This window comes from Chionomys nivalis, chromosome 2 (assembly GCF_950005125.1).
Source record: "Chionomys nivalis chromosome 2, mChiNiv1.1, whole genome shotgun sequence".
Taxonomy (NCBI): Eukaryota; Metazoa; Chordata; class Mammalia; order Rodentia; family Cricetidae; genus Chionomys; species Chionomys nivalis.
In genome coordinates, this window is record NC_080087.1 from 97,971,518 (window position 1) to 98,043,606 (window position 72,089).

The following is a 72,089-nucleotide window of genomic DNA, read 5'->3' on the forward strand; positions in this document are numbered from 1 at the left end:
GAGAAAGACCCAGAAATACGATTTATATTTAAGGTACAACTTTAAACATTAAAGGACACTGCAGAAGTAGTTTCTGGTCTTTTTGCAACAGTTTTAATTTTAGGTTAATATAAGATCTAGTGTATTTTTAAATGATTTGCCTAGCAAAACAATGTCTTCAAACAACATCCTGTATAAAAGTCTAACATACCAGAACATATTAAATTAGAGAAACCTTTATCAAAGCTGGATTGCAAAACTGGAGTGATTCTCTTAATAATTGCAAATGTAATTACAATTAAATAACAATTTTTATTCAATAATTACTACAGAATGAAAATCCCAGGCTCATAATGAAATTCAAAAATTATGGGATATATATAATATATGTTATTAATGTTATATTTAATATGTTATTAATTATATATTTAACATAGAAACATAGCATTACTAAAAGAGAAGAAAAACATACCTCAATAATATAAATGCATAAAAGACACAGAATGGTAATTTATGTACATCACAAGGTAACAGAAAAAGGGATTCAGATATGATTAGGATAAAAATTCCTTTATCAGATTGAGAACAATGAGAATTTTACAAAACGTGGTGTCAATAGGAGTATTTAGGGGGAAAAGCAACAAAGAATCAAATTCTTTGTCTTGAAACAAACGGGAAGACAATATTTGAAATCTGAAGGAAATTAGTCTTTTATATAAATTATTTCTTAATATGTTCAATATTCTGATATTCATAATTTTAAAAGGCCATTAATACAAATAACATATATCATAAATTTTCATAGACTATATATAAATTTTTATTTTTCCCATTTCAGGCTTACTTGGAGAATATGTATATTAGTATGTTAAAGGAGGCCACTTGTTGGTTCCCTTATGCTCAGCCCCAAAAGAATCACACAGAAACCATGTTATTTAAATCACTGTTTGGCTCATTAGCTCTAGTTTTTTATTGGCTAACTCTTACATGTTAATTTAACGTATTTCTAGTAATCTGTGTAACACCATGTGGCTGTGACTTACTGACTAAAGTTCTGGCATATGTGTCTGGTGGGGCTACATGGCTTCTCACTAACTCCTCCTTCTATCTCCCAGCATTCAGTTTACTTTTCCCCTCCTACCTAAGTTTTGTCCTATCAACAGGCCAAGGCAGTTTCTTTATTCACCAATGATATTTACAGCATATAGAGGGGCATTCCACATCATTAGTATATTCATATTTTTAATTCAACTTAAACTTTTAAAAATACTGTGTGTTATTTTCAGTTTTTAAATTTTTATTTATTTAATTGGCATGTAGAAAACACAAATTGCTCAGGAAATCTTGACTTTTTCTACTTCCCATGTAGATCAGATCCATATATGTCTCCCTTAGTAAATTGGGAGCATGGGGACCATGAGAGATGATTGAAGGGTAAGGGAGAAGAAAGAAAGGGAGCAGAAAAAAAAAATATATAGCTCAATAGTCAATAAAAAAGACTATAAAAAGTTTACACAGAAGGGGAGAGGAAAAAGTGATGGCTCAGTGACTTGCTTTTCTGTCAGGAGGAGGGGCTTCAAATCCCAGTATCTACATCACATATACACATGCACAAATATAAATTAATGTCTTTAAAAAAAGAAAACACAAATTGTACACAAATTCTTGATAATTTTATTTATTTACATATTCTTTAGTGTTTAGATCATGTTATATTGATAAATATCCAAAGATTCATTCAAAACTTATTTTCTAGCATTTGAAATGTTCCACATACTGTTAGGTACTATGATCCCCTACTTTGTATGCGTATACCAAGAATGCTTATTCATATCATATTGTAACTTAGATTCTTTTCTTTTTATTCTTTTTTTTAATTTTTATTTTTATTCTTTTTTAATTAAAATTTCCACCTGCTCCCCGTTTCCCATTTCCCTTCCCTCCTCCCAAATATTGCCCCCTCCCTCCACTCCCCTCCCCCTATCCCCACTCTTCATCTCCTCCCCGCACACCATTCCCCCTCCCTCTCGATACTGAAGAGCAGTCCAAATTCCCTGCCCTGCGGGAAGACAAAGGTCTTCTATCTACGTCCAGGAAGGTGAGCATCTAAACAGGCTAAGCTCCCACAAAGCCAGTTCATGTATTAGGATCGAAACGTAGTGCCATTGTCCTTGGCTTCTCATCAGCCTTCATTGTATGCCATGCTCATAGAGTCCAGTTTCAACCCATGCTTATTCAGTCCCAGACCAGCTGGCCTTGGTGGGCTCCCAATAAATCAGTTCGGGTTGGCAAGAGACTTAACTCTAGAGGGGTTCGCAGGTGTCGCAGGGAGATGTCCCCAGCTGGTACCTTGGGCAACTGAGGAGAGGGAACCTGAAATGACCTATACTGATGAATATCTTACATATCACCTTAGAACCTTCATCTGGCGATGGATCGAGGTAGAGACAGAGACTCAATTTGGAGCAACGGTCTGAGCTCTTAAGGTCCAAATGAGGAGCAGAAGGAGGGAGAACATGATCAAGGAAGTCAGGACCAGGAGGGATGCACCCACCCACTGTGACAGTGTAACTTAGATTCTTGATAACACTTCTAGGATCCCACCCAACTTCTTCCTGACCTCTGAGAGCCACTATTGAACTTTGTAAGACTTCATTTTGAAGAAAACCATATGCACTCAGGTTATCTCACATCATCGGCACCTCCATTTCTGTCTACAGATAGGATGTGCTTCTTATCTCTGACATCCCATCATGCATATGGAACCTGTTTTCTTTATACCTTCATCACTTGATGAAAATCTGTGATGAATCTACTTCTTGACTGTTGTAAATATGTAATTTCATGTGTCTCGTTGATATATTACTTCATTTCCTTTGGATATATAACCACATGATTTCAGGATTATGTCATTTTGAGGATTACCCACTCAGTTTTCTCTAATCATGTTAGTAGTGTTCATGTCTCAGTAGTGTGAAGGGGCTCATATTCCTCACATTTTCACCATCGTATGTTAGACTCAGTATTATTGATAATAACTATGCTTCCTGGGCTGATATGTTATCTCATTATGTTTATTAATTTACACATTTCTTTTGATTAGCAATGAACAATTTTTTGTTTGTTTGCTTTGGTTTTTGAGACAGCATTTCTCTGTGCAGCTTTGGTGCCTGTCTTCAGAACTAGCTTTTGTAGATCAGGCTAGCCGCAAGCTCAAAGAGATTCACCTGTCTCTGCCTCCCAAGTGCTGGGAATAAAGGAGTGTTCCACCACCGCCTGCCCAATGAACAATTTTACATGTACCTGTGACCCATTTGATTTCCTTTTGAGAAGACTGTATTCAGATATACTGTCCATCTAAATTTTCATTTTCTCTTTTTACTTTTACTTTTTGTGATTGGGCTTCCTCATATGTTCTAAATCCAACTGCTTTGTGAAATGTACAGTTTCTTTTAATGTCTTTTCCCACTCTAGGAATACTTCTGCCTCCTGGATTTTATTTCCTTTACTGTAAGTCATCTTGAAATCATTATTATAACTATAGTTTTTACAATGGGATTAAAAGATAAAGGTATAAATTTTACCATTATCTTAAACATTACAATAAAATTTCCTACTTAACATACCTGCTCAAGTATAAAAATCATTTTCCTTAATTATATACATCAAAATGATGAGGTGCAAAATTATCCTTGAAGGCCTAAATTTGTAAATACATTGTTTGTGAGATTTCTTTTTTATTACAATACACATTTTTTTATTCTTGACAATTTCATACACAGCCATAATGAAAGGTGATTGTAGGTACCTTTCAGTTTTTCTCATAAACCCCAATATGTGTTCCTCAATACTTCATACATTTTTAATGGCCCTGTAAGTACAGTAAATATTGCTCTACTGACATGGATATGGAATTATTCCACAGGACCATGGAAGTGTTGGAGGAGAGAGCTGCTTGTTGGTTCCCAGCCACTTAGCCCCTAAATAATTACACAGAAACTATATTAATTAAATCACTGCTTGGCCCATTGGCTCTAGCTTATTACTGGCTAACTCTTACATATTAATTTAACCAATTTCTATTAATCTGTACATTACCATGTGACTGTGACTGTGGCTTATCAGGTAAAGTTCCCAGTGTCTGTCTCCTGTGGCTCCATGGCTTCTCTCTAACTGTGCCTTCTTTCTCCCAGCATTACATTTAGTTTTTCCCCTCCTAGTTCTGTTCTGTCCTTCCCTTAGGTTCAAAGCAGTTCTTTATTCATTAACCAATAACCAACACGTAGAAGGACTTCCTTGATAAGAGTCATCAAAATCGGAAAGATACTAACTGCTCATTGCTTTGATGTGCTTTATCTGGCTACTTGGAACATTTTGAGCCTATAATTTGTGATGTTAGAGAAGCTAAATAAGAAGGTGAACCCAAAGAAAAACATATAGTTATCCTCCTGGATATTGGAAGTAGACAAAATTGCCAGGCAAAAGTTAGGAGTATGGGGTGGGGGTGGGATGGGGGTAAGAGGATATGGGGAGAGAGAAGGGAGAAGGGGAGGATTGGGGAGAGCTTGGGGGAATGGGATGGTTGAGATGGAGGAAGGGTGGATATGGGAGCAGGGAATTAGATATCTTAATTAAGGGAGCCATTTTAGGGTTGGCAAGAGACTTGACTCTAGAGGAGTTCCCAGGTGTCCAAGGAGATGTCCCCAGCTTGTTCCTTGGGCAGCAGAGGAGAGGGTGCCTGAACTGGCCTTATCCTATAGCCACACTGATGAATATCTTGCATATGACCATAGAACCTTCATCCAGCGATGGATGGAGATAGAGAAAGAGGCCCATATTGGAACACTGGATTGAGCTACCAAGGTCCAAATAAAGAGCAAAAGGAGGGAGAACATGAGCAAAGAAGTCAGGACCGCAAAGGGTGCATCCATCAACTGAGACGGTGGGACTGATCTAATGGGAGCTCACCAAGGCCAGCTGGACTGGGACTGATGGAGCATGTGATCAAACCAGACTCTCTGAATGTGGCTGACAACGAGGGCTGACTGAGAAGCCAAGGACAGTGGGACTGAGTTTTGATTCTGCTGCATGGACTGGCTTTGTGGGAGCCTAGTCTGTTTGGATGCTCACCTTTCTAGACCTGGATGGAGTGGGGAGGACCTTGGACTTTCCACAGGGCAGGGAACACTGACTGCTCTTAGGACTGGAGAGGGAGGGAGAGGGGGAGTGGGGGTGTGGGAGAGAAATGGGAGGAGGTGAAAATTTTTAATAAATGATAATAATAATAATAATAATAATAATAAGACTAAGGCCATGTGAAGGAAGGTTGAAATTTCTTTCCTCTTGCAGCCATGGAGAAAATCTTTATTAGGAAACAGCACTATTTACACTTTGATTTTACACTTCTAACCTTCAGAGTTTTGAGAAAATAGCTTATTGTTTTTGATATTTCTAATGATGAACAAATAAAAAATAAGAAAACATAAGCATTTTGCAAAATATTATAATATTTGATTGTACAGCAATACACATTTATAAGTAAGATCTTCACTTGATATTTACATTTTCCTTTTGCTTTTGAGACTGGGTTTACCTGAGTAGCTCTGGCTGTCCAAACCTTGCTCTGTAGAACAAGCTGGGCTCCAACTCAGAGATTGGCCTGCTTCTGTCTCCCTAGTGCTGGGATTAAAGGTGTGTGCCACCACCATTTAGTGGTATCTTCAAAAATAAGCAATTAGACCAGTATACAGAAAATAATAATCTACTTATATACTCCTTTTATAATGTAAATTTAAAATAATAATATGAAGAAGTAAAATCACATAAAATGATAGGAATAAGGTATATGTACATTTATAAATTTTAAACATTATATGTGAAATGTTTGTGTATCTACTGTAAAGTAAAAGCAAAGATAAACTATCTGCACTTTGTCTCCGTATTACCTAAATTATAATAGAACATATTCCTCCTTAGAAAGTTTCTCAGAAGTGTGAAGTTAGCCAGGGGAAAGTGATGTTGTACATTCTAAAAGCCGTGACTCAAAGGAGAAAAAGAAACATTGAAAAATAAGGATAGAAAGCTTTAAAGTACTGAGAACGTTTTGTTTCCTCCTCTTCTTCCCCTCCCTCTTTCTCAATGCTCTTGTACGAAGCCTCCTTCTCTTCCTCCTCCTATTTTTCTTTTGTTCTTCCTTCCTTTTTCTTACCTTTTTTCTTTCTTTCTTTCTTTCTTTCTTTCTTTCTTTCTTTCTTTCTTTCTTTCTTTCTTTCCTTCCTTCCTTCCTTCCTTCCTTCCTTCCTTCCTTCCTTCCTTCTTCCCTCCCTCCCTCCCTTCCTTCCTTCTTTCCTTCCTCCCTCCTTCTCTCCTTCCTTTCCTTCCTTCCTATTTTTCTTTCCTTTTCTTTTTCTCCTTGTTTATTTTTTCTTCTGTTTCTTTCTCACCTCAGGTTTGATTGCTTTACTATACTTTTTGGAAGATATAATGTATGTGTAAAATTTATTTCTTGCCTTTTGTCCCCTACCAAACTCCCATTATATTTCTCCACACTTTCCTTCAAATTCACTGCCTCATATTTCATTAATTATAATTGCATGCATATAAGCACATGTAAATACATATAAATTTCAAAGTGTAATCTGTTCAGTCCATATAATAAAACTTCTTTTTTTTTTTTTTTTGGTTTTTCGAGACAGGGTTTCTCTGTGGCTTTGGAGCCTGTCCTGGAACTAGCTCTTGTAGACCAGGCTGGTCTCGAACTCACAGAGATTCACCTGTCTCAGCCTCCCGAGTGCTGGGATTAAAGGCGTGCGCCACCACCGCCCGGCCATATAATAAAACTTCTATTTATGTTTATAGTCAATGAGGTGATATGTGTCTTTGATATTGGTCCTGATGACTTTCCATCCTTGGTGGCTTTATATGATCAGGCTGATCAACTAAGCACATATGCCACCTTACTGATTAAATTCTTATGTTATTGGTTTCCTGTTCCTTGTTTGCATTTTTGTTTCCAGATTCTTGTGCTCCATAGAGTAGCTTTCAACCATTTTCAGATGATTTTTAAAAACCTTTCCATGTTTTAGTCATAATTTGTTTTCCATTAAGTCTTGCTCATAATAACATACTACACTGAGTTTATGAATTCAGCCGTGGGTTGTCTGTCATGGAAACAATCAGAAAGAATGTTGTTCTTTTCCCTTCAAAGCATCATCTACTAAAGAGAAGTTAACTCTGGTTACTAGTCCTCTCTCTCTCTCTCTCTCTCTCTCTCTCTCTCTCTCTCTCTCTCTCTCCCTTTCTCCCTCTCTCCCTCTCTCCCTCTCTCCTGTATGTGTGTGGAGGGGGTTGTTTCTAGAATGAGGAAATCCTCATTAAGCTATCCCTGTTGCTACTATGAAGTAATTCACTCTATAGACATATTTTATTCATGCTGAAAGTAATGTGGTCAAAGGAGAAGAAAAAAACAATACTCTAAAACACAGCCATAACTTAGTAAATGTAGAGATATATACCTGCCTCTAATTTCTTGTATCCAAAAATTTATGTACAACTATTTAATAAGTATTAAAGTATCGAACAATGAAAGATATAATTATTTGTTTCAACAGTATCACAAATGATTACCCTTTGATATTTAACCTTTCCCTTCACTCTTGACTCATTTTAGCAACTCTGTCCATACCAGGTCTTTGCTTTATATGATTTTTTTAAATTAGTTTATTTGTTTTTATATTCTATCTTCTCTCCTGACAGTCCAATATGCTTAGAAGATTTGTTAACTAGAAGGGAAAGTTTGAACCATAGAATAGACAAAAATAAACAGTCTTGATTATTAAGACTGTTTGCTTAGGAGTTATGGCTACAGTTTTTTTCACATTATATTTCAATAGGAGTGTAGTGACTGAATGCTGAGGAACACAGAATTTAATGCCTTTGTGATTTCTAGAAAATTTCCAATGATGTTCCTGTAAGCTAATGAGGAAGAAAATAGATTCAGACTTATAAATATTTGAAGAGATACTTCCTACTTATGTCTCAGAACACAGGATTAAGGTGATTGAATAACAATTGATAAGTCATATTTTTGAGAAAAAAGTTCAGCAGACATAATCTTAACAGAGAAAGATGTATAATGCACAATATAGTTCTCACATGCCTAAAATTAATGTTACTAAGATTCAGATTACATTTTAACTGCAAAAAAATGATATTCAGACAACTAAATCCTAGTTTTCACAAGGATAAAAAGTGTAAAAACTTCTCAAAAATTTTAACTCTGTCAATTTAGTTAAATATCATATATATTATATTTATATGTAAATATATTAATATATACATATATATAGCTGAATAAATAAATAGTTAACCAGTTCTCCTCACTGTGCAAAAGAGTTCTCATGGACCTCGAGCTGCAGTCATGCATAAAGTGGAATTGTTAATCTAGAAAAAATCATGTAATATTCTCCTACTCTCCTAAGGAAATATGTTTATATTTAAGGTAGATGTTTGTTACGCAATTTTTCCCTATGTTGTATCATTTTGAAATGAAACACACAGATATTTCAGTTGTGCAGCAAATTATAACTTGCTCTTATTTTATTAGATATACCCATGTGTATGGCCCTGGTAAGCTGAGACAGGAAGATGAAAGAGATCTTACTTTTTGTTTGTCTGATTGTTTTTCTCAACTTGACCCAAGCTAAAGTTATCTGAGTAAATGGAGCCACAATTGACAAAATACCTCCAAATTGTTCTGTGGGTATGCCTGTAGAGCGTTGTTTGTTTGTTTGTTTTTTCAATTAGTATTTGATATGGGACTGATTCAGCTATTTGTGGGAGTACCAGCATTAAACAAGAAGTTCTATGTGTATGAAGAAGCCTTGGGGAACATATCAGTAAGCAGTGTTCCTCTGTGGCTTCTACTTCAGTTCTGATTCTAGGTTCTGGCCACAAATTACTGATCTGATTTTCCTTCATCAAAGACTGTGATTAGGACATTTAAGCCAAAATAGACCTTTAACTTCCCAAGTTGCTTTTGGCCATGACAGTCATAGAAGCTTCAAAAAAGACAAAATATTTGAGTCTGGATTATGCTACAGAACAAGAAATTGTTAAAGTGTATGAAATAAAGGATAATAACTATGTATATTAATTGTGGTTTATTATATAGAACCATAAAATTAATCATTGTGAAAAAGTTGATGACCTGATAAGATACATAGTGACACACATATAATGTAGATTGAATCATAATAAACTATGAATTTAATTTATGGGCATTTCACCAATAAAAATAATGTGGAAATGAGGTAATATGATTTTCACAGTTGAATAGAAAAAGTTAGTTTTCTTTATTCTTGGGAATATGAGCACTGACCCTGAAGTTTCCCTTTGAAGCAACTCAGCTGCCTGCTCAAAAGAACATATAGGAAAGTCTTAGCACTACAAAAGGATATGCCCAGAAAATCTAAAACTACCCAAGTTACCTCCCACAACAATTTGTTAAAGGAAAGTTCCAAAGATACATAAAGTCAGAGTTGTTCTGTCACATATCACCACATTCCCAATCCACAAAATTAATTAAACCAATTGTTAGCAAATTGTGTCTGCAGTTGACATCCCTTAATTGCACTAAGAAGTGAAAGAAAAAATTACAACTATAAGGAACTTCTCACTGTACAGAAAAATGAGTCGTTATTATCTCAAAGATATTACAGGCGATCCCTCTGAATGTGGTTGAACAGTTGGAGCAGACAGAGGGGCCACTGACAGTGGCACTTGGATTTATTTCTACTGCACGTACTGGCTTTTGGGGATCCTATTCTCTTTGGATGTATAAATGCTCAACCTAGATATAGTAGGGAGGGCCTTGAAATTGTCATAGGGCAGGGTACCTTGTCCCCTCTTAGGATTGGAGGGAGAGGGTTGAGAGGGTGTGGGGAGAGAGTGGGAGGAGGGGAGGGAGTGGGAATTTGGATTGGTATTTTTGTAAAGTAATAAAATAATAAAAAAGATATTACAGAAGCAAATAAATAAAATGATTACACTCTTTCTGTATTTTTCTTATATTTTCTTTCTTCACATGCTCAGTTAATAGATCTAGGCTTCATGATAATGTCCAGGATAATTCTATAAGGAAAAGAAATTAACTTACTAATAGTAGAAATGCAGGCAAAATGATATTCAATTCAGATACTTGCAAACTATCCATCACCAGATTCAATTTATATTGTACTAGTTGGAAGCAAGGAGATACAGAAAGCCCCAGCAGAAAAGGAATTAATCTGTAAACTTAAATAAATGTGATTCTGCTTCATATTTTTCCTTAAGAGTGAGACTTGTCAGTCCACTGAGACTTTATCCTCTCTAACTTTGCTTTTAGTCCTTATACTTATTCCTTATCTCTTATAAAGTATTGTGTGAAATCTCAGAGCTATTAGGAAACAGGAGGAATTTTTATAGCAGAATTTGCTTGTAAGTATAGCTGTCAGAAGTGACAGGTAGAATTGTTCAAATATCTGAAATAAAGCTTAATAAATACCTACATGTAAAGTGCTATTTTTCTGCACTGACTAAACAAAGCACTTTCTTTTCAATTGCCAAATACATACATAAATACATTTATGTATATTATATGAAATGGAAAGTCTCATCTGTACCATGTTAGAAGTATCACCTTAATTCGGAACATCATTAATAAAATAATGGAGAGATTATTGTACCTAAGATAGACTGCAAAAGAATTTTAAGATAAGCACTATGATTTTATTGTTCCTATGAAATATATAGTGGTTGTTTTACCAATTGAACACCTGATATGTCCTTTTAATCATGTAGTATAGAATTATATTTTCAGTATACATATTTAAATTATATGCCCTCTACCTTCCTGTTTCAAAGACTCTTATTACATGAAACCTAAGCATTACTTATGCAGGTTTTTTGGAAGTAAAGGGAATTGAAAATAAAGTTTAAGAACAAAATAAGATAGAAAAACCATTAATAGGGACAGTGAATGCTTATTATCACATATGCAAACAAGGTGGTCAAAATGATGTAGAACAGCATAGAAAAAAACAAAACAGAGATCAGGTGAGAAATGGCAAAATTGCAAAACAAGTGTTAAACATGGCACCATGAAAGACAAAATAAGAGACAGGTAAAAAAGCTTCCTACTTGGCACTAGACTTCAGAACAAGCTGTGTGAGCAAGGAATACAGCTCTCAGTGTAAAAATAATATACTACAAGTGTTCAATGACACTAGACACAGAGAAAGGAGACATACTCACTGGGCTCATTGAAATAGAGCCATGGCTATCTCAGTTTAAATGATTTGTTGTAGCTGGTTTTTGCTTGTTTTTTTGTTTGGGAGGTTTTTGTTGTTGTTGTTGTTTCTGTTGGTTTAATTTTATTTATCTATTTATTTATTTTACATTATAAATGCAGTTTCCCCTTCTTTTTGTCCTTTCATTCTCTCCTCTATTCCCCTTCACCACTCACCCCTCAATCCACTCTTCCTCTATTTCTGTTCAGAAAGTGTCAGGTCTCCCATGGATAACAACAAAGCATGGCATATCAATTTGTGGTAATACTTAACACCTCCCCTTGTATTTATTCTGGTCAAGGTAATTCAGTATCAGGGTTAGAGTTCCAAGAGTTAGTCAAAACATTAGGAACAGCTCCTGCTCCCACTGCTACAAATCCCACAATTATACCAAGCTACATACACACTGTCACATATACTTAGAGAGCCTAAGTAAATGCCATACAGGCTCCAGAGTTGAAGGTTGAGACTTTGTGACCACTAATGAACGCAGGTTAGTTTTTTTCTATGTGTTTTCTTGTGATGTCCTTGATCCTTCCTCCTTCTCTTCAGCAGAAATTCAATAGTTTGGCCTAATATTTGACTGTGAGTCTCTGCATTTGTTTTCATCTGTTACTGGATTAAGACTCTAACCTGACCTGGCCATATCCTCTGACCAGGCAAGATTTCCAGTGAAAAGATTAGGACACCAACCCAACTACAAAACCTTTGGTCTACAGTCGCTCCTTCCTATGAAATGTGCTGGAGCAAGGGTAGTGCCAAGATTGTGGGAGTGGCCAAAGACCTATGCCACAGAAGTGAGCTTACCAATGTCCTTGCCTGGAGTGACAGGACCCAAAAGATAGATAGAAAGAACATGAACAAAGAAAAAAATGTCAATGTAATGATGCTTAATTTTATTCTGCTATACTTATAGAATGGAGACTACCCCAATCATGATGTATGAGCCTGTTACTTCTCTTAATATTCTTCCTTTGTCTTGTCCTGTTTTAAATAACAAGGTAGTTGTGAAGAAATTAAATAAAAATCATGAGACATTAGATAGTGAATGGATGATAAATTCAAAGTAAGTGGAGAGTTAAAACATAACATTAGGAGAAAATTTAAATAGAGGCAGCACTGTAGTCACAGCTGAATAGTTTCTCAACTTATGAGCTTATCATCACATCTCAGAGTTACTGAACTTTCAATCAAGAATAGCTGAACCAAGGGACACAATTGGCTATTGTTGCAGATTGTTAAGGTGTAATACAAGTCAACTAATTTTAAGTTTTTTAAAGCCTGTGTTGGATGGAGATTGATGTTTCTCACAAAAATTCTCTCATATTCTCACTAAAGTCCTGCTCCTTTCTAAAGAGCTAATCGCATCAGGACAACTCATTTTCATGCTGCCAAGAATGGTTTTGAAATTCTGAACAGACATAGTGAGCGAACATAACTGAAGGAGAGACTTTTAAGGTGTTACCTTATAAATGCTGAGCCTCTTTGAGTTTTGCTTAATATTTTTGTGATCATATGATGCCTGGTTGTGACAATCATGTTCTAACTGTGAAAGTAAAGATTGAGGACAAATGACAACATTCTGTCAATAAATTTTTGCCAGGAAATGATGGTACACACCTTTAATTCCAGCACTGAGGAAGCAGAGAATGGCAGATCACTGTGAGTTTAAGGCTAACCATGTCTACAGAATGAGTTCCAGGACAAGCCAGGACTGCTTCAAAGACAAACCCTGTCTTGAAAATCGAAGCAAAAGAGAACTATTTCTGACTCTTCCTCCTGTGTGCAAACCCTAACCATTTCTCCCCACAGCCAGTGCTGCTTGGATCACCACAGTCTCTTATAAGGCAAACCTCATGGTATATTTATTGCTGTTGTGGTTTTATCTAACTTGGATTCAAAAACCACTCTGAACTCAATACTCAAAGTGATTCTGTCAGCACATCAATATAGGTCATCTAATTATAGGGAATACCACAGTAGCCCCCCTTCTCACGCACCAGATGACCGTAGTTCTGCTTTTTCCTTATCTCCATTTTCACCTTCCCAGGCTCTGCCTCCATGTTCATCAGTGCTGATTCCTTCTCAGGCAGTGATTTTCATTCATGGTCTTGATATTTTGACACACAAATCTCCCACAGAAAAGATAAATTCTTCTCAGGGAAAATTCATGTTTTAAGTAACATTTCATATATTTTATTCAATTTATTTATTTAGTAATTAGTAAATTTTCCTTACAAAGTTTTTATTTAAAGTAATGCCATAAAATTAATGGCAATAATTTAATCTCATGTAAAGTAATAATTGTGTAGCCACAAATCACAACACAGTTGCATACAAAATTGATCCCAGTGTTTGAGGGTATATGTCAATCTGCACAGACTGTATTATTTCTTCCAGCATGCGTAAGTGTTCAAATGTCCAGCTTTCTGGTTGACAGAATTTTTTTATGGTTTATATAACAAGTGATTTTTCATTTTAGTCACCTAATGAATTCACTGTGTGATTGCCTTTGACAATGTTGAGGAATAAATTCCTCAATTTCCAAGAAAAATACAAGGTCAGAAAACATTTGAACAGAGTATAAATTCATTCCAATAGAAGCCAAAAAAAACACTTTATTTGCTTTGTAATTAAAGCATAAACAGTATAGTGCATTCATGTGCCAATTAGCTTTACTTAGAGGGCACACATAATTGTGCACAGAATATATTTCACAAATACTTATTTAGTTCTTACATTAAAGCATGCATCATAAATGGGTTGAGATTCATACTTCATAAAAATTTCAGTTTCTCTCAGCTATACAGTCCTTTTTACAAACAAGTGATAATTTCAATCTCTTCTAGTGTAACCTATCATTTTAAAGTTATATTTCAGAAGCTAAATTAATGTCAACAGTATTAAACTGAGAAATTTAGTAGTATTAGTTTTATTGGCTCTGTTCACTTTTGTATACCACCAAAATGAAAAGCCTCATTTCATTTTTTCATCTTTCAAGAATCTGCACCTCCAGTGGCAATTCTTAAAATTGTGAGTTTATTTTTGAAATTGAAATAAATTATTATGGGCAAACCTCTTTTATGACATTTTTTAAAATTCTCTAAAAAGAAATCCTTGCAGTTATATGTAATTATTTCACACAGAATGGATTATTGAACACCATTATCGTAAACATGAAAGATAGTATTTCAAAAAAATTGGTGGAATAGTTAGCATAATTTAATGGATTGTTTTTTATGATATTTTCCCCTTTTTGGAGACAACTACAGATTCTTTGCTTAGCTTTACCTGCCATTATTTAAATGAGAAAAGCATATAACTCTAACCACATTTAAAAGTGTATGTTTGGTAAGAACAAGCATCTAATCAATACAAGCCAACTTAGACGTGGACGTTGTTTGGCCCTTGCTCCATATTTTGAGAAACAAGCACAGACTGGGTTTAAATTGCTACCCATTTTTCAACATCTAGGAAAAAGATAAATATAGTGATACACGGTACTTGTGAAAACCTTCAGAAAGTAAAGCTTTGGCTTCGTGGAAAAATGAGAAATTTGGGAGGTTGCACTTTTCATCATCAACAAAAGCTATTTTTTGCTGACCAAAGAAGAAATGAAAAACTTTTCATTTATTTAGCTGTTCATGGAAAGGTTGTAAAGGTCCTGTCATGAAAGACAGAAAGGAAGAGCTGTTCATAGACCCTTTGAAAGAACAGACATCATAAGCACAGATTCATATGGTCCGTGGAATACTGTGGGAAGGTGAGGGGGCAAGAGCACCAGGATAGGATCCCAGAAAGAGGAGGCTCGTCTCTGAACTGTTCCATTGTTCCTGTCTGTTTTATCCTGCGATTAGGTGTGTTCCAATTTAATACATTATTGGTGAAAATCATGTTTTCTGAATAAAAACTTAAATGAGGAGAAATTGTCTTAAAATTTTGTTTTATTAAAGTGTAAACCATAGGATAGGCTTGTGAAGAAAAATGATTTCTTTTCTCAAAGAAGTTTTTCATTTTTTGCATGAAAAATGTAACTGATGACTGTAATATATATGTATAAATATATATATTAAAGGGATAGTTTTTGATTCCTAATACATATTTCAATGATATTTAAATTGGCTTAAACTTATTTATCTCTTCCAATATTTAAAATTTCTGAATTATGAAAATGTTGAACATACTTTCTAATTCCTTCCCTAACTTTGCAATCAGGCACTTAATTGGTCTTGGAGAGTGCCACAGTTTTTTATTATGCATCTCTGCATCATTAAAGGTGAAGATCTTGTTTCTTTCTGAGCCCAACTTGGCTGCTATTGATGTGCTCCTCTGCAGATCTCCCATCAGCCATCCCTTCAGCCTCATGAAAAAATAGTGATATAATGTCAGTGAAGCAAATGTCACAATTAATGCATGGTCATTGATTAAAGAGGAATCCTTCAACCTGTATGACAGTGTCACTATAAAGATTCTTATCTGAAGTTAGTTAGATATTAACAGGTAATATCTAATATTAGAAAGTCAAAGTAGCCCTTTCTGTGATGGATGAATTACACAGGTTAAATCCTTCCTAAGTGCCACATAAAGAATTTCCTTGCGTTATATCACAATATTAAAAGAAAACACTTTTTAGGCATACCTTTAGAGAAAGTTTTGTTTCTGTCACTAACACAAAAGTAAAAGCATTGTTGCAGATATTATACCAAGAAATACTACCAATAAAAGTTTCAGGAGAAAAAAAAAGGCAGAATAAAATAGGGAGTGCCACAGAAGATGGGGAATGGGAAAAAGTTGGACCCTGAACAGAAGAACGGTAGACAAAGGGAAGAAGATGTCTGGAAAATGAAGAAATGTTTGTTCAGGGTAATCAAAGTGACTCCCTGAGCAATAAGATCAATGATATGTCTCTCAAGATTGAGAATAGGTTCCTAATGCTGAAATCATAGCACACTAAGTACACAGGACTCAGATGATCCAAGCTTGATCTAACCCTAAATCTGACTTCCTGCAGTATAGTTCCTCTTATTTCAAAAGTATTATACTAGTGGACAGAGAGGACAGCAATTAAATAGTCCTCCCAAGAGTAACCCTTATGAAAATTGTATGTACAGGACAAAATATGTACAAAAGTGTGCTAAGCGGCAGCAGATGTCAATGACTACATCTTTACAATTAAACTTAAAGTCACTAAGCAGGAGGAAAATCAAGCCAAGTTCTGGAAACCCACACAGCTCCCCAGTGCTAGAGATCATGAACACTGGAAAAGAATCTCCTAGCACCACTTTTCTGAACCAGCATAATCCATTGCAGCATTCTAAGTGTCATCCGTATACCAACAGGAAGGTATATCAACCACTTTTCACCAAAGAAACCTCTCTTTACAGCAACTGGAAGCCATCACAGAGAACCACAACTGAACACAATGAAGAGATTAACAGATTCTAACCCCAACAGATTCATCTATATAACAGCTACTGCATCTATAACTCGGGAGACATGAGGGGCTAAGTAGGAAAAAAGGTTAAGAGTCAGAGTACCAAAAATATCTGCTGTAAAATGATGCCTCCTAGAAATTATTAATGAACAAGATGAATAACAGCAGTATCAATGGATATATTAATGGGAAGGGGAAATTTTCATGGGTCTAACTGAAAGATAAAGAATCCCATCTAGGATTGATACTTAATCCTGATGAATTGTTCCTGTGAGGTAGTGTGCCTGTTCTAAAGGGAGCTCACAAAATCCAGCTGGACCCGGACTGAACGAGCATGTGATCAAACCAGACTCTCTGATTGTGGCTGACAATGGGAGCTGACTGAGAAGCCATTGGTAAAGGCACTGGGACTTGTTTTTAAGGCATGTTCTGGCTTTTTGGGACCCTCGTCTATTTGGATGCACAGCTTCCTAGGTCTGGATGTAGGCCGGAGGGCCTTGGACTTCCTACAGAGCAAGGTTCCCTGCCCTCTCTCAAGCAGGGAGGGGGAGAGAGGAGGGTGAATGGAGGAGCCAGAGGGGATTAGGAGGAGGGGAGGAAGTGTAAATTTTTGAATGGAAAAAATAAAAAAAAAAGAGAGAGAAAAAATCACATCTAACTAATGACTACTGGGAGAAGGAGAATCAGCTTCCCCCAGGAATGAGTTCGCTTATTGATTATCCAGTGCAGAGATAATCAACTCCGGAACTATATATGAACAAACAACAAAAAGGGACTCAAAAAATTGAAGCACGCACGCACACACACACACACACACACACATTATATAAGTGTGTATGTGTGTCTTGTGTAACAATAGTCAAAGAAAAAGTGGCAACCATCTTGAGAATGGAGGAACATGGGAAGGGTTCAAGGAAAGGTACCCAGGAAGGAATGCAGAAAGGAAAGGAAGTGGGAGGGAAGGATGTAACTATATTTTAATTAAAAGCATATTTATTGCTTGAATGATATAAGGTAATGTAGTTTTGTGTATATAATCTGAATATTTTCCTGTATAGCATCCAGAGAATTAAAAATTCTATATGGAATTGTGTTTAGGGAGACTATAGATAAGGTAATAATACTACTAAGCCACATATATAAAATTGAAAAACAGTAATAGTAAGGTTAAAATAAATATATAAACTAGTACTTAAAAAAACAATTGTTTACTAAAATTTCATCTTTCACATTAATATTTCTCCACCATAGAGGTAATATTCCTTAATGCATATTATTTTTTACAATTGTCAGTCTAGGTTGCTTGAGTCCCTATTCTTCAAGAGTGTTTTACTGATTTGGTATTTGAACACTGATACTTGCTAGTAGACATAAGCCATAATTTGTAAACTGAAATATCTTCTGTGATTTTTGTCCTATAATTAATATTTTATATTAAGTTAAACTACTGTCATCATTTTGTATGATTATTTTCTACTAAAATTTTTGGAGAAGAAATAGGCTATTCATAAATTTTATTGTTTTATTATACTAAATAGTTTCTCTTTAGGGGAAAGGTGAAAAGTGAAAATGAGTATTTGTTTTAATTACAAACTCATCAAAAGTAGAATATAGTATTTACATGATTGAAAATAATATTATTGATTTTAATGTGATAAGGCACAAGAAAGAGGTATTACAATGCAAAATTTACAGGACTCTCCCCACACACACATACACTCACTCACAGACATACAGAGACATACACACACACAATTTCCCACATCCATATACTCAAATTAATTTACTATGATTTTCATTTCTAGTTAGAGCCTTTGTCCCAAGGGCTTGTTAATCTTGTATCCCATTCCTGCCCTGTTACAATTTGAAGATTGTCACACGAAGGATAAATTTCATGCCATTTTCTGTTCTCATTACAATCTTCAGATTGTTATGAGAATGGATTAATTTTGTTCAATTTTCTGCCCTCGTTACAGACTGTTATGAGAATGGATTAATTTTATGACATTTTCTTCTTTCATTATAATCTTTGTTATGGGAATGAGAATATATAACGAGAGTGAGAGTATATCAAGCAATAAGAGGTCTGTGTGAGCTCATGACAAAGATTGTAACGAGAGGAAACTGCACCCAATCCATTCTTGTGACAATTTTAAGATTGCCAAGCGAACCCAGAGTGACACTGCATTTATCCACTCTGAAGACAAAGATTGTTGAGAAAATGGGAAAGAGCAAAATTAATCAGTTCTCCTGACAATCTTGAGATTGTACTTAAGCTGGCGGTACTTTTTCAGTGATACAGTACTTACACAAAAACATGTTCACTGCAATTAAATGATACCAAAAAAAAAACTTCCATATTTTTTCTTTCTTTAGCTGTCTCTTTTTATTCTTTGTTAGAGTTGATTTATGGTATGGACTATATTCTGTAAACACTATTACATTAAATAGGAATTAATGTTCCCTTCAATGTCAAATACATACGAAGGAACACAGACACACACATTAACACCCAGAATAAAATAAAGTTAGGGTAAATATTTAATAGTCATTAGTAGTCACTTCAAATCATTTGTGAAAAGGAATTATTATATTATTCAATATATTATTACCAAATATTTTATTCTCTTTCAATACAACTTTCTTAAAGTTGAAGGCGATATATTTAGCAGTGTCTAAATAATACCCTCATTCTCGCTTCATAAAGATCAATATACTCATTTGAATGAATGTACATTAATTTCTATTTATTCTATTAAGTAGACCCCAGTTAAGCAGATATTTTATTAATTTTAAGATGTATTTGTAATGTAACCCCACTGATAATATTTATACATTTGAAAAAATGCTGAATTTTTTATTTTTTTGTACATCCAAAACTTCATTTATGTTTCTGGCTATCTACTTACCTACCTGTCTATCTAACATCTATGAATCAGAGAGATCTTACACTCACACCATATTTTAAGACATATTTTATGCAAATTAGAGGTTAACTGCTGCTTTTCCATTATTTATTGTCTTCTATGAGTCATTCACCCACAAAAAGCAGTTCTCAAGTGTTATTTTATTTAATTATAGGCAGACAACAGTTCTTTGGACAAAGATTGGTTATAATTCCCATTTGTAACTGTAAGAATTGAGAATTAAAATTATATATCAGTCCACAGCCAAAAAATGAAGATAGAGCCAACTGTTGAAGTTACACCAGTGTACACAAGGACAGAAAACATCCTACATACATGTTGCTGTGCCTTCTAAAGCCCATGTTTTTGTGCAATTAATTTGCACCAATAAAAATGAAAATAATTGGCTAATCAGTATATAAATAAAGAAGGAAAATGAACATTATTTTTAAAAAATTTTGTTTATATTAGTATATATATGACATAGGATTTTTTAATATGGATAAATATTATTGCATAATTATATCTGTTTCTTTAACTTATGCATTACATTCATATGTATCATTTGATGTTCAATAAGAGATTTAGGGTGTACACTCCCAGCAATTTTCATGTATATAAAACACCAGCACAAACCGTGTTACTAAGCTGTACATCAGATCTTTGAAATTTATGCATGCATTTTCTAATGCTGACGTCATCTCACCATTTGCATTTACTTCTAGGCGGTGGAAACCATCCAGGTTAACCTTTCATTCTGTTAGTTTATTTTAGGATTCACAGAGAAGTAAAACTATGCAATATTTGCCTGCTCCTTCCTTGTTTCACTTAAATGTATATCCTCTGGTTCACTAAGAGTGTTACATATTAACACGTTTGTTTTAATTAAGACTGAGTGGATACAAGACTATATATTGGTATATTTGGGGTTTTCTTTAGGTCTGCCTCCTCTATCAATTTATCGACCAATGAAAACATTCATAATTTAATAATTTGGTTATTGCCTTTAATGCTGAAAAATTGAAATACAAATATTCCTTAATATTAAATATTACTATATATTTACTATTAAAAATTACTAAATAATTATTAATTGCTACTATGCCATACATCAGATCTTTGACAGCAATCTTGAAATCGGCTTGAAAAATTCACACATTCTCTAATGCTATGACTTCATCTCACCATTTGTGTTTTAGTTCTAGGCCCTGGAAACCGTCCGCATTAATCTTTCATTCCTTTAGTTTATTTTAGGATTCACAAAGAGGTAAAACCACGCAATATTTGTCTGTGATTTCTTCGTGTGTGTGTGTGTGTGTGTGTGTGTGTGTGTGTGTGTGATTTCCTTAGGACACATACACAGAGATGGAAATCTGGCTCATATGTTGATGTCATTTATATCTGCCATATCAAATACTGTTCTAATCAATGTCTATAGTGATATACATTTCCAACAGCTGTATATTAAGATTCTGTTTCCTCCATATTCTCAATTACACTTATCATTTTGTTAAATAATCATAACAGAATTACAGATATATCATCATGGTTTTGATTTTCACTTCCATGATAACTAATAGCGTTGAAAGTTATTTTTATTTCCCTTGATCATTTGTTAAGAAATGATCATAGTCAAGAAATGACTATTGAAGTGCCTTGTTCAATTTTTAATCAATTGATTTATCCTCTTACTTCAATGACTTTCTACTCCGTACAATATCAGAATGGTTTTTATCACAAACATTGTGTGTAAAACCATAATGATGTGAAATGGATGAAATAAACATTATATTGCTAATGAAGCATTATATTTAACTGGTTGACATCCTTCTGAAAAGCAAGAGAAAAAATTAGTGGAGTACCACAAAAACTTAAAGATAGAAAATGTTCTCAATATTTGTATTTGATAAGGATTAATATCAAAACTATGTAAACATTATATGCTATAGCAAGAATTTAAAAACTATAACAATTTAAATTTTTGTTTCCAAAATATTCTTAAACATATAGAAGCAAATAGTATATTGACAATAATTTATCACCTAAAAATTTTTGAAACATTTTTTTAGCTTTTCAAGAAAGAGTATTTTTTCATATTTAAGATTATTCAATAGAATGCATTTATTTCATCATATGTGATTTGATTCCATAGTTTTCTTTGCATGACTTTTAGATATTATCCACTAATTAAGTTTCATCATATCATCAGATTTTACTAATATCTATACGACAGACCAGATGTGTTGGAATCTAAATATCTTGAACTATATTGAACATTATAGTTGGAATCACTTAACTTTATCTTCAAATGTACACAATAATTATCAAATAAACAGACTGAGAAGGTGGGAGTTCTTAGAAAATGAATTTTCTAGTGACCTGGGATAGCAAAGATTTGTCTTTTAACTTTTAGCTTTTTAATGATTTCTCAAGGGAATGTATGCATGGGACACTTGGTTGATTACATAATTTATTTTATGTCATATCACCAAGTCTTAGGATCTTGTTTTCCTGATAATTCTCTCTCTCTCTCTCTCTCTCTCTCTCTCTCTCTCTCTCTCTCTCTCTCACTCTCTCTCTCTCTCACTCTCTATTTTTCCTTTCTCTGAGTTCTCTGAAACCTTGCAAAAATTAAAATGAGAAGTGAAAAATAAAACAGGCTCTAGAATTGTTATGGGAGTTTCTATCCTGTCTAACTTGAGACCTTTTAGCACTATTAATGCTATTCCTTTGTTTGTGGGAATCAATAGATTCGACTGAATTGCTTAATATTTGACTTGGAATTCTATGAACTACCAATAATATTAATATTCACACAAAATTCATTCTAAAATCTGTGTTATATATTAACAACAGCTACAACAAGTATGCCTACATGCCCTGGGGAAAAAAATCTAAAACTTTCTCTTTCCTCATGCTTGATGGACTTAAGATGAATAGATCTGTTATGAGGTCAGAATGGGAAGAAAAACATCAAAATGACCTCTGGGAAATAAAGGTTATTTGACATCCTTCGGATTATCAGCTGAGAGCATTGGCTACATATCAGAGTAAAGACCTGACAGGCAGGGGAAGACTTCATTTTCCAACAAGTTACATATCAAGGCAGAAGTTCAGCTCCTACCTTCCCTCCATGAGAGCCATTCATCGAAATCAGTGGCCATGATCGATGCTGCATTTTCAAAATCTAAACAAACATCAGTGTCTCCAGTCCAGTCACATCTTCTACAGATGCTTCTTCCCAGTGGAATTTAATTGCAGTGACATTAGGCTCCAGACAGCAGACACTTCTCAAGGCTACTCATTTGCGGCAGGGACAAAAATCAACGTGATAGTGTCAAAACTGTTAGACACAAAGAACCTGTTAAAGATCCAAGTGAGTAATTTTCCTCCTACTGATGCAGCAGTAAAATTTAATGGTCCCGCTATAACTAGACTAAAATGTCCTTTATTTGATAGCCATGAAAAGAATAAAATGTTTTTAACTGTTAAAATCCCAGACATATTTTTTTGTTATGCTTTGAAATGCCCTCTGACATAAAATGCTATAGCTCCCTTTTGATATGTCTTTGTCATCATTTTATAGAAAGGGCTGGAAACCAAAAGGTTATCTTTGTGTCAAAGTCTTTTTGAATTTATAACCAAACTTGCCACAGTATAATATTATGGTTTACTAACCATATCAAAGAATCAAAATAAATTCTTCTGTTAAAAACATGAAAAATAGCAGTGTTCATTTTTAGTAGTTATTCTATACTTCTAAAACACATGCTGCTCCCTTTTAAATCCATCTCAAAGACTCTTCTCCCAGGCGTATCATTTCCTTTGGAATCACATAAGCTGAAGGGTGGTTGTCCCTTGCCTTGCTGATATCACAGAAAAACAAAATAAAGAGAAAGAAAAGGAAAAACAGGGGGAAACTAATGAGAATTTAATGGTAAGAGCAAAGTAAGTTTTGGAACTTTGAAATAACAAAATGAAAAATACATGATAAAATATAATGTGGTTTAGCCTCATGAGGTTGAGAGTAATTTTATGGGTTCTCAGTCAGCTTGAAAGTATATTTCTTGGTTCCATTTAAAGAACTATAGAGTACTTGGTTGGTCTAAAAATTGGATATGGTATATTTCATATTGGAAAAAATCATCCAACATATTTTTATACAATATTATAAAATAAATGGCAACTTCTAACTTCTGTGAACTACTATTTAATAAGATTCATATAATAAATGAATGTGATACTATATTTAAGTTATAAAATAAGATAATGATTATATGAGGGGTATAACTATATAGTCAGGTACTCCTGTCATATAATTAAAAACTAGCTATGTGTATCTGCTCATTTGACATCTTTGAAAAGTTTAAAATTAATTCTAATTGCTGTCTTATTGATGAATAAATTCTTATAATTTTAAAAGAATTCCTAATCTAATAGATAAGGGTCAAAAACTGTGAGGCTCAGAATATTTATGGAGATTATAAATTTAATATTCCAATATTCTTTTCTTTTTTTTTTTTTTTTTTTGGTTTTTCGAGACAGGGTTTCTCTGTGGTTTTGGAGCCTGTCCTGGAACTAGCTCTTGTAGACCAGGCTGGTCTCAAACTCACAGAAATCCGCCTGCCTCTGCCTCCCAAGTGCTGGGATTAAAGGCGTGCGCCACCACCGCCCGGCTCCAATATTCTTTTCATCTTACACAATATTTAATAATTTTGTAAGTATTGCTGATATCCCATGTTTCATTTTTCTACTATATCTCTGCATAAAAAATATCATACATGTTTTATGATTAAGAGAAAAGGACTAGTTATCTTTCAAGGTACTCTAAGTGTAGCACTCCTGTCTCTTTTCTAACACTATTTAGTATCTTTGGGGAAAGGGGAAGAGCTAAAATTTCCAAAACAGTGTTCCATAGAATTTTCTGTAGAAGCACTGCTCCTGAAACTTAGCTGAGGCTCGTGACTAAGAGCATCTCTTTCTTTTTTTCTTTTCTTTTTTTTTTTAAAGCCATAGCTCAATTGAAAAATCCAAATAGAGTACCAAACTGCAACACAAGCCCACTGACTCCACGACTTCTTGCTTCCCAAGTCCTGCAGAGCTGCCAACCATGGCCAGGAGCCATCATATTGGTCTGCTATGTAGACAAGTGTGTCCTACCCTGGGGTAGGTAGGGGTTGCATTGGGTCCTGATGTCACTGGGTATTAAATTGAACCAGGCAGCAGAGTATCAAGAAACATCCAGCATGAAGGGAGGGTGAAACACTGCTACCCCTATTCTATCCCAAGCTTCAACTTAGGGTATTGGTACTTCCTGGGAGCTGTTCTGAGTTCTTGTATGTTTGCTTTTGTCACACACATCCACAGGAAGGCCCCATAGCATGGTCTAATGGTGATGTCTCCAGCTTGCTCATGTACTACAGCCTCTTACTTCAACTTGTGCTGAAGATAAACCATTTAGTGGCCTTCTTTTGCCATCCCTGCGGATCTGCCTCTTGTGGAGATCTCACATGTCAGTGTCTTGAAATATTCTGGAAGATCGGCATAGTCATTTCCATAGGAGATGACTTTAATCCCCTTGTCCAGCACGTTTTCTCGAAGCTTCTTGAACTCATCTACATCTCCTTTCCAAACCAACATGAAATGTTCTAGGTCAGACTTATGCTTGACGGTCTCTAGGAACAGGGTCTGGAAAGTGGTGTCGTCCACCGTCCAGCCACGACCCAAGAAAAGAAATAACTTGTTTTCATAGACTTTCTGAATCTCTCTCATAACTTCATTGTTCCTGAGCACGTTCTGACATCCATCTGGGTGGCGAACAATGCCACTAGGATTGGTATAAACCCCATGGATGTGTAACACACTTAGCTTCCGCTTCTCCTGAGCCCACTACAGAACATTTTTCTCATCAGTAAGGTCAAGGGATTCAAGCTGTTTTCCACAGTCAGCTGCACAGAACTCTAGGAGATTATCAAAATTTGTAGTTAATACTAGGGCCCCATTTTCCATCAGCTGGAGAACAGACTGAAGGAGCTGTTTTCCCGAATCTTCCATCTTTGACTCCAGGCCATCAAATATTTCATATAAACAGTCTTTGAAAAATGTGGACCGAATATTACTGGTACTGGGTGGGGAGAGTTTCTGAAGGTCATGGGCAACATGGAAGAGGTTCTTGTCTTCATGGAGACACTTTAGAAACTTTTTGCTTTCCTCGTCTTCCAGAAGAACAAAATCAATAGCAGCATTCAGCAAGGCCTGGATTAACCCCTTCCAGGATTTCAGGGCTGGGACCCGTGGTGCAACTGCAGCGCTAATGCCTGTGCCAATCACCAGCACGAGTTCTCGAGGTTTCTTGGTTTTCATGCTTGGAAGCAGCTTCCTGAGCTTTTTGGTGGGAGATTCGCCATCACTGAAGAATCCAAAAGTCTTGTCTATATCAGAGGCCTTGGCTCCTTGTAGAAGCCATCCAGTTTCGCGTCTACTCCAAATGCCACCGCTCCATCTGCAGCTACCGGCCATCAAAGCCGCCACTAAGAGCATTTCTTAGTGCACATATATGTCTGATAACGTCTAATCGTCCTTGTCCTGACAGCCAGAGAGTGAGATCTAACAATAATATTCTAAGCAGTGTAGGCAAAAATGAATATTTTGTAACCCATCCTCAAATATTGTCAAACTTAATATTGTTTTATTCTGCTGGTCAGAAGAAAAGAAAGAGACATGGTATATAACTACCCCTCTTCAGCTAGGGTCTATATGATTTCAACAATGTAGAAGTTTTCAAGATGAGTAAATAACATTGCTAAATTAAATAAGGTTGCTGTAGTGGCGCACTATCCTCTAGGCCATCATGAAACTGGGGCAGCTCTGCTTACTCTCAGATGGCCCTCTCAAATTCTGCCTGTTTGTAAATCATGAATGTCAGGGAAGGCTCAGCAGGTGGTACAGCAAGCTCTAAGCCACATAAGAGATTGACAGTTGCTGTGTAGAGTAGACTCTTCTTTAGTGATGTAGTTAGGTGCACTACCCACATACCTATGAGTGACTGCTTCTTCCTCATTCTCTTAGCAACCCTATCCAATTCCATGATTCATCAAGCTATATCTGAATGGAATCGTTTGTCTGTTGTTTATCTGTCTACCTGGGGTGATATGTCTGTTCAAACATTCCAGAAGGAAAGTAAAGTCACACCGTAGTCAGTCATCCTCCATATCCTAAATCAGGGTAGTAAAGCTTTGTATGAGGACATGAAACACTATCCTGCGGTAGCTACAGCGTCTGTGTAGCTGGTCTTTTGTGAAAACACGGTTTGTTAAAAGCTTGGCATTTGGGGAAATTTTCTTTCTTCATTGCAGTTAATATTAACTGGTAAATCTAAAATCTATTTGAAATAGTTTATTGTTGCCTGTACATTTACCTTTTCAGTGCACAGGCTATATTTAGAAATATACATTATTATTAAAAAATCTAAATAGATATTAAAGATGGTAAGATAAACTATTTCACTTTATCCATATCATCCTCTCCTAAGGCTACACAGCTTAGTGTCCAAAAACACGCTTGTACAGAGTCCGTACATAGGAGAAAACTAGAGCAATATCCAATTTTGTCTGTGAAGAGACAATGCCTAGTAGAATCATGACTATCTCAATCTTCCAAAAACTAAAGGCAATTAGTGCAACTGATTATCTTGTGAAATTGTGGAGTGAGTTATATGAGAAAAGTTTCACATGCGAAGATGCAGGGATCTAATCAAATGCCATCATTTATAACTCTTAAGGATACAGGTCAACCCAAACATGTTCTATAGGGCAATGTTTCACCTTTTCAAAAGCCCCTCTCAACTATTTGATATATGTCCTTCCCCAGATATGAGAAGTTTTGGTGTATTTTGCCACAGAATTACTGTTCAAACTCCTGAAACACAGCGGTATTGGCAACTAGGCTCCTCATCTGGATTAGGAGAAACTGTTTCTGGGCACTTCTATGGGATGTTTGGCAAAATGTGTGGATTTGTGAGATCAAGAGAAGATACCCTGTCCTTGACTATTTTTGCTACAAGAAAGTGGAAAGATCGAATAAAGTATTCATATAAGAGACTAAGAGATCTTTAGAATTTCTATAAGCACTCAGTGGTTATTTATTTATTTTTTGCTGCTAAGTGAAAACTAGTAGAGATAACTAGTTCATAAAATGCAATCGAAGCAAAGCTGAAAAGAACATACAAATTTAATAAGGAAAGAGTCATTACAAAATATGAAATAAAGCTGTATTAAATGAATTTAAGGAAATGGGGTCTTTGAATTTACTGACAAATGATTCAAAATAACAAAAATATATAAATTACCCTAGATACAAAACAGTTCAGAAAGATGACCAAAATTGATTATGAAAGTATAAGAACAAACATAATATGTTCAGCTAAGAGAAAGGGATTATAATAATGAATATATGGGAATTAAGGATCTAAGGTATCAAGCTACAGGGTCTCAGAAATCTATGTGATCAACCAGAAGAAAAAAAAACTAAGCATTTAAGAATATTTATTGTCAGATGATTCTGCAAAAGAACGTAAAATAATAAGAAAGACAGAGGGAGAGAGAGAAAGAGAGAAAATCATGAAGGAAAAATCAAGCAAGCTACTTATGTGTTATTAGATACATAAGTTTCAGGCCACTGTGAGCAGCACATTTCCCCAGACAGATGGATGGTCCTAGGTCCTGTACAGATAACAAATTGAGTGAGAGTTAGTCTATGAACCAGATAGCAGCATTTCTCCATGATGTCTGCTATACTTCCTTTTCTGTGAATCAATTTCTAGGCGCAAAGTAACACTGCAAGACTGCCTTCAAATACCTGCATGAATTCCTGTGGTAACATCTCTTTATGACCTATTGTAACCTGAAAAAATGAGTGAAGCCCTCCAACATTATTTTTTTTATTACTCTGTTTGTCACAACAAAAAATGAAGACAGAATAGTGTCACTTAACAGTATCACATAAGCACTGCTGACGCTAGAGTTTTTGTTATTGTGATGAAGACCATAACAAAAAGCAACCTGAGGAGGAAAGGGTTGATTTTGTCTTATACTTTGTAGTCCATCTTCAAGAGAACTCAAGACAGAACTGAGAGACAGGAACTGGTGGCGAGGCCATGGATGAATGCCACTCCATGACTTGCTCAGCCTGCTTTATTATCGACTGAAGACCATCAGCTTCTGGACAATACTGCCCTCAGTAACCAGGGCTCTTGTACATCAATGAACAATCAAGAAAATCAGCACAGGCTTCTACACAGTTTAATCTAGTGGGCCATTTCCTCAATTGACATTTTCTTTCATAAAATGACTAATTGGTACCAAGTAGTCATAAAACTAGCCAGTACAAAAGTAGGGATCATGATGAACTATTTCAAACAATCATAATTGAAAAATATGGATAACTCATGAAAGTTGATAAATTCCTAAAGATAAATACTTTGCCAAAGAGAATAATCAAACAAAAATGCCAATAGTCCAGTAAGGAGTAAACTGATTGAATCAGTGACCAGAAGCATCTGATGAGGAAAAACTCAGGAGCAGCTGCCTTTTTGAGAAAATCTTATAAATTATATGAGGAAGGTTTAACAAGAGAGTGTAACAAGAAATTTCAAAAATTAAAAAAATAGAAAGAAGAAAATATATCAAACTTATTTCTACAATGAAAAAATTAAACCGATATGAAAATCCATTAGGAAAACTACAGAAAAGGGAAGAAGGCAAGGAGAGAGATAGACAGAGACAGAGATATAGATAGAGAATGAGTGAGAGAATCATAGAGAAAAAGATGCAGAGAAAGAGAGAACAAAAGAGATAGGAAGAAAAAATGGATAAATAAATAAAGGAAAAAAGAAACAAAAATTAAACACACTATTTCTATTAACCATACATACCAAAATACTCAAATTTAGTGTGTTGATTTCAGGATCCTACTAAGCAGATTATATAAGTATATAACTTCACCAAATAAGATTACCTTTGAGACTCAGGAATCACACAACTAGTAAATGTAACACAGAATTAATAGAATACAGGTAGGGAGGGAATTATATTTTACTCATTATTTACTGAAAAATATTTTAAAATCCCAATAGTTCATTATAAAATGACTCATCAATGCATTAAATATTGAAAGATATATGGACTGAGGAGATTGCTCAGAGTACTGCAATTTCAATCCCAACAACCATGTAACAAGTCAGGTGTCCCATACATTACTCTAAATGTCCGTAACTCCAGATGCAGAGATCAATCACCATTTTCTAACATTTGTGAACAAACATCTCTACTTCTGCACACAAACATGCACATATACTCATGAACATACACATACACAAAGAAATCAGATAAATCATTTTCTCATTATATTTTATTTTATTTTATAAACCTCTCTCTCTCTCTCTCTCTGTGTGTGTGTGTGTGTGTGTGTGTATGTGCACAGATGTAGGTGCCATTGGGCACATACAGGGGTCAGAGACAAACTTGCAGGAGTTAGTTAGTTGTCTGTGTGTGTCTGTAGATAGAACAGAGGTCATCAGGCTTGACAGAAGGTGTCTATACCCACTGAGTCATCTCACAGACCCTAAAATAAACCTTTAAAAAAATTAAAACACATATCTAGTTCTAGTAACTGCCAACAAGAGAAGTCTCCTGGAAATAAATAGTACACTCAACTGGGATAAATAGTGAACTTTAAGTTTTGATTGGGCGACAAACAAGAACGCCAACTCTCACAACTCTACCTGTGGGATCATGAACAACACAGCCTAAGTGTGCAGGAAAAAGAAATGAGTTCCAAGCTTATGAAATGACTGTGTGTGTGTGTGTGTGTGAGAGAGAGAGAGAGAGAGAGAGAGAGAGAGAGAGAGAGAGAGAGACTGTGTGTGTGTGTGTGTGTGTGTACATATGAATCATTTAACTACAGAGGAATGATGAGGACTAACCCCTAGTTTAGAAACTATTGAGAGCTTCTGGTCGAGGGAGATTCAGTTTTTCTTAACATTCACAAGTGGCAGATTTCTCATGTTTCATTGGATTATCCCATAAATGTGTATGTGGGTAACATTCACTAAATTGGAGGTTATTTAAAAAAACAGGTTCTTGAACCTAGAAGGGAACTCTATTATGAAGAGTTACCAAGGGCAATTCAAGAGAGAAATTTGGAAGTATGTACAATTAAGATACATTTTATACATGTATGAACATTTCCAAGGATCAAGAGTAACAATTTTCTTCTTTAAAATGTTAAAATGTTCTAACTTACAATTTTAATGTGTAGATATAATGAAATTCCCATTAAAATTTGACACAATTTCTCACACACTATAAATCTGGATCTCATAGGTTAGCAAACAAGTACCATAGAGTTACACTGACAGAAGGTAGAAACAGAATGAGGAACATTATCAGATATAATTTAAAAAAAAATCTACAGTAGTTATAACAGAATTGTACTAATAACAGTTTAGAACATAAGCCAGTGAAAACTAAAATATATTCTTTAATTTAGGTCAAAAATTTCAAAAAAGCAATCAGCATGAAAAGTATTTAAAAGCTGACTCTAGTAGGAAGTTTTGGAGTATGATGGAGGAAGGTCATTGGTTAAATAATAAAGAAACTGCTTGGCCCTCATAGATTAGAACATAGGTGGGTGGAGTAAGCAGAACAGAATGCTGGGTGGAAGAGGAAGTGAGCTCATATGCCTTAGCTCTGCTCTCTGGGGCAGACACGATGAAGCTCCAACCCAGTATGGACATAGGCTAGAATCTTCCCGGTAAGCGCACCTTGGGGTGCTACACAGATTATTAGAAATGGGCTAAATTAATACGTGAGAATTAGCCTAGAAGAGGCTAGATATAATGGGCCAAGCAATGTTTAAAAGAATACAACTTGTGTGTTGTTATTTTGGGGCATGAGCTAGCCAGGCGGCCGGGAGCTGGGTAGCAGGAATGCAGCCCCCAGCTCCCCACAATAGGAATATATTGCAATGATGACCCTAGAGGCAGATGAGGACAAAAGACAGACCACAGACAAAGGTTATGTCTTAGAGACAGGAAAAGAGGCAAAAAAGAAGAAAAAAAAATGAGTTTTGGAAAGATTTTAAATGAACTCTATTATAAAAATCAATTCCCAATCTTAAGGTCAAGAAATGAAATTTTCAAGCACATATCTACTCCAAATAAAAAATTTCAAACTACCACTGGCCTAAAAATTTACGCTTTGTCTGTAGAACTGGGTCAATTATCACTGAATGATAATTTTGTCCAAGGTAGACATCCAGTATTTTTTTTTCATTATGCATCTATGTTTCTCTAAACAGGGTTTCATGTAAGCCAGGGTGATTACAAACTCACAATGTAACTGAAATTGACCTGATTATCTGACCTCCACTTTCCACATGTTGGGACTATAGTTACAGAACATCACACCCGGCAGACTGATAACAGCCCATTTCCTCTACTTCTGCATCCATCATTTCCTTGGTTAGTTTTAATTCCTTGAAGCAGTGGTAAAGCTGTCTATGTGCTATCCACATAATATACCTTACCTATTAAGAACAAACTTTTATGTATAACTTCTCATATAAAATAATGATCACATTCTCTGATAGTCAACACTTTCCTACACGCTACTTAAAAATTTAAGAAACAGGTTATTTCCTGGAGGAGAAAAACTGACATTTTTCTTTTCAGAATGCAAAAGCAGGGTTTATTCAGTGCACAACATTTGATTTTAGCATGTGGACACCTTCATCTAGAAACACTCCAGGCTTACCAGTGTTTGTGGTTGTATGCTTGTTGTTAGGGTACCACTTTGCTTGGTTCCTGCAGTGAATTAAAACCTCCCTCTAACTTATGGAAGCAAGCAGATCTGAAACTAAGTTTTAACATGTCACTAAGTACTTCAGGATGTTGTCAACACTTATCAAAAATCTGTTAACGTCTCTAAAATTATCATTCATTTCAACTAAATGACCTCCTCTATCTTTAGAAAAAATTAGATAATTGACTTATCTACTAACATTTGACAGCTCTACTGAGAAGTCAAAGTGTGGAATTTCATGGTGAAATTATATAAATCCATGTTAAAACATCATTTCAGTTGCTTTTCAGTGTACCACAATTCCTAGAGAACACGTCTTTCATTTAACTCTCCAATTTTCTGTCTTTATACCTCATCTGGTGACAACGACCTTCTGTCATTCACATTCTCTGACATTCAGTGATCTCGCTTATCTGTTATGACCTTGAACCTACCACAATCTCTAAGGTATTTGTGTGCCTGGCATTTTGTTCATTTGTTATTTATTTATTGTTTTGTTTTGACTGTTCACTACATATCAGATACATATATAATAGGTGGCAGTTCATACTAAGAGAGTAATTGTCTATAAATAACATTTATATTATTGTACAGGGTACTGGGTGACATTGTGTGTCAATTTGACATAAGCGATAGAGTCATCAGAGGGTGTCTCAACTGAAGAAATACCTCCATGAGATCCAGCTCTAAGGCATTTCTTTATTTATTGATCAGTGCAGGAGGGCCTAAGGCAAGGTGGTTAGTCCATCTCTGGGCTGTTGGTCCTGTGTTCTTTAAGAAGATAGGCTGAAGCCGGGCGGTGGTGGTGCACGCCTTTAATCCCAGCACTCGGGAGGCAGAGGCAGGTGAATCTCTGTGAGTTCGAGACCAGCCTGGTCTACAAGAGCTAGTTCCAGGACAGGCTCTAAAGCCACAGAGAAACCCTGTCTCGAAAAAAAAAAAAAAAAAAAAAAAAAAAGAAGATAGGCTGAATAATCCATGTAATCTGATTACTGAGCAAGCCAGTAGTCAGAACGCTTCCATGTCCTCTGCATCAGCTCCTGCCTCCAATTTCATGTGACCTGTATTTTATATGAATTGCTGTCAGAATAATGTCTTATAACATCATATACTATTAAGATAAAAGCATTTCTTATATTTGTGCATATAATTGTTCATTCCATGTCTTTCACACAAATTTTGAAAGCTCCTTTAGAAGATAAACAATGTTGTCTCATAAGTGACTGCATGAGCAAATTTTAGCTTCCTAGTATATAATTGACAGTATATGACTCTTTAGTTTAAATTGAACAAAAAGATACCTGGATACTCTTTAACAGCCTTTTCCAAGATTTGTCTTGAAATGGTCTGTCTATTCCATTGCATTTATCACTGTTAAGAGCTCTCAAAAGCTTTTAAATGTATCAGATACTGTAGAATAAACTGGAGGTGAGAATTTAACCAGTTATAAATAACATTATTTCTATATATTTTGAATATCATGATGCTATTATAAAAACTTGTTGATATTTACATAATATAAAAGAGCATGTGGGCTTCAAATGGAGAGGATGTATTCATATAATGGAAGAAATTTCACAGGGTTTTACTTTTGGATGAAAAACTGCAAGTAATCAATAATTTCTCAAAGACATATGTGGCAGTCTATAGAGACCGGTCCCTTGATTGTTTATCTGGTCTCAAATATTTATGTCTAAACACATGAAACACAGATACACATGGATAACCGTAAGTGAACTCAGCAGTAACTAAAGACAGTAGACCTGAATATGAGGAGACACGGGGGGAGTGAACAGAAAAGAGGGAAAAAAAATGCTTATATGTAGAATACTTAAGCATGAGAGTCTCAATTATTAAAAAAAAACAAATTAAAGTTAGACATTTTAGAGAAAGACTTGGGAATATAATTGTAGAGCAAGTGCAGCATTATGGTAGCAAAATAATAAATGTAATAAAATATATCTTTGATAAATATTCCTTCACCCAGTTATAGGATAAAATGAGTAAAATAATTAAATAGTGAAAACATTTCAAATTTAAAGTATAATATTCTGAGCATAAAATGTTTATGCTTTTCTTGATTTCCATTTGGGAAGAAGGTACTAGAATGTGGGTCTCTGAAGAAGGAAGATACATTTTGACCTTAACAAATAGATTTATGTTTAGTATCAATAAATACCTTCTCTCACTTCAGATAACTAGTCAAAGTGATCCACATACATGATTTTACTATTATTTTTAAATCTCTACTTTATCTCTGCCAACCAGTGCTGGACATGATATCATGGACAGAACTTCCCTGTTGTAAGGAGGGCTGCTTATTGGTTTCTGGCTGCTTGGCCACTCAGCCACAAAATAATCACACAGAAACCATATTATTTAAATCACTGCTTGGCCCATTAGCTCTACCTTCTTATTACTCTGTATATCACCACATAGCTGTGGCTTACAGGGTAAAGTTCTGTCTGGCAAGGCTAAATGGTTTCTCTCTAGTTCCGCCTCTTTTCTCCCAGAATTCATTTAGTTCCCCCCCTCCCGCCTACCTAAGTTCTGCCCTATCAATAGGCCAAGAGAGTTCCTTTATTTATTAATGGTAATCACAGCATACCGAGGGGAATCCCACATCACTTCCCTGCAAAAGCCACATCCATGTAGAAACCTGACTGAATGACAGATGTAAACAGGATTGAAGAGAGAAAATTTAGCAGGCTGAGAGCCATAATTATCTTAGGATACGTTCAATTGTTCTTAATAGACACCACTAGTTCTACATCTGAAATAATTGCCTTGTTGAATTCTAGTTAAACTTTTTCAATATATGTTAAACATATCAGGTTATAGCTTCCAGCAGTTCAAACACTGACAGTTTTATAAGATGCTATCTGGAAAAAAAAAAAAAGAGAGAGAGAGAGAGAGACATTGATCTTCAGGCAGAGAACTAATGGACCTACCATTTGTTTAATAACTAATAGTGTTATGTGGTTTTGTTTTGCGACTTCAAAAGTTCCTGTGATCTCTTCTGTGGCAAACGGTAACCATGGGTCTTGATAACTCATATTTGATGCTAAATAAAGCATAGTAAGTTTTGTAGGGCTATATCTACATTTTGTGTTGAAACAACATTTCTGAGATATTTAAAAGTTAATTCTTTACTTCTTTACTACAGTATATAATACTGTATAGTTTATACAATATTATAATATATCCTATAATATCAGATTGATAACAATAGACAATTCTTGCTACACTAATAGCACATTTTTCCATTGATAAACATGGCAATGAGATGTGGCTTATAAAGAAAATGAAATACATTCCTGATCTCTTCTGCTAGGTTCTGGTGGGGTGGGGGGGGATGTTCCTTTTTCTCCCTGAAGTTCTATTATTGTAGATTACTTTCTTAATTTTAAAAGTTCTATAGTATGAGTCTTATATATTTTGTTCTATATTATGAGTCTTATCTATTTTGTTCTTTTACAATATATGTTATATATTACAAAAAATAAAAAGAAACTGTCAAGCTGCAAAATTTCTATTGCTCTTTGTCACAAACCTATGGTGATTTGTTATGGTTGTCTTTCTTGTGTTCAGATTAGAGAAAACCCATTTCCTATGTCTCAAAATAATTATTAGCTGATACTATTTACACAAATCAAGGATGTCTGGCTGCTTTCACTTGGGGTCATCATTTTATCTTAAGTGAGGTAATAAAAGAAGACTGTACACACTGCCTTAAAGATCATCGATGTCATCTGGTCAGCCTGGGGACTGGACAGATCACAGATTCAGTAATTGCCCAACTGTTATTCCTCCTAAGTTAACATTTATTGAGCACCTACGTTGAGTAAGACACTGGATGTAGTCAGTGAATGTGACTGATAAAATCACCTTATTTCATGGTGTTTGAGCAGACCACAGGGACCATATGGGCAATTATAATCGCTGTAGCAGTTAATCAGAAAAAATCTGAAGCACAGGAAGGTCATCAGCCAAAGTGTGGAGTTTGGTTTGTGTTGCAGTTCTTGATTCGTGCCCTGCTTCTTCATGAAAATCAAAAACTGGGAGTTAAGGGGAAGTCTCTGAGGACAAGGATGAGGATACAGCTGAACCTCAAGGTCATAATTGTGCAAGATAGTATTGAAAGTGCAGAAATTGGCTCCTCTGACAAACTGTGTGGCAAGTGAGAGAAAGGGGAAACTTGAATTGTCTGCCCTCAGCAGAGAAATGGAAGCAGCCGGTGATATTTAAATGTGATTTAGCATAGGAGAGAAATTGAAGACAGAGACCTAAGTCCTGTCCTTCTTAGCCCTTAAAAATGTTGACTTGGAGAGAGGAAGGTTGTGGATTAGAGACACTTAGCAGTCACCTTGTCTGTACAGGTGGAAAGCAAAACATCAGGTAAGTAGTTGAAGGCAAAGGTGCTCGGCATGGACAGGGGAGTGATAACAGCAAACAACAGTGGACAGATAGCAGATATTGAAAAAGCATTAAACTTTGGCCTTCTAGTAGAAGCAATGCACCCTGCGATCAATGCCACAAGCATGTAGTATGAGCTCCTGTTGTTCCTCGCTGGCTCACTGGTGCTGTAGGAAGAGAAATGGTTCACATATGGTCTTGCAGTCAAATCTTTCAATTGGGAAGAGCAAAAGGCCAAGCACTGCTGTGTCTCTGGGTTGCACATTTGACATGGCAAGAAAGAACAGAGGTTCCTCCATCATTTTTTCTAGCTGAGGTCATTTCAGATTTAACTAGAACTTGATCTCCTTTATATAGAAACTCAGGAAAATTACCAGACTCTATTGTGGGAACTGTGATTTGGATTTCCTAGTGTTTATTTAGCTTCTGTTAGACTGCTTACGTCTGTGGAACCCATCTCTAGCTGTCAAGCAATACACAAGGAACTGTTTTTTGTTGTTGTTTTGTTTTGTTTATTTTGTTTTGTTAATTCCATTCTCTGGACATTCAAGGCTATACTTATGTTCAGAAGAAATTCTATTGTTTATAATTGATATCTAAGGGGTCATCTCTGGTGGGCTTCCATTAACACAGAATTCTCCTATTCCACTGCTTAAGCAAGTGATCACTCTCAAAAGCACAGTTAGCCTAGAAACTGGTTGTTATTTGAATATAGACTTATGGTAATTGTGCTTGGTAGAAAAGACTTATGGTAATTGTGCTTGGTAGGAAAGCTAGATGTCAATATGAGGGAAGCTGGAAAGCGATCAGAGTTGAATCACTGAATGTCCACATCTTGTCTCACTGGTACTCATAGCATCAGTCTCATTGCTCTCTACATTCTAGGAGCACCAAGTATAAATGTTAGAAATGTCCCTGTTGTCTGGAAATTTTCAACATTTGTGCCTATACTGTAGAATGCCTTTGGTACAAGGGAACCCTGAAGATAGTTCTTATTCAACCTTTCTAGTAATGCCTACATTTACGTAGCTCTAGCAAGGAATGAGAACAAAAAGGGTCAAAATAGCATTTGTGCCCCAGGAAAAAAAAATGACATTTTTGTCAAGCTTCTTTGGTCTTCAAAGAGAAAGTTACTCAAAACATCCAGCCTCTATCTCAAGTGCCAAATCAGAATTCTAAGAAAATTTAACAGCATCTCCATCATTCATTTATTCACCAATGAAGACATATAAGCAGTGTGGTCTCACTACTTGTTTATGCATTATCCCTCTCTATTATCTACTTTATCACACAGACATTTCTGCTGTGTCTCATCTTACCCCTCCTTTTCTCCCTCCACTTCATCCTAGTCACCTTTTCTCATGTTTATAATAATTACAAATTTTGAAATTCAATGTTGACAAGAATCTTAGTTTATTTCTTTTTTATCATTATTGTGGAAATATTTAATGTTAATAGTTGTACTTGCTGCATTCTGTATTTAGTTTGTTTTATTTCTTATTTTTCATTCTTCTGGGATGGCAGATTTAAAGGATTGAAAGCTGGAAAAAAACAGATACTACTGTGCTATAAGACTGTCACTAAATGCTGAGATACTATTCGAACGTAGCACAGACGCTGACAAAGTTGAAATCCTGTAAAAATAATTTAAAAGGCAAATTTAACTATGATCAATTACCACTAAAGGAATTGAAATACAAATGAAGTAAAAAGTCAATTCAAAATCTAGATGAGATATTCAACAGTGTTAGGTAAGGTTGTACACACTTGTAATCACAACACTTGAAAGGCTAAGTCAAGATTGTCATGAAATCATTGTCAGCCTGAATGTTAGGGTAACAAACAACAAAATTTTATACTGCTAAACACTTCATCAAAATAAGTAACTTTTTAAGAAATAAAGAAATCCAATAATGTGCCATTAAAAATCATAGATATTGAAAGATAAAACTTACAATTTCAATAAATTAAAGAAAACTTGGCTAGCAATAAGTTGGAATACAATCACTGCACAATTTTCATGAATTCTGTGTCACAATACTGATGATTTTTGGGTGAGAGGAACTTTAGTTAGTCCATTCTGTAAAACTTTAGAAGAAAAGTTTTTCTACCTTAAGACAGAGAGGAGTGTCCAAATCTGGAGAATATTTAGAACCCCAAATAGAGATGACTCAAAATCAACTTTTAAGCAAGTAACATTACAGTTAAAGTAGTAGACCTACTGAAGGAAGTTTAGATGCTGATAATTGCAAAAAAGCAGCAGTAATTTTATACATAAACAAATTCATCAAAATGATATATGACTTTTCAGTGGAAATTCTAAATAATTAATAAATAGAAAGATTGGCACACTGCAGTTTAAGATCTGAGCATATTTGCTCCATAAAAATTTCTATATCAAGAAAAAGTATCCTTCAAATAATAGAGTTTCTAGAATTTACAAGGTAAAACAAGTTATGACTGCCATGTTAGAATTTCTGAATGTATTATTTTAAAGATATATTTATTTATTATGTATACAGTGTTCTGCCTGCATATATACATATATGTTCTGTCTGCATATATATGCCTCCAGGCCAGAAGAGGGCACAAGATTTCATTACACTCATTACAGATGGCTATGAGTCACCATGTGGTTTCTGGGAATTGAACTCAGTACCTCTGGAAGGGCAGTCAGTCGTCTTAACCTCTGAGCCATCTCTCCAGGCTCTTTCTGAATATATATATTTTAAAATCTTACATATACTTGGAAAGAAGGTTCAAGCTTGGGAAAGAATAAATGCAATGAGAGGCATTGATGAGCAAATGGGATGTAGAAAAGGACTTAAAAATGATCAGTTCATTAAACTAGAAAACTACTACCACAATTAAGAAAAAAAAAATCAAGGGAGTTAGCAAATAACTGCGAATGATAATCCACCATGTAATTCTGCTTAACTTTCCAACTAAAAGACACAGTTTCTTTCCAAAACATTGTAGGCATTGCTATTCCTCTTTGCTGCCCATCAAAGGAGCACAATAGCTTCATATTGTTGAAGACACCACACATTTGACCCAGAGGACCCTGTTCTCTAATTGATCTAGATATCTCATTCTTTCATTCATGGTACAGAAAGAGCCATGTAATTTTCCAAAGGAGAGAAGCAACAAACAGTCCTTCCTAGCTCTTGTGCCTATGAAATGTGACAATGACTAACATGGTATAATAACTGAAAGGGTACATTAGTAGCATGTATACCTTGGCCATAACTGCTCTTAAAATAACATTTGAACTTAAGATCCACTCAACAAAATGCAGAACATAGTTCTGGAAATCTACCTAACTATTCAATGCTAGTGAAATAAAGGTTATTAAAGGAGAGTTTACAATTACCAGATATTAATAGATATATAAATGTCATATATTAAACCAGAATGATCCCTGATTGCCCTGAATATTTTTTCTTTATTTCCACAGATAATAGTATTCCTCTCTCTTCATCAAGAAAATATCTCTTAACAATTGACAGAGATCTTTTAGAACCACCACCAATCAAAATACACACTTGTGCTGTGTAGCGGTGGACATGTCTTTAATCCTAACACTTAGGAGGCAGAGGGAGGAGGATCTCTGTGAGTTGGAGGCCAGCTTGGTATACAGAGCCAGTGACAGGACAGGTTTCAAAGCTACAGTAAAACCCTTCTCCAAAATATAAAATTAAAAACACAAACAAACCAAAACAGAAATAAATAGTACACACACACACACACACACACACACACACGCACGCACAACCAATGGATGTATCTACCAAAAGAATTCCTACACCTAAGGGTCAGGGAACATTCTAGAAGAGGTGTTGAAAAGATTGCAAGAACCAGAAGCTCATGTAGTTGATTGAGATTGTCTCCTAAGAATGTCAGAAACTGCACCCATAAAGTCTCATGAGTACCCCTGCCTAAACATGAGCTATACAGGACATAAACAAAAGAAATGCTAAAGCAGATAGTAGAAAGATGTTAAGGCCTCAATCCTATACAAAGAAGTACAGCTAAATAATCTTCCCCATGGAAGTACAAAGCAACTAGATTTCAAAAACCAACTACAGATGGAGAAGGTTATATTAGGGAATACATATTTATATTCATACATGAATGGAATAGCAATTATGAAAAAGAAGCTATGAATTTGAAATTGAGCAAGAAGATGCATATGTGATGGTTTGAAGGGAGGAAAGAGAATAGAAAAATGATGTAATAATATTATCATCTCAAAAATAAAGAAAAATATTTCTTTTTAAATAGGAAAGATTAAAGCAATGAAGACATGTTCCAAAAATGTTTAATCTGTTTAATAATGTGAAAATTACAAGCTAACTCCCTAGTAAAATAGTAAAATAAAAATGGTAGTTTAGTGGATTGGACTTTCATCGAGATATAATTATTTACTTGGTGTGGGAGGTGCTTCTCTCTGTGTGTTGCTTTTATTGGTTAATGAATAAAAAACTGCTTTGGGCCTATGGCAGGAAAGAACAGAACTAGGTGGGAAAAGCTAGACTGTATGCTGGGAGAAAGAAGGGTAGAGTCAGAGAGAAGTCATGGAGCTGCTGGAACTTTACCCGTTAAACCATAGCCACAGGGCGATATACAGATTAATAGAAATGGGTTAAATTAATATAAGAGTTAGCCAATAAGAAGCTAGAGCTGATGGGCCAAACAATGATTTAATTAATACAGTTTCTGTGTAATTATTTCAGGTCTAAGCTAGCCGGGCAGCCGGGAACCAAGAAGTAGCCCCTCCTCCTACATATACTCTCTGCAAGAAACATACCCCACTGGCAAAGATAAGTAAAAATTAAAAAGAACGTACTGAAAAATCATACATCAAACAACCAAAAATTGAAAATTGTCTTTACTCATATCTGGCATAACAAGTTAAAGTTTAAACTAATCAAAAGAGGTTGATAAGGTTACTATATTCTAAGAAGAAAATCAATGCATGAAAAACATATATATATATGTATATATATATATGTGTGTGTATATATGTGTATATATATATGTGTGTATGCATATACACATGTATATGCATATACACACAAACTATTGGTGCAGCTGATTTCATTAAAAAATCATCATAGGAGGAATATGAAAGCCTAATACCCTTTAAGCTAGTTGATAAAATATTTTGTTTTTATAAATTAGAGACTTAGACTTAGGCCTTGAGTTTGCAAAATAGAACTTCAATAATTCAGGAAATAATAATACTCATTGACAAACAGAACTGTACCAAAAAAAAAACTTCCAGTTTTTTAAAAAAAAATGTTCATTATGAAAATAGTATAATAGATAGTAGATAGTGTTTGCCAGGTATTCTTCTGATGGAGATTAATAACCATGATATATAAAGAACAGAAAGTAGTTTAACACTAGTATAAAAACAATCAATAAATGGACCAATGAAGTGAGCAAACAATATTCACTGGCAGTAGTAAAACATAGCCAATAAATGCATAATTATGTTCTAAAATATTTACCATATTTTAGGGAAATAGAAATCAAGCTACATTTAAATACTCTTCTGTCCCAGTCTAAATGGTTATCATTAATAAAACAACACATCCTGCTGAAGATGTATGGTGAATGGAGGGAATACTTATACACAGTTGATGGGAATCTAAATGAGAGGAGCACTATGAAAATTGCTATTATGATTCTTCATAACATTACAAATAATATTGCGTTATGATACAGTTGACTAGTTTTGTCTTATAGAGGTATTGTGTAAGCAACCACAACTGTGGGGAAGTCCCCAACACGTCATTTTGCAGCATCTGCTTTCCAAATTTACTACCTCCTGCTTCTGAATAATCTGAGCTATGAGAGCATGGCAAGTTTGTTAGTCTCTGTATTAGTCATGATCCAGGGCAAGAAGAAACCTTCCTGTGGATATTGAGGCTAAATAAGAAGGCAGTTTGAAGCTATGTTAATTTGGCATTATAATAGTAATAGATTGTCTTTAAGTCCATTTTCTATTCTTGTGGCTATTGTCTGTAACTGGTTTTGCTTTCAGTGTAAACCTGTCTCTTAAAGACAGGATTATAGATTTTACTCAAGGTTTATTTTGGTTACTCAACTTCAAGAAATATTGGATTTGTATGTTGTTGTTTTTTTTCAATTTCTCCTGACACTGGTCCTCAAAGTAGACAGTCCAAATATGACTGGAAAAAATAACAAAACCTAATCTTGATGTAAAATTTCCTGGTTCCTGCAAGATATTTCACAATGAAATGCTATCGATAGTATGCATTTAAAAAAAAATATATGAGTAGCATATTTTGACAAAGCAGATCATAGAAAGGTGAATTCTCTACTTCTCATGTCTATTGTCCAGGGGTGCCTCCCTTGCTGGGGAAAACACCATGTGCATAATGTCTCAGTGAGGAAAGTACTTATTGAGCTTACAGAGTAGTTCATTGCAAAGGGAAGCCATGAAGGAAGGAACTCAAGAAGGGAACTGGGAAACGGGAACAAAGACCACCATAGAAGGACACTGCTTACTGGCTTGCTCAGCTCTTTTTGCATACATCCCATGCTCACCTAGCTAGGAAAGCCTGCAGTGGGGTAGGAGGCTTTTCTATCAACTATAAAGTAAGAAATTGCCTCACAGATACCCAAATTTTCATGGAAAAAAAGTTTCTCAAGTATGATGCCCTTTTCCCTGTTTGTTTGTTTGTGTCAAGTCAATAAAAATCATTCAACATATCTAGAAATTTACAAAAGATAAAAAGAAAGCAAAGAATATTTTAAAACCTAAAATAGAGGAGTGGTTACCAGAAGCAGCAGCAGAGGAGAGAAATAAGTAGTGTCATATGGGTCAATTATATAAGACAAACTTAAAATCAATATATTACTGTGTGTTGCTTCACATATACACACACATACACACACATACATAATGTATTATAAAACAGACAATTGTAGATAGTCACCTAAGTGAAAGGTTTAAGGTACTTTTGTAACAAATGTAGCAAATTCACATATGTACCTGTGAATAAAACACAGTGGAGTATGTGTGAGATGATTAACGGGTGTGGTTGGCAGGCATGGGATTTAAGAATTCATAGTATACCACCACTTCCAGTTCCTTCTCTCCACTGTGTAATATGGTTGAAGATGTGATCTCTTAAGTTCTTGTTCCAGTTGCTTCTGCCATGTGGCCCATCCCCACACCATGACTAACTCTCATCACTCTGGAACAGCAGTCAGAATTCATTCTTCTCTCTGTAAACTGTCTTTGTTCTTGGTGTTTTATCTCAGCAAGAGAGAAGTAACCAATAAAGTATAAAACTATGTATTACAGTCTTTAATTAAGTATAGGCAACTCTAAACATTGTATGTATATTAAATTTATAGCTAAATGTGGTTAATTAGCATCCCAAAAAGCAATGTGATATTTAAAACTTTGGAGATATGAGTTGTCTCATTATGAAGATCATTTTCTTTGATTTCCAATAGACTCCTAGATCAAACTATTAAATATTCATTAATGTATTCATTCCTTTAATCAGGAATGATTGACAACTATGATCTAGGCAATGTGCTAATGATATTAGTAAACTAGGGAGATAGAAATAGACACTGGTGCTGTTCTCTGAAAGTAGACATTGTAATAGTAACCACATCAATAGACATCCATTTACAGACTCAATGAGGGTTCTGAAGTCTTTGCTATCAGGGCTCAAGTGTCTTTGTTATCAGGAAGCTAGTGGAAAGCCAGTATCAGATGCAGGGCAAAGAGTTTTAAGCAAACATGTGTTTGAAAGCTCTATGTATTTTTTTTTTTGGTGATGTAATAAAATGGCATGATGAGAAGCAACTAATAGCTGGAAGAGTATAATTTGGCTTGAAGTTCCTGAAGGAGAAGAGTCCATCCTGTCTGTGGCATAATGGAAGAGACAGTAGACATCGCAAGAGGGGCAAGAAGCTAAGAGATTTCTAACCACTTGTAGAAAGGAAAGAGAGCAAGCTAACTGTAGGTCAAGACTGTGCAGTCTATTTCAGGTAGGGTTTCTAATACTGTGAAGAGACACCATGGCCACAGCAACTCTTATAAAGGAAACTACCTGAGGTAGTGGCTTATAGATTCAAAGGCTTAATCTATTATCATCATCATAGGGAGCATGGCAGCATTGGGGAAGATGTGGTCTTAGCTACACCTTGGTCAGAAGAAGGAAGTGGACTGTGACACAGAGTGAAATTTAAGCAAAAGAGACTTCAAAGCCTGCCCCTACAGTGACACATTTGCTTCAGCAAGGCCACATCTACTTTCAACAAAGCCACACCTCTTAATAGTGCCACTCCCTATGAGCTTATAGAGATCAATTACATTCAAACTGCCACATTCTACTCCCTGGTCCCCATACATTTGTTACGATACCATAATGAAAAATGTGTTTAGTTCATCTTCCAAGTTCCCATAGTCAATCACAGTCTCAAAAATGTCTAAAATTCCAAATTTCAAAATGTCTTCTGAGATTCATGCAATCTCTTAACTGTAATTCCCTATAAAATCAAAATCAAAATACTTCATCATATAATGGCACAGGTTGTACATTGCCATTCCAAAACCTAGGGAAGGAAGAAAAGTGAGGAGATACTGTAACAAAGCTAGACCAAAAACCAGCTGGGCAAACTTCAAACTCTGCATCTCTAAGTCTAATGTCAAAATGCTCTTCAGAGCTTCAGCTACTTTCAGCTCTATTTTCTGTAACACTCTTCTTTTTCTTGGGCTGACTTCACTCCCTGTTAGCAGTTTTCCTTGCCAAACACCCCACAACTCTAGCAACCCCAACACCTGAGGATCTCCAAGCCAATTCAGGCTTCACCTTAACAACTTCACAAAATGACCTCTGTAGGTCTCCATTCAGGAACACCCGACACATGCCTGACCTCAACTGCTTTCCTTAGCCACAGAGGCAAATTCCGTAGCCCCTTTCTTCTATCCATAACTCCAGAACCGTGTGGCCCAAAGCCTCCAGGTTCTGCTGATTCCTGGGCATGGAACATGGCCCGCTTGTTCACTTACATGGCTCCCTATGAGCCTATGAGGTCCAATTACATTCAAACTACCACACAGCTAAAAGCCTAATCTCATAGTGTACTTACCTGATGGAAACTAAAATGTTCAAATAATTAAAGGTAAATGGAACAGTTCTATTTCTTCCTACCACAGTATCAGTCTCACAAGTGGTTGATGTGACTTGTGGTTGAACAAATAATTTGGATGAGATTATGGTTTATGCCATCTAAACTGTGTAGTATTTACAGTTTTATTTTAAACATTGTGAATGTATGTGTGTGCACATGCATGTGTGTGTGTACCCTCCTCACCACTAAGCCATCTCACCACCCTTCTATTTATTTATTTTTAATCTTCTCAGACATTTAGTCTTTCACTGGGTCAATTCAATATGAAATGACTTAGCAATCTTCCTTTAGTTTTATAAATGATTTTAATATTACCAGCAACTGATTTTTAGATGGTAGGACATAAAATCCTGATTTATTTAGTGCCACGAAATATTATAATTTGTGTCTCTATAGAAGAACTTGTGTGACTAACAATATGTTTCTCATAAATTTTATTATGTATAAATATAGTTTATAAAATTTGTATTATGTTATCTGTAACTGAATAAAACTCTTATAATAAACAACAAATAGCACTATAAATGAAGATATTCTGCCATGCATTATAAATATTCTATCCCAAAATAGATTGTAGTCTTTTGAATATATCATTTTAATTAGTATTCTAAAGAGGAAAAAATGAAATATTTCTGATACGAAAATGAACCTGGGTATGTGCTCTAGAAGAAAGTGTCTCATTTATGTGTCAGTCCCAAGTTAGCACTCATTGGCTTATTAATGAAATACTTCATTATATACTTCAAATACGGTGTCTAGAAATGGCCTGTAGTAATATTTCAATGCATAAATGTTTAACAAAATAAACAATACTTTTAAAATATATTGTTAGTTCCAAATTAGATTTACTTATTTCATTTATTAAAGATAGATCAGCTAGGCCGGGCGGTGGTGGCGCATGTCTTTAATCCCAGCACTTGGGAGGCAGAGGCAGGCGGATCTCTGTGAGTTCGAGACCAGCCTGGTCTACAGAGCTAGTTCCAGGACAGACTCCAAAACCACAGAGAAACCCTGTCTCGAAAAACCAAAAAAAGAAAAAAAAAAAAAGATAGATCAGCTATAAAATCTTGCATCTTTTTCTAAAGAATTCATCTTAACAACTGATATTTAATGCCTAATTTATAAACATATCATATAAGAAAATTTAGCTTAAATTTTGACAGAAATCCAGTGAAAAAGTTAAAAGAAGATAATCCTGAGTGTTGAATGTTCCAAAACCTAGACATTCAAAGAAATATTAAAGATATGATCAGCACTAACTTTCATTCTAGTCCAGTTCCATTGTACCTAGGACCGCAGAAGAATTCAAGAGGGCACAGAGGGCTAGAATCTCTTTAATTCGCACTGAGTGAATTAGTTAAATTCAGCTTTATAAAGAAACTTGGAAAGCAAGTTTACATTTTAGTTACAGTGTAATAAACCCCCACATTTGATTTAAATTTCCCACCCACAAACTGCGAAATAAAGACGGTCTTTAAAATCTGTTAATGCCAGTAAATGAATCAGAGACAGTCTTGCTCTCACTGTTAGGAGTCCCACAAGTGGACCAAGTTACACAACTACAACATGTGTAGAGTGGTTAGATCAGTACCCTGCAGGTTTTCTGGCTCAGTCTCTGAGTCCCTGTGAGCTCAGGGTAGCTGATTTTGTGGAGAGGGAGGGCTAAGAGGAAACGAGGAATGGGAAACTGTGGTGGGATAATAAATAAATAAATGAATAAATAAATAAATAAGTAAATAAAAAAATTAATAAATAAGATCTCTTAATGCCACTACACATTATTTTACTTGAGCTTGTATTCTTCTGAATAACAAATTTTGAGAATTGTGAAGTGTCGTGTAGATAAAACATTGAACAGATCCTGGCATTGGCACATGTTCCATGAAAGTAACTAAGGTTAAGAAGTTACTGTAGGTCTAACGTTGTGCTTACTTCAAAACTAGTTCACCTTTGAGCCTAATGCAGAATAATTTATTTCTCTAACATTCTTCAAGCAGTTCATGAGTTAAAATTTTCATAATCTTTATCAGATTTGATAAGGTATTCCAAGTGCAGATAATACTGAATTTTTGAAGGATATCTCGGGTCACAACTTAGCATCAGCTGTTGAGCTTGACAAGTATGGCATTGTGGGAGTCTTCTGGCTCCCTTGCAGGAAGTAGTACTTGCCTAATCAGGGACACAATGCTGCCAAGGGAAGCGCTGGGCTCACTGGATTGGCAGAAGCTCCCCTTTCTATTCCAACGTAGCCCCAAGCTGTGGCTCCCAAAGTCCCATGCACTGGGAATGCCTTCTGCCAAGAGCCCCACTATTATGGCAGATAGTGAGTTTTGACTATCAAGAGACTATGAGGGATATTTGGTGAAGATTGGAAGGTAGCCACTGATGGAAAAGTTTTTAGATTCAAATGGGATGGAGTTCCAAAATTAAAGAAAGACCCACATGCTTTTTTAGCCATGTTTACTACCAAGTATGCTTTGTTTACATTGGTTTAATGATAGAATTACCTGAGAACTAAAAATAGCATTTTTTTTTTAAATAGAAGAGCAGTCTGACAGGCACACACACACAAAGACACAGAGGAAGACAAAGAAAGAATGACAGTGACAAAGAAAGACAGACACAAAGAGTGTTGAGATCTCCTAAATGTAGCTTTCTCTGGGAGGAAAAAAAAACTAAGAATAGAGAAAAAATATAATTATTATCTAAAAAATATAGAAATACTGGCACATTTTCATGGACTGAATCAAGATTATATGCCAGATATTTGGCCTCGTGTCCTTTTAAAAATAGCATTCCTTTACATTCCTGTGAGTTTGAAGCTCTCTCACTTGTTCCCTTGTGACCAATTCTTACCTGTGAATTGGTAGTGATGCTGAGTGTAAGTTCATTGCCTACTATATGGGCAATTTAGTTTTCCTACAAAACTATTGTAACAATTACTAAAATTTCATAAATAATGTTTGAATCACTTTATGCATTTCCCCAACACCAATTACTGAGGGATTCATTTGCTGAGCTTAAAAGCAACCTCTTATTTCACATTTTGAAAATGCCTGTTAGAATTCGTCCGTACCAAAAGCATCTGTTGTCTTGAGAACTCTGAGTTTGACCTAAAATCCACACAAACTCAAGGACTACTGCTTGCTTTCAATTCATTTTTCCCCCTTTCTTGCAACATGAACTGTACTTCGTAAAGCACTCTTAAGATAGAACTATAAAATGTAGCCTGTGGCTGGATGATTTAATAGGTCGTGTGACCCCACAGTAATTGAACTCAAAACATTATATAGATCTGATAATCTAGATATTTTTCACAAGTAGCATTTTGGAGTCAAACTGGAAATCCCAATGGGAAAATCTGGTTACTCTTCAATCCAGTGAAGTAAAGCTAGGGAAAACATTTAATAATAAATGTTGAAAATTCACATGATTCCAGACTATGAAAACTTAAATGCAATCAAAAAATTTAATGCTATGTTTTTATTCAAGCAAACTATGAATAATAAAATATCTAAAGATATCTGACATATAAAATCAAATACTTTTAAGTTACTGAAATAATTCAATGAGAGTTAAATTAATATTTATTATTAATAAAAATTAAATTTAAAAATTAAATGCTATATCAAGAATTCAAAATTAATTACTTATAAGTGTCAAAAGAAATATAAGTTTATGAGAAAGACTGACAGAAAGGAAAAGTGAGTTGTAAGGAATTATGAAAGGAAACGTCCATGTAAAGATAGTCACCATTTAAAACAATGGATGCAAGTGAGTGTGTGTGTCTATTATCTGTCTCTGTTTGTTCCCTCATAATTTATTCTTCACACTAGCTCCAGATTAATAAACTGTTGGGCAAACTTTCAAGCACTGTTCCTTTTCCCAGGTTTTTAAATCTTCCATAATCTGTCTCCTATGCAATGTATCCAATGTCATCTTTTCTCACTTTTAAATTTTCTCTTTCCCCTGGTGACTTCCTACTGTTTATGAAGATACAAATTTAATTATCTGGAAGTGTCTCCTTGTTTTCCCTTTGCATGTAGTTCTAATACTCACATATTTCATTGATTCAAATTCAAGTCACTCATAAACATATGATTTAAGATTTTTTTCTTTAAAAAGTATCATTTCAAATAACTATTTGTATATAGCAAGGTGGGGGGTTGCCACTCAAGCGTGAGAACTTTATTTAGTTTGAATCTTCAGGACACACATGAAGCTGGATGCTGTAGCACATCTGTAATCCCAAAGCTTCTACTGAAAAAGAGGAGATTCCCTAGAACCTCTCATTTCAGCACAGTCTATTGTACCCAGCAGCTTGGAATGAAAAACAGACCCACACCGACCTGCCACATAGAAACTAGGAAGCTGGGGCTGACATGAGAACATGCACACACTCACTTACAGATACAGAGGTTCAAATAATTGTTAAAACATAAATTTACTGATCCTCTTGGTAGAATCTTTCACACAGAACTCTATTAACTCTATTTCAAATTCGGCTGCTACTTAAATTACTTAGTTGTAGTGTTTTGATGATTTTCTATTATTTTTTTGTTTGATAACTTTCTCTATATTCAAGACACAATAACAAAACTCTTGCATTCTTTATAAATATCTAATATGGAATATATATATATGTATATATATATATATATTCCAGTATTAAGAACAAAATCTGTAGCAGGTGAGTGAATACCTATAATTAGTATCAATGTATTTTGTAAAATTCTTAATGAATAATGATATAATCTATTCTAAAACTTTTACAATAAAATTATAAAAACTATCAGAAAGTCCTGAACAATTAAGGGCAACTTCCTAAGTTCTATATTCTTTAACTCAACATGTAAAGTCTGGCTCGGTGTAAATCAATCACATAAGTATTAACTTACATGTAGCAATAGGACACGCAAGTTAGGAAGGTAACTTTGTGAAAATCTTTATCTTACTTCTAAGCCTTGTGGTCCTTATAAGAAAAGTATGTCATGTAACTATGAAAGTTGAGTGTTAGATTCTATGATGTTCATGATAGGACAGATTCTTTAACTAATGGTTTATTGCATTGTTTTATAGTAACTTTGTAGTCATGGATTTTTATTTAATTTTGTTGACAGTTGCTTTTATTCATACAAAATATTCTTATCATAACTTCCCCACCCTTGTCTCCTTAAATATTCTCCTCAATCATGTAAACTTATGCCTTCTTTCTCTCTCAAAGAAACAAGGCAAATTAAACAAATAAACCAGAATAGGATAAAATGAATGAACAAACAAACAAATGAAGAAAAAGAAATAGAATAAACACATACACACACAAAGGCAGAGATACATCAATGCACAGAAACTCATTAAAATCACAAATCATAATATATAAACAGGAGACTAGTAATGTAAAAAATGCCCAAATTCAGAATTATGAGGGAAAAATATCTACTAAAATAGTGATGAGTTCATTTTGAATTCACTATCAACTTCTGGAAGTTGTGCCAATCTTTAAGTGTTATTTGTATACACATATCCAGTGAGACCACACTTAAGAAAACTAATTGTGTGAACAGTTGTCATTTGGAGATAGATTCTTGTTTAGAGATGGGACTCATATTCACTTCCTTTTCTTAGTTCTGGGATTCCATCTGACTTAGACCTGTGTAAACCTTGTGCATGATGTCACTGTCTCTGGAAGTTTCTGTGTGCATCGATCCTCTTGTGTCTGATAGGCAATATTTCCTTGGTATCTTCCATCCCCACTGACTCTGAGAATCCTTTTACTCTCTCTGAAGGTGCAAGTCATAAACAATCCCACACCAGTTTGGAATTGTGATTAATAGGGTGGTATTTATTTAAAGGGGAATAAACTTACAGATCACCGTCCCAGACAACAGCCCTCTTTTACAGAGTTTCCTGAAAAGAGAGGGGAAGAATTTGATGGAGACAATTCATTTAAGACTGAGTGCTCCATGCTGTCTCACTTTCTGCACCTTATATTGTTGAGTCTATATTTATTCCCTATACACTGAAGGAAGAAGCCACTTTGATGATGACTGAACAAGGCAGTGGTTTATGAGTATAGCGTAGGTGGTCCTAAAACGATACTCAAAACAACTTTTGAAAACAGAGGCATGGTTGTTGTTTCCAGGAATAGACAATACAAAACCATTTAGAGTGATGGTTTACAAAGCCATTTTTAGTAAAGAATACATGTGGGGTATCACACAATCCCTGAAAAACAGATATTTAATCAGAATCGGGAATGAATATAGTTTGACTTTACTCTGAGTTGGCTTTCAAGCCTAAGATGGTGGCAGGCTGGTTCGCTCAACTTCACAAAGTATTATCAATTCTTTTTTAATCAGGATTTTTATATATTGTGTTAAATTTGCTGACAATATCATGGAGATTTACTATGCATTCTTTGTATTTTTACCTACTTTCTCTTGTCTATCTACTATTTCTATTAAACCCCTCCTCTGTAAGTCTTTTGACAACATCAATGTCTTTTTGTGTGCCCTGAGTTAAACTAGTTCCTACTATGATCAGGGAGGGGCACACAAGCCCCGCACTCCCTGCTGAACTATTAACTGCTAATGGACTCTGGGTGAGAGAAAGTCATAGTCTTTAGCTGTGTACCCACTGCTGAGCCCACCAGGATGTAATGGATTCTACTAACAATATTTTTGGTTAATTAGCTCTCTAGTTTAAGCTTTGCAAGGCTGTATACATCATTTTATATTTTTATAGTTTTGTCTAAACCATTTCTTTATTCCCAAAGTAAATTCTTTCGCTTTTTAAATGTGAGTTATCTATAACTAATTTTCAGTGGTTTTTTTCTAAAGAAATAAAATAAGACATGCCTGCCTTTGTTAATTTATAAAGGGTTTTTCACTCAGGAAAAAATGATATGTGAATGAACTTCTATCCGTACTGTGAAATATGCTCCAGTTCTTTGTGTTTCTTCCTTTTCAAAAGTGATTACATCTAGTTGTTTTGACATTTCCTTAGCTTGTTTTGTTCCTTGTCTAAACTTGTAATTTCATGTGTACCCTCAGTTCCTATATGGTTCATTAAGCTATGCCTATGCCTAGATTGCTTTCCCTTTTGCCTGCACTTCTGTAACAAAATGTGTGACTGTCTCTGGTTTCTACCTACTGATTGGTCTTCAGTCTCTTTGTTTCTTACTCTGCTTAACTTTTACTGATGTGTGCTACAGTTGCCAAATATATCTGTCTAGTCTGTCATAAAACCTATAGATTAAGCATAGAGTTTCAGATTTTATTCTATTTTTTTCAATTTTCAATTGAAAAAAATCCTCATTTCAATACTCATGTTTCAATACCAAGATTGAATAATGTGAATGTCTAAAATTTCTATGTATTCAATTAAGAAACAGCTTTTTTTCCCTTTTATTCATAATAATTTTATTCTGTATATACCATCCCTGAAAATTTTAGTATAATATCAACACTGAAATATTACAAAAGACCATGCATTATAGTCATGTAAAAAGTTAAAAGACATCCACATGTACCTAATAATCATCACTCAGTGTCTTTAGTAATACCAAGATTTACCAACATGTTCAGTGTTAAAGGACAGAGAGTCTCAGTGAGACATGGGACATTACAGATGAATTTTCAAATATATCACTCCTCATCATACTTCTGTACCATGTACAGTTGTTTCCAATTTTTGGAAGTTTCCATCAAATATTCTACTAGAAAGTCTCATCTATAACAACAATTTTTTATCACGCCACTTACCAAAGTTGTAATTTAGTTAATGTTTTAATATCTATGTGGCTATGTGCTAAATATTTTGTGATATGTCTAAATCTTTCATTAAAAGAGAATTCTATATCTTAGAGATAAACTCTGTTTGTAAAAACCATTTTTAAGCCAAGCATTTGATATGCTAACATGTAGACTATAGATATTAAACTACCGCTTTATGTTCTAGCACCAGTTGAGACTTTTCCCACTACTGGATATTACTTTAAAGGGTGGAAATATAGGAACACTATAGCAGTAAAATGCTCCTGAACAGAAATTTCCTTAAAAACAGAAGGCCAAGGAGATACTAGAGTATTTAAACATGTGGTGTCTTCTCAAAGCTGGAATGTCTGCAGAGAGCTTACTGCTGTTTCAATGGCACCTCACAGAGATGAAATTAGCATTTGATTTACATGAGTGTCCTTGGAAAGAGGCAATTGTGACTACTCATAGTCACTGAAAGGAGCTGAATTAGTTTTAACCTTTCAGAGAAATAATCTATAATGCATAATAAAAAGCTAAATGCAGACGTCCACTTAATACACAGTGGTAATTCAAATAGTAAGAAAGAGATTAGGATATAATAGTATCTTATACCTATTAAAAACTTGTCATTTAAGGAGTCAGAAGAATTTCTATAATTTTCAAATGCAGTAAACTGGGCACAAAATGAGACTACATAATTTTGAAAGTAGTTTGTGTATTAAAACTCAAAAGCTTGGAGATTTAGAAAAACTCTAGAGAGACCATCTAGGATCACTGAGATCTAAATATGCAATAATCCATAAAGTATTTCAAGGAAGGGTAAGTACTGTTGTTATTCAAAGTGCAGAAGTCTTTTCTAAAGAAAATAAAATCCATTGAGTTTATTTATTCTGATGGCAAAATATGATATGAACGACTAACATGGTGAAATGCATCTTTTTGAAATCTTTAATTTGAGTTAAGCCTCTTCACTTAGAATTTAGAAGGGTAAATGACTCATGTTTGTAGACCAGGTCATGAGGAGCCATTAAAACAATGTGAGTGCTAATATCCTTGTGTGTCCTTCTTAATCCAAAGCAGTTATGAGTTATTTTTGAGTATATATTTTAAATATTCTACATTATCATGAATTTTTAAGAATGTTCTACAATGGATTTTGATTGTGTTTACCCTCACTCTCCCCCCTCAAACTTTCATTCTCTCCCAATGTTCTCTCGATAGATAGATAGATGATAGATAGATAGATAGATAGATAGATAGATAGATAGATAGATAGATAGATCCTGTCTCAAAACTAAAGAGCAATCTTGAGGTTGGGCCAAAAGTTATAGGTAAATGAATGGATGAATGGGCAAATATAGATAGATAGATAGATAGATAGATAGATAGATAGATAGATAGATGATAGATAGATAGATAGATAGATAGATAGATAGATAGATAGATAGACATAGAGAAATATAGATATATAGATATATATGAGAATTCCATATTCATACTCACCCTACCACTCATATCCTCACAGGTGTGGGGAGGAGAATTTGGAGAACTCTTACTATGCTACATTTTTGGTTAGCAATTTTAGAGGTTATGCATTAGAGAACTTCAAGGGAAAGTTGCTTTAAACATGATATTTGTTCAAGATAGAGCTGTAGATTTTGGTTTCATAAGTTATCAAAGCATACAGTCTATTGTGGCTAAATTAATTATAATGTTACAGCTTATTTTGCATGAAGAGTTGCCTCAGAGATGAAAGGCTTTGGCTGAACTTCGAAATAACCTGAGTTTCATTTCCCAGCACCCAGGTCCATCTGTAACTCCATACATATAGCCAAAACACTCACACACATGAAACAATAAATAAATAATCTAGTCTTAAATTCTTCCTATTAGTCTTTTAAAAATAGACTGTTTATCAGCATGTTATCATTAAGATTAAACATCATCTAATAGACTGAGAAGGTCTGTCCAGGTTTGGGAGCCCCCACTGCTCTCAACCTCTTTTATATAATGGTGACAGTGAGAACTATGGAATTTTTCAAACTTTGGGCCAGGTAACAGAAAGACTAAGGAACTGAGGTTCATTTTATGTTCAGTGTGTGTGATCTCAATAATTCCAAGGTCCCTGAGACCCTCACTTCTTAGAAGTCACAGGTACTTCTCAGCCCTGTTCCCACCAGTGACTCACACCTATATGCTGGAAGGGTATTCATATAAATTATATCAGTTAGATATGTAAAATTTAGAATGAATATACAGAGTCTATCATTTTGGTTCATGTAAAGAGTAATTTGCTTAATGATAGTGATGTTACTATAAATTTATAAAAATATCTGGATTAAATATATTCAGTGTATAAGTAGTGGAAATAATTTAGACCATTATTTACTGGTCTTTGATTCAATAAAATTTTGATGTATGTCTTTTACTTTAAATGGTATTGAGCCCTTATGAAGTATACACAACTTGGTCTGAATTTGCTCTCCAGGATTGATTGCTTTTGCTTTTCAGTTATAATTCAACACTGCAAAAGATAAGCTAAATACATTAAATTGTCCTTTAGCTTTTGTCTAGTGATAACTTCTTGTGTAATAAAGAATTCATCATTGTTGGTGCTCCACAAAACTGCATGTTACAGTATCTTCTTGCATATTTTTATAATAATCCAGAAATTAATTTCAACTAAAAACCATTTAGTTCATGACTCCCTTTAGTGTGAAGATTCAATTGATGGGCTAGAGAAATGCAAATACTAAAAACAAAATAGTCAAGAAAATACCTTAGCTGAGACAAAAATGTCGCACAAAAAAGGAAATAACCCATTTTTTCTTATAAATATAAAATCAACCAGAAATAACTTTTGATTAAATCTTTGATTTGTGAAATATTAGTGTGATGAAGCAGGAAAAATACATTGTACTGGTAAAATCCATTTTGTTTAATTTCAATCTGTTTTACATTGAAAATGATAACATTAGAAATGAATGATGTTTTGGGCTGAACAATGAACTTTGTGTTTGTGTGTGTGTGTGTCTATTTCTCTGTGTGTGTATTCACATGTACACTTGTGACCATACTTACAAACATTTGCATGCTGCATGTGTAGGCTACAGAACAGCCTCAAGTGACAAATATACTGACATGCATGCAGAACAATATATTATTTTCAATTTTGTAAGAATTTTATATTAAAACAACCTCATTTTTGCTATGTATATTGATGTTTTGTTAGAAGATAATTTTCACAAACACACTTCTTACTTTCCATCAAAAATGTATTTAAAGTTATGCAAAAAGGTTTCTATATTTCTCATCCCATTTCCCCTTTGCCCCATGCCACCTCACCCGCAAGTTCCCAGTTTTTGCCCTGGAATCTTGTCTACTTCCCCCTCTCCATGCGGATGACTATATGATTTTCTTTGGGTTCACTTTCTTATTTAGCTTCTATAGGATCACACATTATATGCTTAATGTCTTTTATTTTATGGCTAGAAACCGATTATGAGTGAGTACATCCCATGTTCCTCTTTTTGAGTCTGGGATACCTCACTCAGGATAGTGTTTTCTATTTCCATCCATTTGCACGCAAAATTCGAGAAGTCATTGTTTTTTACTGCTGAGTAGTACTCTAATATGTATATATTCCACACTTTCTTCATCCATTCCTCCATTGAAGGGCATCTAGGTTGTTTCCAGGTTTTGGCTATTACAAACAATGCTGCTATGAACATAGTTGAACAGATACTTTTGTCATTTGATGTGGCATCTCTTGGGTACATTCCCAATAGTGGTATTACTGGATCTTGGGGTAGGTTGATCCCAAATTTCCTGAGAAATCGCCACACTGATTTCCAAAGTGGTTGCACAAGTTTGCATTCCCACCAGCAATGAATGAGTGTGCCTCTTAGGGGAGGATGGGAGGAGCTCGGAGGATTGGGATGGTTGGGATATAGGAAGGATGGATACGGGAGCAGCGAAGTATATATCCTATCTAAGGGAGCCATCTTAGGGTTGGCAAGAGACTTTACTCTTGAGGGGTTCGCAGGTGTCCAGGAATATGTCCCCAGCTGGTACCTTGGGCAACTAAGGAGAGGGAACCTGAAATGACCCTATCCTATACTGATGAATATCTTGCATATCACCTTAGAACCTTCATCTGGCGATGGATCGAGGTAGAGACAGAGTCTCAATTTGGAGCAACGGTCTGAGCTCTTAAGGTCCAAATGAGGAGCAGAAGGAGGGAGAACATGAGCAAAAAATCAGGACCACGAGGGATGCACCCACCCACTGTGACAGTGGAACTGATTTATTGGGAGCCCACCAAGGCCAGCTGGTCTGGGACTGAATAAGCATGGGTTGATTCCGGACTCTCTGAGCATGGCGGTCAATGAAGACTGATGAGAAGCCAAGGACAATGGCACTAGGTTTCGATCCTAATACATGAACTGGCTTTGTGGGAGCTTAGCCTGTTTGGACGCTCACCTTTCTGGACGTAGATAGAAGGACCTTGGTCTTCCCGCAGGGCAGGGAATTTGGACTGCTCTTCAGTATCGAGAGGGAGGGGGAAGGGAGTGGGGGGAGGAGAAGAGGAGTGGGGATAGGGGGAGGGAAGTGGGGGGAGGGCAATATTTGGGAGGAGGGGAGGAAAATGGGAAATGGGGAGCAGGTGGAAATTTTAATTTAAAAAGAATAAAAATAAATAAATAAGTAAAAAAAAAAGGTTTCTATACATTTGTCACATTTGTTCTATTTTCATTAAATAAAAATTTACTCAAAAAAAATTCTTAAAATGCTGCTACCTGGACGGACGGTGGTGGCTCATGCCTTTAATCTCAGCGCTTGGGAGGCAGAGGCAGGCGGAACTCTTTGGGTTCGAGGCCAGCCTGGTCTAGTTCCAGGACAGGAAACCCTGTCTCAAAAAAAAAAAAAAAAAAAATGCTGCTACCTTGCTTAGCTTGCTTATTCTAGGAGGCAAAATATCAAGCACAGTAAAAGTCTTAGCGTTTCATCAACGTGCTACACTTATTAGTGAATTTATTAGATTTCCTATAAAAACAAATGGCCCAAATAGTGAACTATCACAAACTTGGTTTTAAACAACACAGTCTGTCCTGGTTAAATGGAAAATTTCCATATCGGCTCATATAATAGAAACACTCAGACCCTACCTGTTTGGAAGGTTGTGAGGTTGTGGGATGGGTAGGTGGAGCTTCAGATTCTAGAGATTGTCCTGTTTTCTCCTCTTCCCTGGTTCCGACCACAAGGTTGGGGAGGGAGGAATGCAAGCAGTTACCCAATTCTTCTGCCACCATATTCCCTGCCTCTATCTTGAACTGTCAGTCAAAATGAAAATTTCCATCCTTTCCCTGCTTATCAGGCATTTGGTAAAAGCATGAAGAAAACTACTGCAAATTGACTTCTTTAGTCATAGGATTAAAACAAAAGGGAGGAGTCTTAAAGAGAGAAAATCAAGGTTTTGGCAGAGAAGCCTTCCTGTGGGGGCTGGCTTTTTTAGCTTTAATTGGCTGCATGCACTTCTTGGTGCTCTGCCGGTTTTCCACCTAAAATTCGGTAGTGATCAGATGAGCTTTCTTCATGACATTTTCTACTTCCACTTCTAGGTGTTGTTTGGAGTATACTAGGCTTCCCGGATACTATTTTTCCTTTTATTTTCTAGAATAATGTTTTTCATGATTGTTCATGAATTTCATGTAATGCATCCTGATCACACTCACTAAACTGTCCTTCCAGGTCTGTTCTCTCCACCCTAATGACCTCCCCTATCTTCTCAGAGAAATCAAGTCCAGTTAGCGTTGCTCATATACTCACTGGAGCATCGTCAAACTCCCAGAAAAAAAAAAAAAGATTCAATATCACTTAAAACAAATAGTCCAAGTTAGTCAGCCTTTCAGAATGCCTCTGTTTGATGGAGGAGGGTCATTTGTCTATCTGTTGCTTTCATTGGTTAATGCGGGACACAGCCTGCCGTTCTTCACAACATCTGTTGAGGTTTTCTCAAAATTCTGCATGCAGACCAACTTTTAAGCTGTTATTTGAGGTGATCCAATATCACAGACTATACCAATCAAGACTTCAGATAAACTCTATACTATCACACAGAGATGAAACAAAAAAATAATAGGGTTAGCTCTCCCAGTACTTGACCATTGTTCTACTTTTCTTTTGGGTCTCTAAAGATGTCATTGACCCAAGACAGCAGGAAATAATTTTAAGAAAAGAATGCCCACATTCCCAAGAAGTAGGGTAGAAAGTTTTTGTTCGTTACATAAACGTTTGTCATAATTTAAGAGATTTGGTTACAGGTTTGTATTAGTTGTGGTTGGGAAGAAACTAAGCAAAGGATATTAAATTCAGGGATCTCATTTGGAAAAGACAAGGGATGACATAGGAATTGTAGAATAAATGAGTAGATAATTGAATCCACTTTCAAACTAAAAAGGCAACTACTAGTCTCAAATATTTTATACTGCTATGCATTTTTGTATAATGATATAAATTTATTGTTATTTTTGCTATACTGTATATATGTTTCTACTCTTGTTTAAGATATTTATGTATAATGATATAAAGTTAAGTTTATTTTTGTTATGCTGTATTATATACTTCTATTTTTTTGTAAAAGTGTTTTGTCTATGTAGCTCATTTAAAAATGTAATTTAAAGTCCAAGAAAGATATTTAGGATAATAAAAATTAGAGATTACTAGGTTGTCATCTATAACAATCACACTTTTGTCATACTAGGTAAGTTTTCAAGGTCAAACAGAGTTATACATAGATGATCTTCAAACATGTCAATGACTTACAAAACATGGCATTTAAAATATTTTAATAACAAATAACTTTTCCTGGCACTGAAAATGCTTCTAGCAGCATCAATTTACTTCAAAAAAAAAAAGGATGATGGGCATTGAAGAATTTGTTTTCATTTGTGGCATATATATATATATATATATATATATATATATATATATATATATCCTTACCTCAACTGCTGAGAGAATGCTGTTAAAATTGGACAGGCAAGACACAAAAGAAGGTCACTCTCATACTTTGTCAAGACAAGGTGGGACAGTCCCAGTCCTGCAAAATTCCTGCTTCACAGAAAAGTTTGTTAGATATTCTATACTCATATGATAAAGATGGATTCACCAATATTGCAGAGGAACCTTGGGTGAGTGTCCAGGCAGCCAGATATCTCTATCTCTGACATTGCTTAGTTTTAGAGTTGCTTGCTCAGCACCTCCTGTTTAATCAGGTAACATTATTATTCTCAGATATCTGATGGAGTTGGAAACCAGATAGCCATAGTTAAGGTGTTCTGTAGTTTTGATAGAAAATAAGTCAGGTACAAAACTTCTGACTCAAAAACAGGATAAATAACGAAGTATTTTCTTTGAATTTTACAATAGTAGTGGTCTAGACATTAAGAATATATTTCATACTTAATAATTGTTCTGACTTTTTATAGTTTTACTATGTTGGTTTAAAACCCATCCTTTTAATTCAGACAAAAAGGGGGAAATGTTGTTGTAGGATTATTCACAATGCCAGTCTGCTCTGCCAATAAAGCCACTTCGAATAAAGAACAGAGTCAACAACTGACTGATAAGGATTGGCCATTGAGATGCTGAAAAACTTAGGAAATGCATGATAGACAGAGACAAGAAGAAAGAAGGGGCTGAGGGAAATTTCTGGAACATTTGGATGGGTAAAATGTGAAGAGTAAGTTCGGGCAATCACCTCTTTCCTGTTGCTTATATTTATCAGGTTTTTCATCTCAATTTCTGACTCTTGAGTTTTATTAACACTAGAATAATTTAGGTAAAATTTTCTTGTTCAACTTATTTTTTTATTTATTATGAACTGAGTCCTTACTCTCTGACATTTTTACTGCAAGTGCCAGTAAGAAAACATATATGTAAATTGAAATCAATAGTGTTTAAGTGGTTACTAGATTTAATTATACATTTATTTATATCAAAATTTTGCCTTTGGCAATTGAAGTGATATCACTTAACAAATATTATCTAATATTAATATCTTTGTATTTGGTTTGGAGGTGGATGTTTTTCTTTTGTTCATATCATTACGAATACAATTGTGGGGAATTAAGGTACAGTATAATCATATGCTTTCACAAGGACAATGCAAACCCTTGCTTCTTGAGGCTCGTGAAATGGCTCAGTAGGTGATAGCACGTCACTTTGGAATGACAACCAAAATTCTAATCTCCAGGACTCACTTGGTAGAAGGAGTGAACTGATATTGCATGTTTTCCTTTAACCTCCACACAGACAATTTTAAACAACCTGTCACACACACATATATACAAAATAAATGGAAACAATAATTCTTTTCAGCACTCCTGTGCTTCATTAATAATATAAGCTAGGAATCACCCGAATAAGTAACAATTTCAAATTTGCTATGTAAATGCTCTGACAAAAAGCTAAATCATACCACACTATTCAAAGTGTACTTCCTCCAAAAAACTGGCACTAATTAAATTAAAATGGAATCAAACAAAAGACAATAGGGACCAGAAAAATCATCTAATCAAATGACTATGTCTACTCATATATTAAAATTTTCTATATATTTTAAATATGTATTTAAATATAGCTTAATATATCTGTTGATTTAATTTATATTAAGAAGATAAGCTAGTTTCTGAGCTCCTATTGGGCATATATAAGGAAACCTGCCTGTGAAAGTGAATATTCTCTCAAAGAAGATAGGCAGTAAATTGAAGATTAATGACCATTGTACTAAATAATATGATTAAATCAGGCATTTAATTAGCTCAGAGAAGTCTTCTGAGAGAAATGTGTTATATTGTCCAGTTTAGCACTTTCATTTGGTTTCAAAATCTTCACTATTTATTAATGAAAAGACATAAAAGCAGGAAAACCTTTGTTTCATTTTTCTTATTGCACATTTTTTTATTATTTTTAAGCAAATCAATGCTAGGAAATCCTTTAAGAGATGGTGGTTAAAATACGCTCAACCATGATAAGTCTTCTCATGATCATGTTGCTGTAATTGTTTTGCATGTCTAGGCCACTGGTCCATCTCAGGAAATTCACAAAAATCCTTTTAATCATATTTAAATTTCTTGCTGTAGGACTGATATCAACTATGAAAATTCAACCAGGAAATACAGAAATAATACAGTTTTCCATTGCATTGCCTTTGCCTTGATGGCCTTCAGTTTGATAACTTGTCGACATGAACTATCAATGATGTAGTACTGCAGCCTTAACTATATCACACATTTTTGCCAAGACAGAGGAACAGGTTGTGTTATTTTAGTGCATGTTAAATAGTTCCGTGAAAGCAAAATCACTATTTGAATTTTGATTTATTTTACATTGTTTGGAGCAGCCTAACAAAAATATTAAAATAAAACTGACTCCATCTAGAATTTCCATTGACTGGCACAATTTAATGAATCAATTTCAGAGTTCTGGAGGAGTCTTTACTTACTAACATATGTTTGCTCATTTATTCATTTTTAACCAAGCAAAAGCATTTTAGTAGATTTAGAAAGTACAAATCTATTTCCTAAGGCACTGATAAAACTGTCATCTGTATGTACTGGATATATCTACATTCTCAGTGTATTTAGCAAATAAAATGTAATATTTGCATTCGGATTCTTTAGTGTGCTTTAAAGCATTTAAATCCCTGAAATAGATAGCAGTGTCAGAAAATAGCATGTATTTGATGTTTTGAGTCTTCAGCATTCATTAAGTTCATTAACAATAATTTCTGGATATTTGCACATGGACTATTAAATTATAGAATCACATATCTCTGGACATATCAAAGAGATATTTCACTGTGTTAAATGGGCTTGCTGAAGCTAAACAGCTGCTGCAAACAGCTTCGAACCAGAAAAATAAAAAGCAGTCATTTAAATGTTCATTAATCACTAACATAGGAAAAATATTTTAAACAGAATGAAAGTTACTGAGAAAAAATCAAGCCTACAAATAATGACAGGAAGATGAAGTTTTATTAAATCTCTGAGTTCCTGTCAATATGAAGACCTTCATGGAGATCTTTGACAATAAAGCATGTGAGTATTATTATCACAAGTGAGTATTTGATACAGTCACTATACATTATCTAGAGTACAGGGCACATTATTTTATTAATATTGATATCAATGACTTTTGGACAATGATATATTGGACAATATGTGAAGATTAGTTAGTGAGGGTCTATGCAAGATTAAGTTATCATACATTTAGAGAAATGAGCAGTCCTTGCAGACTTAGGCAATGCTTTAAGGAAAATGAAGAAAATAACATGGTAAATGTTCTAAGAACAAGCCCCGAGGCTTATAAACACAGTGGGCTAGCAGTAAGCCTTTTTGTAGCGCAGATAGAATATTTGGTTGATACTTCATCACCATTGCAAATCTGAGAGCCCTCATACAACAAGAAAAAAATAAAAATGCTTCTGAAACATCTCCAGTCTGTGCTTTGATGCCCCCAATTTTGATTGGAATAAGAAACCATATTAATATCATATATTAATGTTTTACAGTAATCTCTAAATCCATTGGGGCATACATGATGTTATAGTAAGTAGAAAGAATAGAATTCTGTTGTTGTACTTTCTCAAGTTCCTTAGATTTTCTTCATGAATGGTAAAAGATAAAATAATTCATAAAATAGCAAAGAGAGAAAACATTCTCAATACAGACTTAGACAATTTTAAAATAAGCACCCAACACTGAAAATGACATACACATTGAAAATGTGAAAATTGAAAGAGCTTGAAATCATCTTCTATATTGCTTTAAAACCTATGTATCAGACTAGTGCACTCATTACTGGAGTTGCTCACCACTACATGATGTTTTAGATAACGTTCCTTTTGAACAATGTCATTAGCCACAGTGAAGAACTCGGTTATGCGCATGACATCCCTACTCTCTGCTAAATGTGCTTCAATTTTCTTTGAGAGAATTGCATGTCCCACAAGAGATGAAGAATTGGTACATTGTCTTCAATTTTCTCATCTTCTTCTTGCCAGAAAAAAAATGGATTCTATAGCTAACATGCTTGAATCCAACTGGTGGATGCACACCCTGAGTCCAAAGATACAATCAGAGACAGTAATCAAGAAATCCATTTAAGTGGTCAGATCCTGAGGACTTTACCCAGTGTTTTCTCATGTCATGAACTTGTTTTTAGCATGTTTGCTACTACTTAGATTGAGTACATCTCATATTAAATTGTACATGCTTTACATAAAATATAATTTAGAAAAATGTTAATGATGGATATACAAATTAACATTTTCATCTTAGAGTTTAAGAGTGGTTATTTCTTCAGATATATCCCTAATGATGGTCAGTTCTCTTAAGCAATAAAATCTTCTCAGAATTATTGTTATTCATATATTCTCCTACTTTTTTTGAAAAAAGTAACAAAAATAATCAATGACAGAAAACATGAGAATCTTTCAAGTGAAATGTGTTTGTTTAAATTTGAAGGTTAATTCAGTTTATTTTTAGTAAAAATTCTTTGAATCAGGAATCATAATATTCTGGTTTTACACAAAACAAAATTCAGGAAATGCGTTATTACATTCACAAAGAGACCATGGAGCTTGGAGAAGGATAGAGGGCATGTACAACCAAGACATATGTTAAAGGATTGGCCCCTCTCCATCATCTGGTCTCCATCATTATGTCCTGCTAACAATGCACTTTAAAGACTGGATCCATCCATGCACTAACGGACACATCCTGTTCTTACACAGAAAATGATTTAAGTTCGAAATACACATCATGAGTGGTTCACATCCACCTGAAATTCAAGCTGGGATATCTAACACTGTGTTTTGTACTCTGTGGACCTCCACATTACACATGCATAGACCCTGCCCTCCGCATCTATATGATTAAGAAAACTAAAAAAAAAAAAAATCTCAAAAATGATCAGTTTTCCTCTCTCACACTTGACTCCCTCTTTCTCTATCTTTTCTTCTTTCATGTAGTTGAGACAGGGTTTCATGTAGCAACGGCTATATTCAGTCTCAACACTTGACGATTCTCCTGCTTCCATCCCCAAATTGCTGGTGTCACTCTTGTGTACCACAATATCCAAACAATTAATATTTTCTAAAGAGATAAAGTGAAGAATAAAATTTGCAGGAGCAAAGCAGAACCGCGGAGTGCATTACAATAAAGGACAGTGGAGGCAGCGATTTTCCCCCCAAGAGTTGTTATTTGTTCAAACAGAACCCTGACTCATATATCGGATAGGCCTCCCTTTAGTTCATGACAATTCAAGAAAAGTATAATTTCTAATGTGTCGGAGGTCTCTCTGACTAGTCTTGTTCAGTTTGTTTATTAATTCAAATGTAAGTTTAAAGGGACTATTGTATCATCCCAAATTGTGGTTACCAAGAAGACAATGAAGAATTTAAATTGTTTTTTGGCAAATAATATATATTTATTATTATACTTTTCAATTATTTAAAAATAATTATCAATTAAACTCATTTAACTTTAATTCATTTTAAGTTAATATATTTACATTTAATTAGTAATAAAAATAAAAATATATATTTATAATAATTTTCAAGGTTATTTAAAATAATTTACAAATTCAAATATCATATTCCTCTCATCCATCAAGTCCCTCCAGATCTCTCCACTTCCTTACCTATGCCACTTTAAATTATTTATCATAATGAAGCGAAAAAACAATACAGTAAATTCCAAAAAAAAAAACAAGAACACAAAATAAAACCACATAGAAACAACACAAAACAAACAACAACAAAAAAACAGTAACACTGAACTGTAACCAAGTAAAAGCAAACACTCACACATATACATACATTCACACACACCTGAAAACAAAACAAAACAAAACTTGTGGAGCCATTAAATGTTGTCCAACTACTCTTAATTCTGGTGTGGTTGATAAAGTGTCATTCTGTTAAAAAAAATAAATAAAAAATAAATAAATAAATAAAAATAAATTTTAAAAAAGCTGTTTTTTCCCTCTCTTAGAAAATATACATGAGGGGCTAGAGAGATGGCTCAGAGGTTAAGAGCACTGCCTGCTCTTCCAAAGGTCCTGAGTTCAATTCCCAGCAACCACATGGGGCTCACAACCATCTGTAATGGGGTCTGGTGCCCTCTTCTGGCCTGAAGGCATACACACAGACAGAATATTGTATACATAATAAATAAATAAATAAATAAATAAATAAATAAATAAATAAATAAGAAAATATAGATGACAGTCCATTCAATCATTAATTTTTTTTTAAATGTAAAAAGACTTACTCACAGAAAGAAATAGCCCAAGAGAAAGCACAAGAATCAGATACCCACTCATTTGCACACTCAGCAGTCCCTTAAAATAAAACCGTACAGAGAATCTGGTTCAAACTCATGCAGGCTTCATGTATTCTTCTTTAGTTCCTGTAAATTCATATGAACTTTGCTTTTGTTGATTAGAGAGCCTTGTTTTCCTACTGTCCTCCATCTCCTCTGGGTTCTTAAACTCTTATTACCTCCTCTCCCACAGGTTCTTCGAGCTCTATGGGAATGATAGATGGAGACATCCCATTTAGGGCTGAGTGTTCCAAGGTCTCTCATTCTGAGTAACATCTGACTTTTGGTATCTGTATTTGTTCCCATCTGCTTCGGGAGAAGTTTCTCAAATGATGGCTAAAAAGGAAATGACATAAGTACAGTACAATGTCAATATTTCTGTGTATTATTTTTCTTTTTATTAGAGCAGTAATATTTGGTTTTGCCTCAGGTTCCTGTGTTATCTAGTCTCAGGTTCTTAGTCACTCAAGCAGTGTTGGATCTAGATTCCACCTTGTGGAGTGGGCCTTGAGACAAATCAATTATCACTTGGTTTCTATTGAGGTTAGCCTTTTTTGTTTCCTGAGGACTTAGCAAGGTAAGAGTTGGCTGCGGCTTATTCCTTTCTCTCTCTGATTTTTCAGCATGTGCCTCAATATCCGGATCCGGCTTTTTACTAATAATACCAATTAGAACTCACACATAAATTGGCACAATAGAGGTCTGTAGGTCTGTAGAAACAGACAGGAGGTGATATGGCTGAGGTGATATGGCCTGGCAGAGAGAGGAGTAGAGGCTGGAGGAGACATGAGGTCAACTTTTTTTCAGCTGAGGAGTTAACAAGGTAAGAATTGGCTGTGGCTTGTTCCTTTCTCTCTCTGATCTTTCAGTATTTGCCCCAATAACTGGCTCTGGAATTTTATTAATAAGACCAATCAGAACTCTATCAACATTCTCTCACAATTTTGTTTATGCACCATCCACTGTCCTTTCACATCTTGCAGGCAGTACATCATTATAGATAAAGGGTTTGTGATTGGCTTACTGTTAATATTTCTTTAGGGGAACTGTGCAGAGTATATTTCTGAACCAAAGATGCTGGATAGTAAGAGTGAAGGCTCTTGGCCAGAACAAACTGAGCATCTCCAGATTGTAATTTGTAGGTGTTGTCTTTAACAACTAGGCCTTGCTGTCAGTTTGGGGAAAGCAACCTACAGTTTTGGCAACAGGGTGCTGTCACTACTCTAGAGGCATTGGCATCTGGGTTAATGGAGTTGACAAATGAGGCAGACTAAAGTCTTGTGTAACAGCAAACTTTATTCTTTATTATTTTATTATTTATTCTTTACATATGAATAAAGAAGAATCCTAAGAAGAATCCTAAAGAAGAATACATAAGAAGAATCACATGAGTAAAGTGTTACACACGGCGAAAAAAAAAAATGGGCTTTTGCCTCTGTTTTTCCATAGAGGCATGATTGAATAACAACCATAAGCAATAATGAGTATTATGAAGTAAACTCATTCCTATCTGCTACAGCACCTAGCAGGAGCATGGACAGCCATTCTAAGGAAAATCCCTTGTTTTGAAGAAACAGAAGTCACAAGACTCTTGTCTTGTTTTCTTGTATTTTTTTCACAAACACTCCATTCTTGGACCGTGTTCTCATAGCTTGGGTTGTTTAAAGGTTCCCTTGAGGCCCTTTGTACAGCAACTCAACTAAACATGAGCCAATCTCAATATTGGAAGCTTCATTTGGTGGCAAGAGATGGCCTGTTGAGCCTCTGTCTCCCCCATTATTTGGTGATTTCATTTAGATTGTCTTGATATATGCATATATTTTAGTAAAATTCTACTCTATTAGGTTTCTATACTATCTCTCACATATATCTTAATATTAGCTATCTTCCCCCATATTTCCCCCTACGAACTCCATTCTTTCCACAAATGATGCTCCTATTATACCTCCCAATCTATCCACAGCTATCTATTCTATTCCTTTCACTAATGAGATCTATATTGTGTCTCTGAATATCTACCCTGTGTGGTTCTATACATTGTAATTTTGTTATCACTGCCTTCACAAATAATATCCATAGATAAGTGAATACATACCACATTTGTCTTTCTGAGTCTGGAATACCTTATTTGGAATTATTTATTTCTAGTTCCATCCATTTGCTTGCAAATTTTATGGTGTCTTGTGGGTGTGTGTATCATGTTTGTTTTACTTTTCTTTTTTAAAAAGCTAAGAATACTCAATTGTGCAAACACACAACATTTTATTTATGCATCGTTTTGTTGAGGAGCATCTAGATTATTTCCAAATTCTGACTATTATGAATAGAGCAACAATAAACATGGTTTAGCAAATGTCTCTATGACAAGATGAAGCATTATATGTCAAAGAGTGGTATACAGCAAGATCTTGAGGAAGATCAATTCCAATTTTCCTGAATAACCACCGTACTGATTTCCATAGCAGATATACAAGTTTGTACTCACACCAGCAATATATAAGTGATCTTTTTAATCCACATTATTATCAGTATGAGCTACCCTTGTTATCATTATACCTGCAGGTAAATGTAGCTCTTAACCATCAGCAGTAAACATTTTACTGCAAACTGAGACCTTTACAGAAATCAACATCTGGTCACAGAACAGAGGAAAAACTGATCACGGGGTGCTTAACTCAGTTCTTACAACACAATACACCTCTATAGCTATGGCTTTGGGAATATCAATGATATTGGCATGGAAAGACTGTAAGTCAGAGAATCCAGACATGAGCAAGTAGTTTGTTTCTTCCATGAAGAATAGGGAACATGCACCTGTAATATCTGATGGATGTCTAAACAAGACTTGGTTGATAACAATACCAGTTTACAAGCCATTGTAAGCAGGGAAAATCTGATAGGGCTCCACACATCAATAAAGATCCATAAGCAATTAATGACTTGTAAAAAAAGGAGAGCGTTTTTATTCTAGAGATGTACACTCTGATTACCAAAATTCAAATGGTCTCAACTAAGAATATATACCTATATGGGCAAAACTAAATGGATTCATTATTGGACCATTTACATATGTATACCATAAGACATTTTATTAATATAACATAATGATTATAATCAATAATAGTAATAATTTAAAAATAAAACTATGAATTTGAGAAGGAACAGAGTACCCCTTGGAAGTGCTGGATAAAAAAATACTTGCTTAAAACTAATTGTATCTGTTTATGTCTTTAATTCTAGCACTTGAAAAGCAGAGGTGGGTGAATCTCTAGGAATTTTAGGACAGTCAGGTCTGTATGGAATGTCCTAAGGAAGGTAAGGTTAAAAGTGAGATCCTGTCTCAAACATGTAGGTTCATTCCTTTTAATATTTGGTAGTCTATGTATTACTCATATTTGATTTGTTAATTTTGATTGTACTTCATTACATAATTCTGTATCTGCCTTCATGTTCAAGACAACTATGAATAAATTACTCAGTGAATGATTCTGTGTATACTGACACTATAAAGTAGTCCCACACTAGCTCAGAATTCAGTATGATATTTACAGGTAGACTCACAGATCACAGTTTTCTATATGAGAGGGGAACAGGAACCAAATCCAGCAGCTGAGAGAGAGAGAGCAGGCAAGCTTTAGGACTACATTTATAGTATAGTAGACCACACCCAAGTGGGCTGGTATCTTAAAGGCTATTGGTTAAAGAAGTTCATATAGCACCTCCCCCTTTTGTCTCAATAAGAGAGTTCTAAGCCTAATACAAAGCTATATACAATAAGCACAAACATCAAATATAAAACTTAGAATTATAACCAGTATAAACAATATCAAATAAGAAATATATGCTAAATGTTTCAATAATTATCCTATTCTAAGGAGTCTGTATTAGAAATGGCTTGGTCAAGTCATGAGAGGAAAGTAATAATTACTACCTCATCTACAACCCCATTAAAGACCTGTGAGGGGAAATAACATTACTTGAGTAACAGGAGTACAATAAAGCAATTTTCAAAATGTGCAATAAATGACAAAGACAACTGGTTACCTGGGCTGCCACCCAGACTTATTTGCAATGTTGGAAAAACCAACTTTGTGTAAGGTCTAGAGTAACTGAGAGACCATTTTCAGAGGCAGAAAAATTTTCAAAACCAGCTTATCCTGTCCTGGAAATCTTTTTTTATTGTGTCCTTCTTGTCCTGTCCAGTCACCATGCATTTTGTCCATGGTCAAGGCAGGGACATTTCTGTGCCTAAATGCCAGTTTTGCCAAGAAGAAAACAAGTGCCAAGTGTCTTCAGTGCTCAACATTCTCTCGGGAATAGATCAGTGCTGCCAGGAGCAATCGTGTCTCATGCCAAAAGAACCCTAAATTATTTAAATGCCGTATTCTATGGTTCTTTGAAGTGGTTGAAGATTACCTATGTATGCAGAATACAATCTTTATATATCTAAAGAACCTGATTAGTCTAACTATAAGTGTGACAAACATAGATGAATATTGTCCTATAATTCTTAATACCTATACAGCTTAAAGAGTAAGACTTCATATTAGAATATTAAACAAACTTTAAACAACTATATAGTAAATAAATCAATGACCTAAAATGTAAATAATGAATAAGTATCTTGACCAGAAGTAGAACTGTCTAGTGCAATATGATAAATATATCCTAAAATTATATCAATATACAAAGTGTCTTAAGCAGGGGTAGAAGTATGCATGCATACAAGCAGACAAAATAACTTTGCCTAGGTGTACAAATATTGTAAACAGAAATAGGAGAATATTCAATATAACAAATCTAATTTGAATTTGTATCAATATACAAGAT

The 72,089-nt window shown here is 34.9% G+C and overlaps 1 pseudogene; it reads right to left on the reverse strand.

Moving 5' to 3' along the window:
* Positions 1–25,056: 25,056 nt before the first annotated feature.
* LOC130870466 (protein FAM118B-like) lies at positions 25,057–34,784 on the reverse strand (annotated as a pseudogene).
* Positions 34,785–72,089: the final 37,305 nt, after the last annotated feature.